The 72,089-nt window shown below is 39.3% G+C and overlaps 1 protein-coding gene across 1 annotated transcript; it reads left to right on the plus strand.

Annotated features, from left to right (window-relative positions):
* Nucleotides 1–16,858: 16,858 nt before the first annotated feature.
* SYT10 (synaptotagmin 10) lies at nt 16,859–53,191 on the plus strand. Its single transcript, XM_054813342.1, has 7 exons — nt 16,859–17,106; nt 29,554–29,911; nt 35,856–36,420; nt 48,416–48,536; nt 48,895–49,066; nt 50,550–50,679; nt 51,726–53,191. The coding sequence occupies exons 1-7, from the start codon at nt 16,956–16,958 to the stop codon at nt 51,795–51,797; spliced, it is 1,569 nt and encodes a 522-aa protein (XP_054669317.1). The 5' UTR covers nt 16,859–16,955; the 3' UTR covers nt 51,798–53,191.
* Nucleotides 53,192–72,089: the final 18,898 nt, after the last annotated feature.

Below are 72,089 nucleotides of genomic sequence, written 5' to 3' on the forward strand. Positions count from 1 at the left end.
AAACTTTTTTATGGGAGCAGACAGTTACAGTTTCTTCTGCATTCCCTCTTTTATTCATTTATCTAAACAGGTTTGGTATCTTAATAGACAAATCCACATAAGTCAGTTTATAGCTGTGTTTGGATGAGGGCAGTGACATATAAATTTAAATAGGAACAAACATTTTGAAAAATAATATTTCCAACAATGTAAAATGTGTTGTGTTAGAAAAAAATAGATAAAATTCTTCTCTTTTGGTATTTTATTGTGCAGCTACAGTTCATGCCATTATAGAAAAGGACAATGATTCCTCCAGCCATCATTAATGTTTTATTTTTCAAGTAAAAATAATCACTATTCCTGTGGTTATTATATTTTAACGTTATAAATGTTTATTCAAACAGTCAAAAACTATGTTTTCTGTTGCTGAAAAAGCATGCAGACCAAATTAGTCCTGGGCAAAGAGTGTAAAACCATTTCTAAGAAGATTAATTTGCTCTCACACTGCTTATAATCATGAACCTTTTTGTGTTTGACTATTACAGAGAACTTGCTTTTTGGCAGAAATATGTAAAACATTGGACTTTAAGTGACCACAGGAGAATATTTGTGGAAACAAACTGTGAATTCATAAACATAAATATTCCATTCCCATCCTCAGTTAATCAGGATATGAAGCTTACCATCTGATCTGAATACACAATTTAAATCAACCAACACAGCACAAATTTCAGCTTTCAAATGCTTGTGATAAACTGCCTCTGCATAGTTTATGGACCAAGAAATAATGAGAATTTTTAAGACTTCTGAAGTATATAGATTTTGGGTTGGTTTTGCACTGCCTGTATTAGCAAATAGTACAGCACAGTAGGAGAGACCCACAGGGTGAAACCATCGGTGCCAAGAGCCCAATACCCACATCACATTTTTCAGAAGGTTTAAGCTGGCCCCCTGATGAATGAATGACTAATGAGTACTCATTAGTGGCTGGAGCTTGTTGAACACACTCCTGGATCTCTTCTTCCAGGTTTGTTTCTTTGGAAAGGAACCCAATTCATAGCTCTGAGACCACCCCAAGATGCAAACCAAAGCACAGAGAAAGGGGACAACTGGAACTGCACTCCTGATCTGAATGAAAACAGGGCTGTAGGTGCATCTCATGTGGGCATTGCTTGTTGTCAGAATCTATAATGTCAGGTACTTCTATGCAAAATAGAACCCAAAATACTCAATGTTTCTATTTAGTAGTGAATTTCTGAAGCAGTCCTAAGTCTCTTTGTGAGAGTCTAAAATACTAGCACATGTACATAAAATACTATCTATATATTTCAAAGAGCATAACCATGTATATATATGTCTTTTCAGGTCACAGTCTTCTTCAAACATAACACATACATTTATAAAACACATTTAAATGGCTTTGTGATAAAGATTTTTCTCCCCCATTAAAGCTAGAGAACAGACTAGTTTCTTTTTCTGAGAAACGGTGTGATACTTTAATTTCACAGTATGTACTTTTCTGACATGGAGGAGAGATAATATAATAAACTTTCTTCTAGGAAGATCTTTAAAGTCAATATCTAAATCACCAGGGTTATACATTTCCAAAAAAATAAAAGCCTTGAATTATGCCGCACAGTGATACAGCACTGGCTAAACCTTTAGAGTTAGCAGTATGGTAGATTAGCTTTCTAGCTTTTCACCTCTACAGAAGCAGCTTCAGATTCTGGTGCCAGTTTAGCTCAGAAATAAAATGAGTTTGCAATTTTCCTGTTAATACCTAGTGGTTAGTCTCAAAGAACTGGTGCCTGGTTCCAGATGATTACCGGTGCTAGTTTAATAGAAACTTATCACTGACATAGCAGGGGTAATGCAGTATTAGTGAGGTGCATTACACGGCAAAATAAATTCATAGCATCTATAGCTAAAGTCAGTACTTCCAGTCGCTGAGTCTCGAAAATAGTGTGCTAATGATTCACCTTAGTATGGCCATTTTTCAAGATGTCACACCCAGTATAGAATTAGCATGCAGATGGAATTTACTTCTCCTCCAGCAGATCAAATTTGAATCACGCGCTGGGAAAAGTATAAGAAAATGTATTGTCTTGATGTACCTCTTCTGCAGATAAACAGTAGCCGTTTTAGCATTCCACAAAGATAGAAAATGTATAAAAGGGTATAAAATTATCATTTGAAGAAATAATTACAAGTCTGTGAGTGAAACTTCTTTCTATGTAGGTACAGACAGACACACGCCCTCTATTTTCTAGATTTAATCCAGACATAATAGATGACAGACGTTAATCTCCACGTAAGCATGGAAACCCTTCCTGAACAAAAACTAACTAAACCATATGCTCATGGAACACTTTTGTGTGTACAAAGGTTGTGGGCTCAATTTAGTAAATATTAATTCACAAAGCATTCATTTTATCAATTACAGATACATGTTCTAAGTTCAGATATTTGTATGATAAAAAAAAAAACAACAACAAAGCAACAAGGCCTCTCTCTTCTATTTATAGAACAAAATAGAGCTCTTATATAACAACTGTATGAAAGGCATCAAAAGTTTTCATTCCTTAAATCTGTTAGATTTCACATCCCTTTGGAAATGTCTTCTAAGTGACAAAGGTTGATTCTTTTCTTGAATGTTATTTAAAATATTAGCATTTTTATAAAAGCTCATTTGAATCTGCAGTATTTCTTTATGAAATGTAATATAATCAAATTGCTTATCCAAATCCACACTGCATTACTCTTTTTATAATGGTGCAATAGCTGCATTCATTAGAGTTATACTGGTATAAAAGCTAGACGAAAACAGTGAGGAATCAGGACTCTATTCTCTTTATTAACAGATCAGTTTTTGCTGGAAACAAAGCCTGAATGTTTTCTACTTTGCATATTTTAAATTATCTGTACCAAAAAAGGGAATAATGTCTATTGCCAAGACCTACACACACTATTCATTATGTCTAGAAAGAGAGGACAGGCTTAGTTCATTAAAAAGTTGTTAAATTTTTTATTAGACCCTGGCTAGTTAATCCATAAAAATGAACAAACCACTTTTTCTCAAAGTTTAATAGCTTGCTTATATCACTCTGTGAAATACGTAGGAATGTGCACAAGAGACAGTTCAAGTTTTCAAAAGTTTTATCTTTTCACACAGATGCTTATCATATGAAACAGATGTAAATATATAGTAGTCTTGTTTAAGACACCGGAGTGTTTTTAATGAATATCTTGCATTATGTTTAGTGTCTCTTATACATTATTTTGATCTATGATTTGTTCTGAGTGCCCTCTACTGAAAAGTAAGATGAAGTGATTAATTATTTAGTACTCAAAGATATAATGCCTACAACACACATTAGACAGTCGTATATTATTAAAAGATATATGTATTGATATACAAAAGGCCTAAGAGCAAATTTACTATTTCAAATTTAAGTGCATTATGTGTATTTGCACATATATATATCAAAAATTTGTGTGTTCCTTCTGCTTCCAATTATCTGAAAATATTTTTTTTAATAATCTAGGATTATATAACAGCAGAAATCCAGTGCATTTGTTGAGTAACAGACATCTCTTGAGAGCTTGCTCCAAAACCCCTGGAAGTCAATAAGAATCTTTTCATTAGTTCAAGTGGCTTTGGATTGGTCCTAAGTAGGTATTGCATCATATTAATCAGTTACACAGACAACTTCAAGACTGTTCTGCTACTACAGGACAATAATAAATTAGAGAAAGCAAAAGCAGTGGGTGGTTGAAATTTGGACACTGAGAAACCAGTTATAGATGCATCTATGTATATGTATATATAAAAAGCATCTCTCTCTACAACAGTTTAAATGAGATACCCATCTTGAATGCTAAGTGAATTCTTACTGTTCAACAAGCTTTCCATCAACCATGAACCATCATGGTTCTACTCAACTGAGATTAAACAATATTCATACTTTAAAGTGCTGTATTATTGTATTTTTTTAAATGTTGAATGCATTATTGTGTATAGTATTTTAATCAGTATTTTAAAAAAACCTGTAGTCATACACCCTGTTTTATTGGGATAGTATAGATGCGCATTCCCAGTCTGTGTTTCAAAGGAACCAGGTCATCTCTGATATGGTCTAACATTGCTCCCAGACAAAGGATGTACAGATCTTTTGGTTGAGATGATTGATAAAAACAGCAAATTATGATGCTTCCTCAGGATACTGTTTATTAACTGTGGGTAAGAGTGAAAGCTGTCTGGTACTGCCAACCAAAATGAATGAGCTAGAGATTCCCTGCCAATAGAATGTAACCCCAAACTCTCTCCATCATACTGTAACAAATACGATGTATCACCAGTTCTTGAATCAAAACTAAGGGCCTCTGAACTTTAGTGGCCAACTTCACTAATTCTCTCTCCACTCAATACACTGCTCACTAATATACTGGCGTCAATCTCAGCCTCCTGTTCTAGCCTGCCTTTCTACTTTATTTCCTGTCTTATAATTACCTTCTAAGCAAATTTTGCTGCTTATTTTGATGTTTGGGGTTTTTTACTAGTCAGAATAGGCGTAACTTCACACATTGATTTATCTTTTATTTCCCCAGTTTACCAACCTTTTCTCTGATTCTATCTTTTCAAATGTTTTTCCTTAGTTCCCCTAAAGAACCTCTTCCGGTTGGTAACTCTCACCACTCAAGTAGCTGAATGACTACAACTCAGATTCATGCCACTTTCTTCTATTTTACACTTTATTTTTATCAGATTTGTTCACCAAATAGCACGTAAACATTGCGCAAGTTTTTCTAAATGTTTTATGATAGATTCTTTAGATGTCAGTCTCCATTACGTCTGCATGCTGATTTTCCCATAAAAACCACTTTCAGTTTATAAATTTCACCATCACTTCCACAAAACCTACCAATATAAAATTATTAATTCACTAGCTCCCAGTCTAACTGTCCTCTCTGATGAGCTCAGATTACCTTACTATTTAGAAATTATATAATGTTATCTTATTCATGATGTGGAAAAATTGCTACAAAGATAATTACTATTTAGGTTTGTTCCTCATACGCAATGTGCATAACATATATACAAGTGCATTTACAGGTGTGCAGACACACACATTTATTTTATTATTTTATTAAGGCTGTTCCAGTCCAGCCTATTCCTGTTCATTCTTTGAAGAGATTTACCACTTCTTAGAGGGCATGTCTATACTCATTATAACTAATTCTGCATAACTGCACAGCAATACCAGCTGGATCCATCGATATGCTTTGTTGGTCAGTTCTCATCTTCAGTCCAAATTCTGCTGTCATTCAGTCAGGCAGCTTATCAGACTAAGGAATTGCTGGTTCTTCCTAATTGCTCTAACACACTGCCATGCAACACCTAGAATATGTGGGTTCAGGGAAAAGAACAGACTCCCAAAGAAGGTAGTTCCCCTTAGTCAGCAAGGGCTGTAATTGCAAAGTCATTATATAAACAGCGGTCTCTCTACACATCTCGGCACTGCCAACTGTAACGTGTGCTGTCCACGTGGGCCTACACACGTGCAGGGAATCTATTACTTTTTGACTGTTAGGCTCATGAGACCTGCATGAACCAACTGTTCATTGCACAGACAGCTAGTCATTGCCACAGCTTTAGAAAGTATGTGGTCTCAATCATGTCTTGTAAGAGACCAAACCCTGCTCCTGCATGATAGACCTAACAGAGCACGCTTTCTCTTACATTAAAGCAACTTAGAAAGGAGAGAGTCTGTTTCCTGGTGAGGATAGGGAGTATGCAAATATCATATTGGTACTTAATAATCTAGTTGCTAAAACAATCTTATGACCTACAATGGAGCCTCTGCATATTCTTTCGAGTCCCAGTCACACCCTTCAGAACTGAAGCACGATTGACTCCAGAAGAAGGGAAGTTAGGGAGGGAAAACATAAATTGTGTTAGTCCTCCCTCCCAAATCAGTCCCATCCGCACACCTTTTCCAGCCCTATCACCAAGCAGCTATTCTTCTGCTTTCCTATGGCAATCTGGCAAAGCAGACACTGTCTGCAGGAGGTCAGCGGAAGGGTTCTGCCTTCCCTGAGGATGAGTAGCTGAGGGAAGAGGTTTTGCAAGGGGACTTCAGGACTATCTCGGCCTGTGTCTTCCATTATGGATGATGTTCACCAGGGAACAAATCCAAGCACCCTCATGAGATCAGACTGTGTGAGGAACTGGGAAGCCAGTGCAAGGAAATTGCTTTCCCCAGAACCTCTTGGTTCTACAGTTTCATGGTATACTGCAATATCTTGATGCTTTCTACAGGTGCCATTATCTTAGAAGACTGAAATTCTAAATCACAGCATTGGACTTATTGTCCTGCACTGGGATTCATGTGCCTATCTGAGCTGGTCATCCCTTCACAGTCAAGGGAGAAGAATAGGTATGATAAGGGAGAAATTTATCTCATCTCATGGTAAACAAGTACAAGGGTGCAGATAAATCACAATACAGTACCCACTTCTGTCCATAAGCTATAAATGGATGACAGTTGAGATATATGCATCTACACTGTAGATATCTAAATGTAGGTAAGATTAATGCTACTCATAAATTCTTCCACAATCTTCTTTTATACACCTAGGTCTTAAGCACTCATGAGCTATAATTTCTAGATGATCTTTAGCTGATGGACTGGCAGAATGGAGTCACAATCTGTTAACGTATTTTAAAAAAGCTTTTAGGCTGCACTGAAATAAAGAAAAGCCTCATCGAAACCTGAGTATAAGACCGGTCTCACAACCAGACAAACAAGTGGACTCTTTGCAGGCTTCTTTCCATTAAAGCAAATGATGACTAGATATGGAGGAGAGTTTGGCCATATTTTTATCTTCACTAGGAGGAGAAATTGATGTCTACAGTGCCAGACTCAGAATTCATGTAAAAGCTTTTAAGTTTATGAAAAAGCCTGCTTTTAATTTTTTCTTCTTTTGCCTTAAAACCTGCATTTTTAAAGTTCATCTTCTCAGAGTTTTCTCCCCAAGGGCATCATTCACTGTTAAGAAAGCAACACTGAACACTCAATGGGCACATTTATTTGGCAGTTATTCTACCCTAAAATTGTGACTGGATTTCTGAATTTTACACTGAATGGGAGGATGCCGTAATTAGAGCACTCCAGAGGTTTGTTCTCAGTGAGTTAATATATGACTGATTCAAATCATCATTATATTATTTTATCATGATATTTACTGCCTTTGAGCGTATGTGTTGCAAACCATTTGGGAAAAGCTCACATTTTTAAGAGAAAAAGTGACAACCGATTCTGAAAAAATGTAGGAGTGCCATTTTGCAGGTATAGATTTTCTTAAGGCACTTTTTAATGGTAAAGCATCCTCTACATCTCTGTCACATTCCTTCTCAGATAGGTATTTTGTGAATGAAATAGATATTATGACACCTTCCAGTAAGGACACAGAGACCAGATATCACAAGAAGCTGCTTGTGAAAGTCAGTGAACCACGTGTTTTAGAGACTCAGACATACTAGCAAGAATGCTTGGCTCTGCTCCCACCCCTTTAACTTTGTGCCTCACCAGAATTTATTTATTTTAAATACTCTTCATATATATACACAATGATTGAGTGACAAGTTAGAAATCCTGATATGAAATCTTGATAAGAATATTCATGATTCAGCCACATTTCAAACATGTTTGTTTACATTCTTGAGCTGTTACTATGGGTATACTGTACTATATCCTGATCCACTCTGACATCTGTGTATATATCACAGCACTTCTGTCAGTGTGGTGGGCCAATGAGACAGCATATTCAAACAAGCTGATAAAATCAATTTTTTTCCACAAACAGGAAAAAATATATAATACATTTAAAATAAAATAGCCATGATCTAGCTTTCACAATTACTAATAGCTGTGACCTCTAGGCAGGTTCTGCTGCTGTCCCTTCCCTCAACGCTCACACACTAGATCGGGAAATTTGTAAATATTTTACTTTGTGATATGATAATTAATTGAAGATGGGTAAACCAAGTTTGGGGTGGGGTGGAGGGAATCAGCATTCCTGGCATTTAGGTATGCCCTTTGCAAAACCACGACTACTGTATAAGGAGGAGTCCACCAGGAAATCTGACTCCCCTCAGGCCAAGTGAAAGAGGTGCAGCACACTTCTTCCTGTGCACCAGACCTGCCCATTTTGTCAGACAGTGCTGGAGGAAAAACTGATGCCATGGCCCCTTGTGCTCCTTTCCTATCTCTTTTGGAAAGCCACGCACGCTGCCAGCCACCTCTACTAAATTCTTCAGTCAATAGCAACTGCACTCTGCTTGCTAATGAAAGACTCATAAACAGGTCTCTGCATGGTGCTAACACATTGTCTTTCAGCATTGTTTCTGGCTTATTCCCCTGACTGTAAACTGAAGGGAGAGCAGTGATTAATGGCTAGGAAGAAATCCCTGAAATGACTGATTATGCAAAATTGAAGTTGTGTCAATTAGAATTACCAGAGATTATTTCCTTTCTCTCACTGAAAAAAAAAAAAAATTACAAATCATTAGAGAATAGAAAACATCCTTCTAAGCCTAGTAGAATTTATTTACCATGACGTAGGTGGGAAACAGGCTTTCTCAGAATCAGCACATGATATATCACTTTATGATTGGGCCCATTACTGTGGTCCCATGGTCTAGCCAAAGTATTACGCAGCAGTCGTTAAAGTACAAAAGACTTGAGCACAGCAGGGAGAATCTGATTAATTTTCAATTATCTAAGGGGACTGCTTTGGTTGAGGATGGCCAAGGAGTACTGCACTCCTGCTGCCACCATCAGACCTTCAAAGAACATATCTCACTGTGCAAATAGTAAACCTGGCTTGTAGGACATGTCAGAGAGCCTGTGAGGGCAGCCTCCTTTTTCCCTAGCAGAATGAGGGCAGGTGGCAAGGAGAGGAGGAAGACAGCAGAGTCAGACTGATCCACAGATGATATTGGATGGCATCTTCTCATTGTAAAAATTAGTTTTCAGAGTTCATTTTCCAGCATCTGCTGTGAACAAGGAAAGTGAATCATGAGGCACTGGTTAAGAGCTGAGAATTAAGCTCAGTCCTGACACAAATAGACATAATTTCTGTTGTGAGTTAACGGCATTGTACCCACTTAAGTCAAAGCTGAATTTGGCCAGTAACATATACCAACCTCCAAACTAGTGATGACAGAGATAATTAAGAAATAATGACAGTGGAATAGAACAATGTCACAGGATAAAGGTCTCCTGCCACTCAACGAATGCTGAAATGAGGCTCATTTATCATGAATGAATGTCGAGGCAGAGCTGGTGTCTTTTAAAAGCATGAAGCTTTACTCTTTTGACAATGCTGAGTAATAATTATTTGTTTCTATTATGTGGAACTAAATGATTGATATAGATGTAATAATTTTGTTCAGTGGCGATTGACAGTGTAGATGAACAGATGTTCATTTCATAAATAGTTAACCTATTTTATTCTAATTAGCGTAGACAGGAGATGTCTTAATGTATTGTAGAAAAAGAGTGTAGTCCTTCAAATCAAATGTTTTTGCTGTATTTGCACTACCACAAATTATTTCACTGAGTTTCGCACTGCTCCATTAGGACCTAATCATACATTCATCACATAGTGTTGCTGTGAGAGGGGGATACATAATGGGCCACAAAATCTTTAATTTATTAGGCTTTTTAATGAAGTATTTTGGAAGCAAAATTTGGAGCTGCTATAGGAGGCACTCTACCATGAAATGATCAAATACAGAGAAACAAAACCAGAACAAAAAATAAAATCACCAAACAAACTGCTTGCAGCTGGACTCAGGTTGATAATAGCTTTTGGAAATCAATAAGGAGCATGCTCATAGCCACCTCACTAGAAGACACACAGAGACATAAATTCATTAGATGCAGATGAATAGCTCAAATTCATCAGTAAAATGTGGCTGCATTGAACTATTCTAGTAGCAAAATATACCTTATTTCACCAAAGCTTATGGTTGGCTTGTATTAACAGAGACAGAGTATGCTAGCTTTGAGGAAAAACTTTTAAAGGTCTGTTGAGAAAGAAAAAATATCATTATGCTATTATTCCAAATTTTTCAAACACACCTACTTTGCAAATCATGAGTTTATTTCAGCATGACTTCTTATCCACAGCTGAAGAAACCTCTCTAATGCCAATCACAACCTCATTTCTCAATATGTGAAACTAAGAAGGGAAGGTAATAGGAAGAAAAAAGGCAACAGAGATTGTTAACATGCTACCATTCAATAGAGTATGTCCTTTTAAGGCACCACGTCACACACACATGCTCAAACATGCTGGTTCTCTGTGACCTTGCCTTTCTTCTGTTTCAAAAAGTAGGTGAAAAATTACAAAAAATGAGAGGCTGTGTGATACAGGTGATACAGCCAGCTGTCACAGAGCAGAGACAAGGAAGCCCTTCAACTGAGAAATGGCAGATCTAAAAGTCTTATTAGCATCAAAAACACTTTCTCTGGTAAAAAACCCCAAAACAACAAACCACTACCAGAGGAGGAAACTGTCTCCAGACTACTCTTCTTACCTCTTCCAACATGTAATTATCCATCACACAACAGGAGTCACTGCTACCTTGCTACAGTGTCTGTCGCCAGCTCCTCACAGAGCACCATGTCTTTAACTACTGTCTCACCACACACGTAGGACTGAAGATCAGCCAGATGAGGTTTTCTAAGCACCCTTTACTTGCATCTAATAATAATTATGACCTTTTATGTATCAACTATCAGGGCCTTGCCAGGCCAGACCATCCCTGCCCATGCTCTGAAGCTCCCCTCGCCCTGCCCATGGCCCAGGACTCCATTTCACCCCCCGGGGCCATCAGCCCCTGCCCCAGGGACACTGCAGCAGGGCCGGTCTTCAGCTTCCCACAGCCCTGCCTTGCCCAGCCATGGGGCTGCGTCCTGGTCCAGCCTCAGCCCATCCCTGTCCCCAGGGAGGTACCATATGCCCTGGGGCTGGGGCTGCCCCCAGTGTCCCCCAGCTGCCCTGCTCCTGGCTGGGGCATGAGACGGGCCCTGGCTGCCAGGCCCTGCACTGCTGCCACCCACGCAGGGAGCCACCATTGCTTCCAGCTCCATGGCCCCCAGCAAGATGCCGGCCCTTCCAGCACCCTCGCAGCAACATACTTGTTCATTTTGTAGTCATTGACCAGTGAACGTTCACAGCTCCTTTGCACAAAACCAGTAAGGTAGGCCTTAAAATATTCATAGGGGGTAAATGGCGTGCCAGACCACACAGCCATTCCCCCAGACAACCAGCATGAGCTCTCGGGATCTGCTGGCTTTCCCAATCGATTGCTTCGCTATTCCTTCTGCTCAAGTAGCCACAGAACAAACCACACTATATGCTTATGACTTTGATGTGGAAAAAAAAATAAAAATAATTATTTAATTACCAGCTAGTAGCTGAAAAGCAAACGACAATTCACAGTGGATTCAGGACTCTCAGACACCAAAACCTTCCCCATCCCGTGTATCCCTTACAAAGCATGATTTGAAATAAAATAGAATAGTAATCACTTTGCCCTCTGTCCCTAACCAATTATTCTCAAAGAATTACAACATATTAAGTCTCCATAAATTATTCCACGCCATACATCTTTTAAAAAACATTTCCACAAAACTGCAAACGTTATTCGCTGCTGGCTCTCAGAAGTTGCTTCAGCTGTTTGTGCGGGTCCTGTAGGACTCCCTTTGCTCAGGCTTGTAGTCTTAATATCAACTACACCAAATTAAGTGGAAAAAACCAAAGTAATGGTTGCTCACCATTTCTGAAACTTGAGGAAGCATCTGTTTGGACCAAATGTAGGGGCCTTTATGATTATGTCTTTTATTCATAGTGAATTAGAAGTTGGAAAAAGGACCCCAGATGAGGGCTCCATTGTACCAGGTACTATGAAAGTATGGAAGTGAGAAAACTGAGAAGAATGGTAGAAAAAAAGAAATTTAAACTTTTTCGTATTACTTCTAAAACTAAGATAGGGTTCCTGGTCCTAAGTGGTCAAACCTTATGTAAAAAATAAAGGACAGAAAGAGTTACTGTCCTCATGTTATAGTTTGTAACTCAGAGAAATTAAGGGTCTCTCTCAAAGTCACAGGGACAGCCTGAAGAGTGTTGGAAAACAGGAACACACGCCGTGGCCCTTCACTGCTGCAGCCATGAGGCCTCTCCTCTTCCAAGGAGGCAGTTCTGAACATTCAAAAACCTGGAAGCTCTCTCCCAACCTATTCAATATTTTCTCTGATGACAAAACAATGCCAAGCAGTTACCTTTTCATGTCACAAGAGGGAAAGGCATGATTTCATGCATTGGATTCCTGTGTTAGCCTTTCACCTCATGAGCAGAGACTCAATTCCGAACAAAATGATCTCATCTTCATTCAATTAAGATGCAAAGAACACCAGCATTCCCATATCCAGCTGACATAATGTTTCAGTCTGTTATTACGGGCACCTTTACATGGCTCATGGCACCCTTCCTCTCTAATTTGCAGGTTAGGAACGTTCCACTTTGACTGTCTCCTGGATTGCTGTATAACTGTAATAATGTCTGTCAGACAGCTCTTTCCTTTTTTTTTTTTTTTTTGGCAGTAGGAGTGAAAGGCACTTCTTACTCAATATTAGAGGGTTAAAAATACGCAGCTAGAGTAAAGCAATTGTTAATGTTTCAGGGTTTGTTTTGCTGTTTAAAAGGGATTTAAAAGTTAAGGAGATGCTATCAGAAAAAAAATGTATTTTTAACTTTGTTATGAACAAAAACTGTATTTGTAACCTGTGTTTTCACTTTTGTCTTCTACTCATAGCTTCTTAGAAGCAGGATGCTGAAATATTTCTTTTTCTCCAACTCTGTTGCTTTTTTGGTATCCTTATTTAATTCTAAATCAAGAGATCAAGGCCAAACTTTCAGCTGAGGTAAAAAAATACAGAAATACTTGACGGTTCCAGCTAATCCCCGGGTGCCATGTTGTTATAAATACGGAGTGGGTCCTTACACAAAAAAGTGAACGGGGGGAGCTGTTGCAGACTGCACAAGAGCAAATCATGGTCCTCTCTGGGTGTATCTACAAAGCCTCAATTTGGCCATGTCCAGCAGTACCCTCAGAGCCAGCCTCTGCTTGCAAGCATGGCTACAGAAGCAGTTGGAGACTACTTTCTGTTGCAGAGGTCTGTGGCATTGCACAATGCCTCTCTAGCTGAATTTCAGACAGAAATTCACTTCAGAAATGGTCCAAAGCTATAAACTGTGAAGTATACCATAGCTATGGCTATTCTTACACCTGCCTATCATCTGCAGCACAGAGAGTACTTTTGACTTGACACTCACTAGACCAACCCATTCTTCCTTTGCAAATTACTAGGCCTTTACTCGTTTATACCAGACAATTTGTGGCTTTGCACTTAGTAGTGCAGCTTAACTCTGAAAGACATCTCAACCTTATCTGCCTTTAGGCTACCCATATGGACTAAACTTCAAAAATCCTAACACAGTGTTTGTTAAAGGATACATCTTACAAAACTGGGTATTTATCCCATGTTTTTCTAGTCCAAAGTGTAGTACCACTGGTTGGATATTGCATAGACAATATGAGGATGTGAATACATGCAATTAATGTGGAAAAAAAAAAAAGGAAAATTTCTCCTTTAGTCAACGTCAATCAGCAGAAAGCAGTCAAGCCAGTATGAACTTGGTAATGACCAGCAGCCAGCATAGGAAGAATGGATAAGGTCTGGTGTGATCCCAGCAGCTGGAACCCATGAGGCATGAGTCCGCTGTATCTGGACAAATCACATGTGGTGAGACAGCCTGAGACCACTTCCAAAGGGGAAATAAAGTAAGTGTCTTTGTGGATACAAAGGCACACCATGCAACTGCATATTCATTTAAAAACTTCCAGGCTATTGAAAATCCAAGCAGTGGGAGCTGAAGCTAGAAAACAAGCTTTTATATCCTTTCATATGCAGAAAAAGTAGTTTTCCACTGAAAGAACACATTGGAGAAAAATGCCATGATTCCTCATGTGAATTCACATTCGGACTAAAGTCCTCAATACAAAAGTGAAGAATTTCCTTCATCAGTAACTTGACCCCAACAACAAAAGAAATGTCTGGATCTGGTTTAGGACAAGATTGTGAACATATCTCACCAGCAGAATCATTCACCTCCTAGTGAAACTCATATCATACCACTTAGGCTGAGAAAAACTATCCTGTTGATGACTTAAAGTTTATATCCATGCTACTTACTGAAGAACAGGGTTTAGATGTTGATGCATTTAATAAAGATACAGCAATACTACTTACTGTGGCTGGTACTTTCTGTATACCTAAAAGCATTTATTAAAGTACTTAGGACAGCTAAGAGAGGTACCAGTTGGGTACCTGTCTCCAGACATCTACCTGAAAATCTCAGTCTTCAATTGTTTTGTTTTTTTTTTTTAATTACTAATATAGAATATATCTGTTTGTGCTTTTCTGTATCTACGTACTTATCAATACTACCAATAGTAATAAGCTGGCATGATCTTCACTGAAATAAAGTTCTTGTTTGCAGAGGCAAACAATGTAAGAATGTACCAATGTAAGAATGTTTCACTACATAAGTAAACAAGCAGGGTGACAGATTGATCTATGTGTGAAACTTTGACTCTATTATAATCAATGGCAAAAATGCCAGTAACTTCAGAGACAAAAAATTTCATTCATGGACTGTGTGATACATCCATGGGCACAAAGTCAGTCTGTAGAAAGGTTCAGAAATAGAAGAGCTTAGGTCTCAGCCTGGAAATGCAGTCCTTACTCTCATTAAAACCAATTTCTGTTTAAGATCCTTCCTTCATCAGTCTGTATATGCACTTCCTGTTAGCTTCTGCTAGACTTCTGAATATGTCTCAAAGATAAACACACTGCTTAATTATTAGTTGGTGGTGCATGACAGAATTTTGGGAAGAGGACTGTAAATGTCACATGAACAGTAAATATGTTCATATTTTGAAGTTTGGAAGTAGGCATCAGTTGCCTTCACTGTAATGAAAACATGTACATACGTGTACATGGCAAGCCTATTTTCATGAGATAATTATACCAGTTTAGGTCCCTATGAAGGTTAAATGAGTCTTCAAATAGTACTGCACAGTTATGTGCCCTAACTAGTTGCAGTCTAAACATTCTAGGATTTGTCAGAATATTTTACAGATATAACCCAGAGTTTTGGCAATGCTAGCCTCAGGAAATGCATTGAACACAGCATGATTCTTTAGTAGCATCTGATACTTCTGAAATACCTGTTATATCTGTGAAAAAGCTTTATGGAACAGAATTTCTATTGATGTTACGGTTTGTATACAACAGAGTCTATTACTTTCCTAAGATTTTGAAAAATACATGTGTATGAATTCATATGCATAAATGCATGAGCCTTCAAAATGCTAAGAGGGTGATTTTTAGAAGTATCATCTTGTGTTTTTTACAAGTATCTATACTATAAAAAGTATGGAATTTCAGAGTTAAAACTGGAATAAACATTTCTGTATTATTTCATAATTTACAGTAATTGATGGTTACAAAGTTTTCAAATGTTAAACTTTGCAGTTTGTTAGAGAGAGTTATTAATTTTCAGGTAACAGATAAAAAATTTGAAAGCTGGAGGAAAAAAAGCACACCAGTACACAAGTTAACTTCTCATGCTTATGAAACCAAGACACCCTAGCAGCAGACCACAGGCAGCGCTGTTAAGCAAACTGCTATCAGACTTCCTTTCAACTGTGCCTCATTATTATTAAATATTGAAAGGCATACATTTGCCATCGAAATAGAAGCATCTACAAGTATAAAAATGTATCAGAATTTCAGTAAGTATATGAACAAATTAACAGCTTAAGTTTTGTTTGGCTAGGCAGCCAATAACTGAAACAACTAGCAATATATTCTGTACTGATTTTTAGAAGTATTCTGAAGCACATGCAGTACCTGGAACTTTTATATCTATATTTAAAAAAAAAAAATAACCAACCAACCAAACAAACAACAAACTTTACAGAACTTCTTGAGGAAATAGACCGGACAATCGTGAGATGACTATGACTCCCTTACAAGTTAGAGAAATAGCTGAAGTGAACTATTCCATCCATAACTCTGCTGCTGAGAAGTGCAGCGGAGATGGCCATTTGGTTAATGAAGTTGTCTGACGTTGCCCGGTACGCCGCATAGAAGATTAACAGCCCAGGTCACGGAAGAAATAACGTTTCGGGGAAAACGACCGGAGCGGTGGGGAATAAACTCTGCCTCGTCCTGCCGGCGCGACGAGCGACACGGGAGCTCCGCACGAAGCGCGCCGCTGCCATCGGGGCTCGGGGGTGCTGCCGTGGGGCGGGGGGCAGCACTCCGCCCGCCGGCACCAGCGCTACCTCCGCACAGCTCCGCTCGTTTCCGCGCCCCGCCAGCGGCGCAGCTCCCGACCGAGACCGCCGCGTTCCGACCGGGGCCCTCACCCCGGGAGCCGTCCCGGCCGCCGCCGCCCCTCCGCGGCCGTGGGGCGGAAAAGTTTCCCCGGGGGCCGCGAGCAGCCCCCCCGCCACCTGCGCCCCCCCGCGCTGGGCTGCTATTGGCCGAGCCGCCTACCGAAGCCCGCTAGGCACAAAAGGCGTTGCTAACTGGATGCTTATTTTTTTCCCCCCTCTTTTTATTTTTTTCCTCCCCCCCCCTTTTTTTTTTGTCTCTCCCTCCCCCCCCCTTCACTACTTCTTCGGATGACAGCGCGGGTTCACTCGCGTCGCGCCCGCCGCTCCGCTCCCGCCGCCGCCGCTCCGCCCCGCTCCGCTCCCCGCGGGAGGCTGCGCGGGTCGGGCGCGGAGCCGTCCCGCACCGGCCATGGCCTAGGGGCGGCCGGGGCAGAAGATGAGTTTCCCCGCGGAGGACGGCGTGGGCAGCCTCTGCCACAAGGCGCTGCAGATCATCTCGGAGCTGTGCCTGGGCGGGCAGGTGGAGCGGGAGAAGTGCGCCGGCATCTTCCCCCTGGAGACCGCCCGCCAGGGCATCGGCGGCACAGGTACCGATACCGGCACCGCCGCCCCCGGTCCCGGCTGCCGCCCCGCCGCCCGCCGCCGCCGGGCCCGTCCTGCAGCCGCCGCGGGGCGGGCAGCGCCGGCGTGGGCGGCCGGAGAGCGCAACTTTTTCCTTTGCCTTCCCTGCGTGCGGAGGGGGCGGAGGGGGGGGCAGTCACACAGCCCGCTTTAAAATCGTCTCCCTCTCGCAGCCCGCGGAGGCTCCCGCGCCCGGGAAGCAGCGAGGCAAGCGACGGGACCGCCGAGCCGCCGCAGGGTCACCCCCTCGCCCGGGGTGGGGGCCAGCGCTCCGGGGGCGACGGGGGAAACGTGAGGCAGCGGGCGGGGGTGCAGGCGTGGGGACGGGGAGCGAGGAGAGGCGCCGAGGGGAGAGAAATCGCCGCCGACGTGCGAGCCCCGCCGTCGGCTGGAGCCGCGCCGCCGGAGACGGCCCCTGTACCCCCGGAGCTCGCTCGTTTGCTCCCCGCAGCTCCGCTTCGGCAAGGTTTTCCCCGCGGTGGGGGTTTGTTTTTATGCGAAGCACGGACCCGGGTTGTTGCATGTGTTCGTGGGGCCGTGCGTGCGGGGAGCGGCGGAGAGGGCTGTGTTTGATGCTCTTTTCACGGGTGGGCAGCATTTCCGTGCGACGGGCGCTCCACGCGTGGTTTGCGCCCGGTCGCCCTCTGTCTTCTCCCCAGCCGTCCTTCTGCGTTCGGCGTGCCGCGCTGTCAGCCCCGAGCACACGGCTGGCGGCGCCGCGGCAGCAGGTTGCGCGGCGGGGGGGCGGGGGGGTGGCGACGCGGCCGGGCGGCACCGCGGGGGGTGGCGGGGCCGGCGGAGGGGAGTAGGAGCAGCCGCCGGCGGTCGGGGCTTAGCTCGCCAAGCCGCGGCTCAGAGTATCCGTGAGATGAAACTTGGCAGAGCCCCCGGCGCTTTCTGAGCGAGGTTTGAGATATTTTGCACCCCCTCCGTTAGTCGCTGAGGACGGCAGGAGAGCTTTCCGACAGCCAGTGGGAACCTGTAGAGTCAGGGCAGCCCTCCGCTCCGGTTCAGGACTCGTCCAGGAAAATTGGATGGACGAGGGGGTGGGAGGAGGGAATTCGGGTTAATTTAAATATTCAGAAGCCAGAAAAATTGTCGGGGTCGAAACCAGGATTTTGATTCCTAACGGTGGGATCTTTGGTCACTGATTTCTGGGTTGTGAGGATCTTTCGGGATCTGCTCTGCAGCGTTATTCTGTGCAGTACTCTCCAGACCCCTTGTTTTCCATGGTACTTATTTTTAGGACGGGGCTTGAAAATCAGTCCCAAGTTCTGCGCTTAATTTCTGCCAGAAGGGATTGGTAACCTATTCTGTCTGTCCATAAATGCAAATAGACAGCTTGCATTATGGCCAACAAATAACAACCGTACAGCGCAAATTAAATAAATTAACACCAAGTCATGAAAAGCAGCAGGTCCTCAGCATGTGCCCCAGCTGCGCTGTTGCTACTGCCGCAGCTGTTACTTTTTTTTTTCTTCTTTCTTTTCTTCTGATGCCTACAGATTTTACTGCAAATTCCAGGTTACTCGTAGTATCTCAGAACAAAAAACTGTTGTGTGAAAGAGGAGCGATTCTTCTTTCAGACCCCCCGGTACCTGCACGGTTCTCCCAGGGTTTTCCGCTTGAGCCAAGCCCGGAGTTTCCAGGCGGTGAAGGCGGGCGCGTCCCGGCGCGGCAGCGCTGGGGGGGAGGCGACCCTGTCCGGCCCGGTGGGGCTCGGTCTGCCCCGGGCGCCCCTTCCCCGCCGGAGCAGCAGGACGCGGGGGTCGTAGCGTGCTTTTCCACCATCACGGATCGCGGATTTGTTGTGCTTTGTAAATGCCAACTACCGAGTACGTGTCGATTGCGCGCTGTGTTAGTTGTTGTGGTCCGAATCGTAAAAAGTGGCATGAAAATAAAATTTCCCCACGGAGGCTGGAAAATTGAGCTCTGAAAAGACTAGTTTCTCTGTGTGATTCTTAGAGAGTACTGCACAGGGAGTCAGTCCTACTTGTCATGTAAAAACAAAGTGGATATATAAACAGGTGGGATGTGAAGGATACAAAAACGTCCCACAAGGCAAACCAAGGTTTGCTGTTTAGAAAACTTAAATCTTCAACACTTGCCTTGATATTGCATTGTGTACAGTTACAGGAGCTTCTTTTTAGACATTTCTTCAAAGTCAACTGTCTTCTTGTTGGTTTTTTTTTTCATTTGTAAACCCTAACTAATTTGCAACTGTTGGATTAGAAAAAAACCTGGTATTTAACAGACCCAGGGCTTCAACCACTGGGTCTCACATCTCGCCTGAGTTCCTAAATCTCACCTTTTCCTCCTTAAAAGGAAACTATTATTAGGTGATGGGTGTCAACTTTATTGGCACACATATTAAATTAATCATTAATAACACTGCTAGTGAGCATATTAATGCTTTCTGGCTCCAGAGGAGGAACAGACACACTGTTGTTGTTGATAATTGACAATATTTTAATATGTAAACACTTGGATAAACAAGACATAAATATCACTCACGTGAATTTTATGAACTGAAAGGTTGTAAATACAGTGTCTAGGCTGAAAGAAATGTGATCATTGAAAGGTGAATCATGCCATCTCTTCTGTTCTTCAAATGCACGTAGAGTTCCTTAGCATCTCTATGGGTAAAGCTAATTTGTCCACAGTGTTGAACATCCATAGTTCCTTTTCATTAAAGGTAGAAACGTTAAGTGTTCATCATCGTTCTGAGAATAAAGCCATAAATGTTTGTGTTTTCCTGACATATCTGTGTCTCATACATACGGTGATAGCATTTGGCGTCAGAGTCCATATCATGTAGCCATTATCCTTCTCTGACTGAGTACATTCTGCACAGTTCTGGTGTCTTGCAGCTGTAGCTGTATGGTAGAGGGGAGGAATGGCTAACTTAGCCCTATCAGTTTTGCTGTATGTCCTAAATGATGATATGGAAGCACTTTCCCAGTATATGTCCATGCTAGGTGATACGCATTGTGGAACCAGTTCACTTATTTGCCCTCTGGGGCTCCAGCTAGAGCAGTGTGTTGGGAATTAGGTCCTGCAACAAGCACGGGAATGTATGGAGAAGAAACTGCTGTAGTAAGAATAAGAAGATACTTGAGTTGTAAGGAGGACTTCTGGAAGATGTGGAGAAGATAAAAGACTGTGAGTTATTAATAGTGGTTTATTATTGTATGTTGTTATGTTATAGAATCGCAGCTAAACTTTCAATGAAAATCCAAAAAGCAAATAGTCCTGGAGATGGTATAAAGAGGAGAGAAAAGAAAATAATAGTTGGTTATATAGGGACAGCATATTCTCTCTTTAAATAGTGGGTTCACTCAGTTTTCCTAATCTCAAAAAGAAGACACCTAAAAGTGTCACAAAGATAGCATAAGTAAAAATCACTAATGAGATTTCATTGAAGGAAAGAAGTCTACAAGATGAGGAGATGGATATTTGGAAGGGAAAGAATAGAGCAAGAGACATGTCAGAAAGTAGAAGAGTAGATGGTAAAAAGGAAAGCAGACCATTTCTATTTAATACAAGAATAAAACATGCTCTGGAAGTTGAAAACGTTAAAAAAGGCAACTAGAACTGCTGTGATATGGTTATGTTGGTGGGTGTGATGATTGCTTTCTGTTCAGCTAGACCGTGAAAAGCAGCCAAGCTTCTCAGAGGAATCAGCAACTTGAGACAAAAGATGCACCACCCAATCACAGGTTCAAAGCAAAATATGAGACAATATTGACCTCACGACCCAAGAAGTCTCACTGGCAAGCAGAGAGGCTGGGTACTGATTTTTTTGGTAGTGTAGGTGTCTAGGTATGAGAAAGAAGCATAACAAGGATAACAGAATCAAACACAAAGAAAAGGGAGCCAGAGACACAGTAAGAACAAAAAAAAAAAAAAAAAGTGTGTGTCTTTGGGAAGGCAGAGTACAACAAAATGAAACAACAAAGCAGAAAGGAGAGCTCTTCAATTTGCTGCTAACAAAAAACCCAAAAACCTCCATGTGTTTGATTCCTCTTGTTCTCAGAGAATTAAGAGTTTGAACGTTCTATGTGGACAAACAGGATTACATCACTAGTTTTTTCCTCTCAGTGACACCACCACCACCTTAGGACCCTCAATTGCTGCTCACTGCTTGGGTCAAGAAGGGGTAATTGCATTTAGTGTAATGGATAATTAATCTATGGAACTCATAGCAAAGAATCTTAGTGAGATAAATCATTTTGTAAATTTCTAAGAGCTTTAGACAATTAGTGAAGAAACGACATCTGCTGTTATATTTTCTGCCCTGGTAATTACAAGGACTATTAGTTCTCTCATCTCAGGGGAACGCTTAAGCAAAAAGATTAGGAAGCTGTTTACATTTATGGTACCTTTATATATTTAGATGACTATGTGAGCTTTCTTCTGAAGGGTACAACATTTTTGGCAAAATGCTGACTTCTAAGTGCAACAGTTTTGTGGGGTTTTTTTACACCTTTATTTCCAGTAGATTTGGGCAAAATGATTAAGATGTTTGTCAACTAATAGGAAGAGTTCAGGTGGAAAATAAATGGGACCTGGATTGTACCTAACAAGATTTATCTCTAATCCAACCAAATTATTTTCTAGAAGTGTCAAAAATTCATGTATACAGCTTGGTTATACCTGTATTTTGACTCAGGTTACCTGATTAATAAAGGACTTCAGTTCATTTTTGCCAGTTAAGCATCCCTCATCATTTTCAAAGGAACCAAGCACATCAGAGTCCTAGTTCGGAGCATTTCTGAAGGTGAAGTCAATTGCATAGAGTCTAATAAGAGGAGCTTTGGCATCTTGCTCTAGGAACACATATTTAAAATTCTTGCACGTCCTCTGCAAATGGACATGGTGTCCATTTGCTGTCTTTGCTTTCTTTTTTTTTTTTTTTTTTAGGCCTGCTGGTCCTGCAGAACTTCACTATCTCATTATCAGTTCTCATGGGGAACCAGTGTTTATAACTGAGCTGGGAACCCCGTTGCTTCCCTGCCAGGAGTGCATATTTTAGCCATCTAGAGTGGCTACGGAGTTCTAGAGAGTGATGTTCACTCTTGCTCTTTTGCTTGTCAGACAATTAATTTTTTTAAGTTGACCATGCAAAGAGCATCGGCTTCTACAGGATCATTTGTTATTCACCTGAATAGTCTGCCCACAATTATTTTATTACCATAATTGTTTAACCTACCAAGTTTCTTACCCTACCCCTGACTGACAGTTTACTATAGAAGTACAGAGGGAGTAAGAAATCACTGGAGCATCCTGTGCCTGGCCATCCTGTAATACAGTCTCGCCCTTCCCTGAAGAGCAATGTGGTGGGTCCTCCTGCTGTAGTTGGTGTGAGTCTCCCATTGACTGTCAGCTGCTTCCCTGACAGCTCTCAACCTGCTGACAGCAGCTGATGGTTTACATTTAGTGCTTGTTCCTTTAAACCTGCATGCACGCATTGCACACACACACAGACTGTAAGCCATAGGTATACTTACACTGCCTGGATGATAGATTTAGGAGGGAGAAAGAACAGATTTACCCAGTAGTGTGCTTGCAAGTTCTTCTCAACTGTGCCAAAGCAAGCATGAAAGGGATCAGAAATGACTTGGATGAATGTGATGACTACCGTCATCGGTGTAGGACTGTCACACAAGAAAGGAACATGAGAAGGTAACTGTTGTGTGAAACACTTGAGCATTCTGTTACAGATAAATGTGATAAATAATAAACATCTGAACAGTTAACTGATTGATCACATTATTTATGATACAGCTCATTGCCTGGTTGGAACAAAGTTGTTAGCAGAAAGAAATATGGTTTTGGGGAAAAAATATGCTTTACAAAATCAGTGTTAACAAGCTGTGAAAAGCAGAAATGCATCTAGTTCAGCAGCGTAAAGGTAGAACAGAGAGGTAAAGATATCAGAGAGACCAGATTTATTTACGGTAAATGTGAAGGCAGTCACAACAATGCAGAAGTGCTCAACATGCAGACAGCAGTGATACACAGTAAAAGCAAGTCTTAGAAAAGAATCTTCCTCTGTAGACGTTTTGCAAAGGAATACAGATGAAAAATACAGAAGTGGTTATAACAGCTGGAGGACAAATCTGTAATGATGAAGATAGAGACACAGGGCTTTGCTGGGTCTCATCATATGTGTGAGATGTTCATTATATAATGCTGGGTAAGAATAAACATAACCATGACAATTCAAAAATGACACTTGAGCAGTGTGAACCTTGTTACAGCTGTAGCATGCTTATGATTAATGGCAGTCCAGTGGGCTTATGATGTGTTTTCATTTCGTTTTCTTGTCTGAAAGAGGATAATGAGTTTTTCTTGCAGATGCTTTCAGAGACATCCTCACAAGTGTGAGAGCAGCATGGGACCAAGCCCAAAGCTGGGGTTTTGTTTAATGGAAGGCAAGGGGGACAGACGTGGCTTGAGCAGAGATGGGAGTTACGCCCTCTTGAGATGTAGTGAGAGTAGGAAAGTAGGTAGGCCAGAAAAAGCCTTGGAAGTGGAGACAAATAATTTACATTTGGTGTGTTAGAGAGGAGAGGCGAATGTTCAGTGCAACATCTTTTGCTTCCTACACTGCAGGCAAAACACGATGACCCAATCAGGCAAAAGCGAGACCCATCTTTCTAGTTACTTACAACACAGGAGTCATGTACTGAGGCTCATAAGTACACAGCTGTTGTGGCAAATTCCTTCTGATTTCTGGAAAACAGAAGATAAAGTGGGCTGGGAGAAGGCTAATAAACTTTTGGGAAATACCTTTTTTTATCTGCTGTATGTCACGTAATCTAAAGTCTCGTATGTGGAGTTTGAAATGGGAAAAGAGGGCATTCCATTTGTGGTTGGACAGATACAGATTATCAGATGCATTAATAAATAATATAGCTTAGATAAAATGATTTTGACAAGAGACTAATAATTCTATGTGTTGTAATCATGTAGTAAATCATAGTGATACCTGACTTCATTTGATTCCCTTATCATCAGCAACACTCTACCCTAGAGCTCTGTTAACATTAAGCAGTGACATACCAGCCAGTAGATGGTGACGGCTGTTTTGAAGAAATTCAGATATCAGACTGAATGAACACCATAGGAGGGAACACATTCACAATAGGGCTACAGTCAAAAGGTTTGAGGAAGATCTTCAAAGTGTGTTTCTCCATGAGAACAGGAGAGAAGATCACACATAGACTTTCAAGAGAAAGACTATTTTTGCCATTTGAAATTTAAGTCGGGTGTTTTGACAGGTTCAGGTTATGAGAGAAAATACAAGACTCTGCACCTGCCACTTTCTGAGGCATGCTAAAGCATTATATCCCCATCTGCAGGGATCTGGATGAGACAAAGGTATTTGTGGGAGATCTGCTAATGCCGCGTAAAAATGAACACCAGCAACTTTTTATGTTCTTCAAATTTCCCCAAGGAAAACTGAACGGCAGAAATGATGGATTGGGCCAACTAGTTCATATACATGGGGATAAGGGAGATTTATTTGACCCAGACCTTTTATAATTGATAAAACTCCTAATTCCCTCCAATTCATAGAAAATCAGAGACATACTAATTTATCTGATTGAGCTGACTCCTAATATTCCAGATACAAGAGTCCCCTTTAGAGTGGTTGCTATGGAAAGGGTGAAGTTCCTTATGGCTGATGATCAAGGGAACAAATTAAATGTTAAAGAAGAATATGTTTGAAAAAAGTTACAGAGACATTGTACGTTAAATATGTAAAGAGAACCAAAAGAGAATGTAACCCTCTTTTTTTCCAGGTGTTCCTTTCCTCCTGTTCCTTGGCTGGCAAGAGTCTGTTCTCTTTAGCATGGTTCACATCAGACACGTGCCTGCCCCTTATACACATGGGCAGCTACGTCATGGCACTATCTGGTCTCTCTCTCCATTCAAGATCTTGTTTTTATGGAGTATGTTTTTCCAAAGTTAAGCATCAAGGGGCATGTGCTCTCAGAGCACTGACTAAAATGTAAATGAACGTGATTTGGTTTGGAAATGGAAGTCTGCCAATGTGCATGTTTGTGAATGGATTCATGTGCAGAACTTTTCTGAGGCAAGTTTCAAACAACAAATTGTTGGAAGCCATTGTACAGAAATCATTGCTTAAAACATTCCCTAGCATCCAGAAAAAAAAAGATGGGGATGTTTCTGAAGTACTTGCCTAATAGGAAGGACTGGCTGTCAAAGAGCCTTTTATAGTGGAAATGTTTCTGAGGATATTTATAAAACATGCAGAGAGAAGATTTTGAGGTAAATAGAATTCACGAGCTTCCCAACGCAAGCTTCCCAACTAGACATGCCTTTCTCAAATGAGAAATATAAAATTGGCCAAAATTCCCTATCTGGAAAGAGTAGTTTGAAATAGAAAACCATGAGGAAATAAGATACTTTCAGTTATGAAATTTTATCAAGACCATGACGGTGACATTAAGGACAGAGGTCAGTAAAGAAATATCGCCAGCAATGAAATGGTAACTCCATTGAAGTCACTGGAAGATTTCCCATTTATCAGAAGGGATTGTGTGAGAAAGAGGATTTCCTTCACATTCCTGAGTTTACTCAACATGTGAACAGGAATGGCAAAAGCATAATGCTGCATGCCCAGATGAATATTCAGAAAGATGTCCTGTTCTGTGCAAACGTGTAGTACTGAAGACAAGCTAGAATTACCAGTTCAGAAAAAGAGTTGTCAAACAATTGTTTTTAGTTTGGGATGGTTCTCTTCATTCATACCAGAGACCAGTAAGAACATTGTTTACAATGCTGGCAATTAACGTTGACCCAGCAGAGTGAGTGCGTCTCCTTACGCCGCTACAAGTTTAGGCAGTCCTTGAATTTGCACCAGTTCTACATCTTTAAATGACACTTAATGATAAATAAAGTGCAACCCTGGACGATGACACATTCATTCTTCAGTACCCATTTTCCTTCCCACCCATGTTTCCTTGACAGGGAAGTGAAGAAAATCCTAGTCTGCAGAACTGTCTGTTAATGTTTTGTATTCTTGAGCCCAGCTTCCTATAAAAAGGTGATACAAGAGACACATCCAGCAAAGGGTCTGGGAAGTTCAATTTGACTGCTCTTGTACAGATGATTGCAGTCTTCACATAACAGCAAATCTCTTGTAATTGCTCAATTGACTGTTAGGAGTGAGGAAATGAAACAATATTCTTTTTACGCCAAATTATATGGCATACTGATTGCTTTTTGGCAATTATGGCAGTAAATTTAATTATTTTTTAAAAATTAACTATTTTTTGTCAAATTTCTGGAAATTACAATATTTCATGTTTCTGTTTAAGTATGTATTGTATCACGAAGTGCAGTATGTGAGTTTGTTTATTAGTAAAATAGCAAAAATGGAGACTTTAATTTGTACAACTGTTTGTAGAATTAGCTTCTACATCTTTGCTCTTGAGACCTCACATGCTGAATGTGATTTATGGCTATAAAACATGTATTTTCTGTAAAGATTTTGAGACTAACTTAGAATTTGAAATACTTTAATGGAAATATAGAAAAAAAGCTTAGAGAAAGTTGAAGTATGGGAGTAGGTGTTGAAAAGAGACACCAAGTTATTTGAAGGCTTGAAAAATGTCTTGCAGTGAAAAAACTTAAAATAGAATTGGCTAGAAATGCTTTGATGGAATGTTTTTCAGCTGATAGTATCTATTCATCAAATTGAAACTCTGCTGGAAGGGATCAATTTTCATATTTCTGGTTTTGAAATGTTTCCAGCAGTTTCAAAGTTGTTAAAACATCCTGTTTCAACATTTTCTAAATGAAAAAAAAATACAATTTTCAGTTCTAAAAGCCTTCTTCTCAAAATGTAACCTAATTATGCCAACCATCTCTAAGCTGGGCTGGAAATATTGCAAATGACCCAAAACATAATTGCTTTTATTTTTCTCTTTTTTATTTCTGATAGATCATCAACATTTTCAAGAGTTCTACTTTTGAGAATGGAAAAATATTTTGTCCAGCTTGATTGAAAATTCAGCTGGTTCAGTTTATCAAAGAAGGTCCTTCAGTGGCCCATATCTCTGTATTAATACATTAAATTCAGTTATGACCATTGTCTGGCACTAAGGGCAACTCATATGTAAGAGCCATTCTCCATGCTAATAAAGTCTGTCATCTGCTGAAACAGAAGGGCCACATCCGAACCACCTATTCAGCACAATCGTTGGCCTACTCTGATTCCTGATCCATGCCTAGGAATTGGCTGGGAGGGTATGAACTGGCCCAGTTTAAAACGTTTCCAGGCACTGGTATAGATTGAAGTTTCAAGTCTGGGGTTTGTTTCCTGGCACAGTTTATTTTATTATTTATATTTTGTATAGGCGTGTCTCGTGAAGCGTATCATATCTTTTAATCTCTCATACAAAGGCATGCAAGAAGCAATGACTGTAAATTATAACTACAAAAATACAAATCAGAAATACAAATTTGCAACAAAGTGATTAAGCACTGAAACAACCTGTAAACTCAACATCATTTAATGTCTTCTCTTGTTGTCAGGATAGGACAGTCTGCTGCAGAACATGTACAAGCCAAGTTAAAATTACTGGGCGCAGGAAGAATATCAGGGTAAACAGTAGATTAAACCAATAGCCTAATAATCCCTACTGGGGATAAATTATCTAGAAAGATCATATGCAAAAGTATCGTTTGCTTCTTGTGTTACATTATTATTAGATATAATTATGCATCCATTCATTTTATGGGAGCATCTTAAATCGGAATTTCTCATTAAGCTGACACGCGTATTCCGGGGGCTACGTTTTGTCATTTAACCGCAGGCAGAGGAGGACGCCTTTCCCAGGTCTGGCAGGAAACGGCCAAGGAGGCATACTTCTGCTCAAGGCAGGGCAGCAGTTTGTGCCAAACTCTGTAAACGAAGAAGCACATCCTCTGCCATTTCCCCTATGACACTGGCCAGGATGTATGTGAAGTAAGGTTGAGCAGAACCGTATCTTTCAAATCTCCAGACTACAAATATTTTCTATTTGCTTTTGCTAATTCTCATGCATCTTCACGTTGAATAGGCCTTAAGCTCAGTGTTTGTTACCCAGAGATGTATCTGGGTATTATATATTAATAAGAAAACATTCCCAAATTTTCTACTGGAATCTTCATCTCTCAAAGGGACCTGTGAGCTACATACTGCTCCGTGGAGCTAATACATACCTAGAGGACTATTTTTGTTCCTGTGATCCTCTGGAAAAAATACGCTCAAACTCTCCTTGCACTTTTCTGCTGGTTCAGTTTAGTAGCCTGGAGCCTGGAGCTATGGATACAAAATATTAGCTGTTAAACTGTCAAAACTGGTTGTAACAAGCAGCAGCAGCCATTGCTTGAGGGACATTTAAGCAGGGTTTACCGAATACTTTTAAAGCATACAAAGGTTTCTTTTGGGGGATTTTTTTAGTTATATTTTATAATATTACATGATACTGGAAAAATCAAACTGAACATGTCACATAGAATGAAACTCCTAATTAGGGCTCAACTGGCATTTCTGGTGATCCACCATCTCCTAAAGTACAAGTCTGTTCATAGAATTTCGTTGGTATGAAATCTGTTCTCCTGTCTTTATCTGTGCTAACTAATTGTGGCAGAAGAAGTCAAATACAGGGCAGCAGGGGTAGCTAAGTGTACAGTGTGGTCTCTGTACAGCTCAGGGCATCGTATAGTGTACTCTGAAGCTAGCTTCACTTTCAGAGCAGAATTTTAGATACTGATGTGTATGTGCTGTCCTGGTCTAACACAGTCTTGGTCCAGAGCTTAAGAATTAACCCTAGAATTTCTTACTTATGACAGACTATATCCTATGCCTATTTATGCCGCTTAAATGTTAGGTTTTAACGTGTTTCTGAAGCAGTTAGCACACAGAGTCAGAAGTTTGGCAAGTCCTGAAGAAATTTGTAAACCTGGCGGTTTAGAACTCGTGTATCTTCTTGTGCACTTACAGAAAATGTGGACTGTGGTTTATTTTTTTCAGCAAGATGTGTTCCTGAGCAGACACCCTTTGACAACAGTGGCTAGGTGTATTTGGGACCTTTTGGCTAGTCCCTTACTTCCTGAGGAGTCTGTTTGTGGCAAGTGATACAGATAATGGCCCCTGGTCTGAACAACAGTTAATGGAGTATTTGTGACGTAGATATTAGAGAATGATGACATTTTAAAGGTACAGGCTTAGATATCAGAAAGAAAAAAAAAAAAACATTAAATAGGACTTTAAAGCTCCATGCAAGATAACGTTCAAAATGCTTCTATCTCCTTACCCATATTGGTTTTAATCTTTTTTTTTCTCTCCATGTTTGTCTGTCATGATGATCTTTGTTTCTAATTCCTTGCAGACATCTCAGTCAGTCTGTTAGCAGTAGTCGTCAGCTTCTGTGGGCTCGCCTTGCTGGTAGTCTCACTTTTTGTCTTTTGGAAATTGTGTTGGCCTTGCTGGAGAAGCAAACCTCTCACTTCCAATGCCAGTAATGTCCCTCAGAGCAACTCCAGTGCTCCTACGGAGGTTTTTGAGACCAGTGAGAAAAAGGAAGTTAAAGAAAATGGGAAGCCTACAACAAAGGTACTTGAAGCCGCGTTGAAAATCAGCCACACTTCACCTGATATACCAGCAGAGGTCCAGAACGCGCTGAAAGAGCATCTGATCAGACATGCACGCATGCAGAGGCAGATCACTGAGCCCACATCGTCATCAAGGTAAGTCAGGGACACTCACGTTTGTGGCACGTTTCCTGGGAACAGGTAGAGCCAGAACGCTCTGCTGAAAATTTCCAGGATCCTGGATTATTCACTGACTTCTTAGCAGTCCTGGGTGAAACAGCAGTCATGTGAAGGCAAAGCCTCAGTGTCCTTTGAACAGAATGTTCTGAAACATACGGTGTACCTTCAGTTGCACCATTATTTTAACACATGACGACAAAATCTATGGCTTCTACTACTTTGTAAATACATATGTTACTACTTTCAGCATTTCCATTTTAGGTTTTGTGGATAGGAAAATCTCTATCAGTGTTATTTTTTAAAGTACTGCAAGTCTAGCTTTTCACAGATATATTTTTATAGATACAGCAGTTACTTTTGCAGATGAAAGTTTCCCTCTCCACTAAATAAATGGCAGATTTGTTGCTGATGGCACATTTCTTTATGACATGGTTTGCCACTTTTAAAGGCATTAAAATCCCAGTCTAAGAATGTAGATCATTATGGACTGATCTTGAAGCAGTAAAGATTTTATAAAAATCCTTAAATAAATGACAAGCATATAGTATTGCTGAAGTGATTTCTTTTGTATTAAAGTGGAGGACACAAACTTTTATTTTGTCTCAGTTGCTGCTTTATATTGAAAAGTAGTGAAGACATGTGCAGTGACCTATAGTTTCAAATGAGGTTTTCTTCAAATACTGTCAGCAAATTTGATGCATGGATAACAAACAGTGAACTGCAAAGATCACTTTCTACATCAGAAAAAAAAGGAGGAGGGAATGTTTTATAAAAAAAGAATGGGAAAGTGAAGGCTAAAGGAGGCACCTGAAGTGTTGCATAATGCCATAAGTAAGAATACAAATACTGTATGGGAAGTAGCTTTCCCTTAATAAAACATTTGCTAAATGAGCACATGGTACCAAAGCACAAAAAAAATAAAAAACCAAAAAAACCCCTCACATTCACAACAACCATTGGAGGCACGTGCTCTCCATTTAGTGGGCACAGCCTTTGCTGGCCACCTGTGAGTCCCTAAGACGGCGTTTTGCCAGCTCGGTGCGCTCACTGCGGTGGTGAGTGCTGGAGCGCTTGTTCCCAGCTATCCCAACCGCGTCGAACAGCCAGCAGGCAGCCACGGGAGGGTCCCAAAAATGAGAGCCCTCCAGCCAGGGGAGGTCTAACTGACTTTAGCAGCTGAACCATCTCCTGAATTGTGAGGCTGTGCAGCTGGCTTTAAGCCACGTTGCCCTGTCTCTGCCTGGCTCCAGCTACTGTATCCATCTGCTGAGAGGGAGCAGGGTATCCAAGCCATTCTGAGGAACATTTCCAAAATACTGGGAAGACAGTTTTGAAATTGTAACCGTTCTACTAAACACAGAGGGACCAAAACTGGTACAGCTTAGCATGACAAGGATATTATACAACTCGCTATTGCCTAATAGGATGTTAATTGGAAGAGTTCGATCCATCGCGTACCAACAGGTAAATCTGTAGGTAATCAGACTGTCTGACTTCCTGAACAGACAGAAGAAATAGCTGGCTGGCAGAGGGACTTGAATACTCCCTGTGGTACTATAGGGGAAGGAAGAAGTTCCAGGGACATGATCTAGAGCTACTTCAGGCTGTGAAAGTATTCCCACAGACCTCTAGAGTGATTTGAATGGGGTTCTCAATGCATCTAAAATATCCGTGAAGCCAAAGGCAATTTTACAAAATTAAAACATGCCATCAATTCTGCTCTTTCTGCACATTTGTAACTTCATATGGGAGCTTTTTCTTTTTATCCTCTCTAGATTATCAGTGTTAAATCTCTCCTGAGCGGGACAGTTCCTTTGCTTTGAGCCAATCTAGTTGTCCCACCTTAACCAATTTGGGTGTCTGGAGTCTGCTGAAAAACTCTGCACCCTTGCTACAAAATGTGTTTAGAATGAGATGTGTCTTAAAAATTACTCAGAAATGGTCCTTTCTGTGTTTGTAAATACATTTTTTCTGTACCTCTGCCCTGCCTTGAGTCTTAACCTTCCCACAGCCTATATTAATTATTACTGCCAAGAATATCATATATCAGATGAAGGCTGGGCATCTAGACCAGCTTTCTGTATTACTCCTTCTTTGTGTCACAGAATATTGAATCACAAAATGACTAAAAGCTGTCTCTGGTGTCTGTCATTGGGGACCACAAAATAAAGGGGAGCCATTAGCGGACACAGAGGTAGCATAGCTTTCTCTTGCACTGTCTTCAACCAGCACTGCTTTGTTGTACTCAGGAGTCCCGAGTGACCCAAATGCACCATCTCCTGACTGTGTTCCATTGACAAAGGATCTTGGAGAAATATTTGCTGTCTGGATTGTCTCCTCTACACTGATCTCACCTGAGCTGGGGCAAAGAAAAGTGTAACCAGTTCTGTGATGGGTTCTTGCAGCCATCAGCTCTTAATAAAAGAAATAGAATCATATTAAGCCATTGTAATTGAAGCGTAAGGATTTTAAGAAGCCATTCAGAGGAATAATAAAATGTGCCTGATCACTTTTTATAGACTGTATATTTAGCATGAAGACATGTTAGTCTAGGGAAATGATGAATTTCTGCTTAATTAGAACTATGTCATTTTCATAGTTCCCAATAATATGAAAGGCCCGCTTGTTAAAAAAAAAAAAAAAAAGCCACCAGAAAGCCAACTCTTTAGTCCTTGATCCCAATTAACCAGTAAACTACAATAGAAGGAGAAGTCCTGCATCAGTGGTGTTCATTTACAAACATTTTTGGTTTGTGTTACTGAGTACCACTCTTCCCAGTACTTTGTGAAAGTATTCTGTAATACAGTTTATTGCTTCTATGGTGTTCCTTCCTTCAAATGTTCACCTGTATTTTCAAAGGACATGGTTTTCGCTCTTTAGCATTAGGTGGGAGAGGAGCTTGTCATTCAGCTCTGCAAAGAGTAAGGCAGTTCCCAAGAGGCACAAAGGCAAAACTGAGGTGCTTGGGAATGTTACAAAGAAAAACAAGCAGGTCTGTTGACTTTAGTGATTGCGAGGAGGAGACATCAGCATCTGTTCTGTCTAAATACCACAAGTGCTGGCGTCCGCTCCTGGATTTGGTCCAAAAGATTGGTCTAATGTCATCTAGGAAAGCTAGACCAGAGCCAATCCTCATAAATCTCAAGTGATATCATCAATCTGCATCCTGTCCTTCTCTTTTGTCTTACATATGGCAGTCTTACTGAGTTAGAAATCAGCTTCATGCTATCATTATCCCTATGCAAGAACAATTTTATATTAGAGATTTACATACAGATTCACAGTCACTCAAAATGTATTTGTTCTAAGTTATGGAAGGCATGTCTATTATAGGAGTGCTCCATGTAAGAGCCAGTAGGGGTTGAAGTACCTGGATTTGCACACGTTAGTAGCTTTGCAGCATTTTCACAACCTGGTTGCCTAACATCCTTGTACTTCATTATCACGGTCATTAATTCCTTTGTTATTGCAGAACAAAGGAAGATAAATATGTTGCTATGACAACAATGAAGCATCTTAATAATTAACAGACCAATTAGCTGTCTTGGTGAAATGCTGTGACTCAGAACAGATTCTAGGCGCTATGTAATTAGGACTTTGGCTTACTAGAGCAAAAGCACTGCTGGTTCCCATGGGGAACAGCCATACAGCTGCGCTGTTTTACATGGTGATATCTCGCAACAATGACTATGTTCACTAGAAGATCTTACATGCATAAAGTTTGAAAATTTGAAAGCACGTTGGCACCTTAGAAATCATAGATTTGGGATTTTATATGTTACTTTTACAAGTATTAACTCAGATCTTCATAAATGCAAGAGAAGTCAGGGAAAAGAGAATTTGTTGTGTACCCATTTTCACTCAAACTGGCAATGCCGTACAGTCAGCTTCACGGCTTCCCCTGCACAGGCAGTTTTCTCCACTGCTTGTCTATGGCAGGGTTTGATCATGATTATCTGGGCATCTCAGTGCTACAACTGCAGGTGTGAGGAGCGCTCGGGAAGGCCCACCTGCACAGGTTTCCTGAGCACAGACAGAAGTAGCCGTCACACAGGTCTTCCTGGACTTGGTTATGAGTCGGAGATACTAGAGAGCTGGTGCCTGAATTGCTGCGTGCCCAAACTTTTATTGGCACTACATTTTGGGTGGACTCCAGTTCATTCCCTGTGTTTAGCACACCTACGAGGCTGGACTTCTCAGAGGACAAAGGCACAAGGATAGCCCTGAAACTCGCTGAGAACAATACTGTACTTTTCTAACTAGTTAGGGCCTTTCGACTCCTCACCCCATTCCAATGTAGACATCATATACTATGAATTTGGTGAGTTTTAACATTTAAGAGAAAAGAAAATGTTTCAGCCTGTCTGTAAAATATAAAGGTAGAATGTGTTATGAGAGGGGTGTATTGTTCGTCTAAATTTGAGATCAAAACACCTGGATTTTTTTGAGCTACTGCAAATGTAGAGTATGAAGTTCTCCCTCTGCTATTCTTTTGTTACAATAGGACTGCTCTGTGCACCTACCAGTACTGAAACAGCCAAAAGGGGAAATGTTCTTGTCTATTATTTAATGGCTGCAGATTACCCTCTTTTATCTCTGCTCAGCTGAACTGCCGTAGTTTTGTGCTTCATGCCTTCTGCAACCACTTCACTTACAGCAAAAATACAAATAATATCTATGAAATGAGTCCTGGTTGCTTTCAAATGGACAATATGCATTTCTGGTTTAAAGAAAGAAACACACAGCTGTGACACCTCTTGTTTTCAGAACACAACACCACAGGGAAACCAAGCAATAAGGCACGGCTGCATTTGGCATTAATAAGCAATTGATTGCAAAAAGCAGAGGAAATTCTGACAATTAAATTGTTTTTTAATGGCTGCTAAGTATGCTCACAGGAGGAGGTAGTGAGCTTTTCCAGTACAGATTGTTGGGGTAGTGAAGTACCAAATAAATGTGAAAATGTCCAAAAAATAAACTGGACAATGTGGTCATAATGGCATCTGCTGATGATTAATTCTATGAAGCTTTTTGACCAGTGCTTTTATACTACTGTAAGGCTGTATGGCATACCAGGGGTTTGATTTCACTCTTAGTAGGAAAGGCACAAATTTCCATTGATGTTCATGAGTCAAGATAAGCCCATAAATACATATGCTTATGCAACACTCTATTCAGAATTACAAGGATTGAAGCTTACTGTTTCTTGGTACGAGTACAGGAATCAGCTTGCTGATATACTACACTGAAGAGTATGAGAAAAGAAGGGAAAAAAAACCTATCACAGAAAAATGTTGACCAAAACTTTGAAATGTATTGCAGCCAGAAGAAAACATTCCCAGAAGGCAGCCTGTATCTCAACGTAGCAAATACCAAGCAGGCGTATATAAAATGTTGTAGGATGGCAAAGCACTATGCTGAAAACCTCCAGACATAGCTCTGCATGGCTTTTTCAGGCACCTTTCACAGGGATCAGTGTGAATCTTGGTAAATATTTAATTGGAAAATTACCAAGGAATGCCTCCAAAACCCAGGAAGTACTGATGACAATTCTGCAAGTCATTTTTTTTCTGCCTGGCTATACTTTTCTCAGGTCCTAGCACAGTGGGATCGAGCAATGTTGGAACTGTCAACTTGTTCTGTGAAAGAACCTGAATTCAGTTTCAGCTGCATAGCCTGAAAACAAGGTTATAAATATATGTATTGCCAGGACACTGGGTGTCTCTTGGGCCAAGAACTTCATTCTGAATGATCATTTCATTTCAAGGATGTTTTAACACTTGCAAAATATTTTGGGGGTGGGCTTTTGAAGAGAGGAACTCTTTTACTAATTTGGTCTTGTATTTTCTATTTAGTAATAGCCAGGCCTTTTCCTGGAGATAACCATGGCTTGTTTTGTGTGTGTGTGTGTTGTGTACAGGCACAATTCTTTCAGGCGACACTTGCCAAGGCAGATGCAAGTGTCCAGTGTTGATTTTAACATGGGGACAGATCCGATTTTGCAAAGGGGAGAGACAACGACCAGCATTGGGAGAATAAAACCAGAACTCTACAAACAGAAGTCCGTGGATTCTGATGGGCAACAAGAAGATGTGAAAACATGTGGAAAACTTAACTTCACTCTCCGGTATGATTATGAGAATGAGCTTCTGGCTGTCACAATTGTCAAAGCCTTAGATCTGCCTGCTAAAGACTTCACAGGAACATCCGACCCCTACGTCAAGATTTATCTGCTTCCAGATAGGAAAAAGAAGTTTCAGACGCGAGTTCACAGAAAGACATTAAATCCTGTCTTTGATGAAACCTTTCAGTTTCCTGTAGCCTATGATCAACTCAGCAACAGGAAATTGCATTTCAGTGTTTATGATTTTGACAGATTTTCTAGACATGACATGATTGGGGAAGTTATTCTTGATAACCTTTTCGAAGTCTCAGATCTCTCCAGGGAAGCCAATGTATGGAAAGACATCCACTGTGCTACCACAGTAAGTAATGTGTTCCAAAAGCGTTAACGTGGTATTTTCATTTCTCTTTTGTAGTTTGTGGCAGAGCATCCTGTTTATCAGCAGAGTCTGGAAGGAAAAAAAAAAAAAGTTGTCAATATTTTCCTTTGAGCATAGAGAATGCTTAGAGAGCTATAAAATTTAATTACTAAAAAATCTTCTGGGAACATACCGTCACCCTTATGGCTCACTGTGCAAATATAAATTAGGCTTATTAATTAAATAGTACATCACAAAAGTCACTGCTTACCAAGAACAATTAACATTTTCCTGTTAGCAAAATACCCTGTCCTTCAAAATGACCATCTATTAAGGAACAGGGCCCATCCTGCTCTTGTTAGCAGATTTTCATGTGCTTAGGGTCTCCAGTAGATATATATGTGTTGCTGCTGGTTACCAGCAAAACTCAAGAGGCACAAGCAAGTAGAGTCAGGAAGTAGAAATTATTTGTTTAATGTTGCAAGCAAGAAAAGGAGGCCTGTGCATGGATGACAGGCTACTAGCAGGAAGACCACTAGTCTCCAAACATTATCTTTATTAACCTTGAAATCCAAACTCATCTTCCCTGGCTGGAATTTGAGGGGGGGGAAAATTAAATGTTGAGGTGTGGGATTTTTTTTGTTGTTTTGCCTTTTTTTTTTTTTTTAACTACTATGCTATTTATATAGAAGTTTTCCCACCCCTTGTTCAGTGGTGATATCCAAAACAGTCTGAGTCATCCCTGGTTTTGAGCATGGGCTGGACTTCCACAGCAGGGAAGAATAGAGGACAGAGCAGTACAGGACACTGCTTCAGTGACAGAAGCTTCATACCATCCCTTCGCTAGAGCCGGAGACTTCCCATGCGTCTTTCCCCAAAGGTTTTCATGCTGTTCATGCCTGCTAGACAGGGAAGGCTAGGTCTGCATGACTAGGAGGACAAAGAGGACTGGTGTTTCCTCACCAGTGTGAACATGAGCACTGTGTTTCCTAAGAAAGGAGAAATATTAGGGAGCGGAGTATAGTGGAGACAGTTTTCAAATGTGACTTCACAAAACCAGCCATTTATTTTAACTGCTGGGACTACCAAACTGGTCTGAACAGCCTCTGGCACACCTCCAGAAAACCACATCTGTGTATCCTTAGTTTGATCAGGCTCAGATTTCAGGTAAATTTAAGAACCATATTCTCAAGCTTAAAATTGAATCTGTGTTTAAGGTCTTGGAATAATAGCCCAGTAACATTTTTATTTTAAATTTCTTCTAGCTTTGATATTATCTTTAATACTTTGGTAATGATTTAAATGCTCACTGGTCCTTTGCAACAGGCATTTGTGTGAGATTTTTAGCTGATAACTAGAATGGTTTCAGCAAATTAGAATCCCTGGACTGTTCATCACTGGTTTTGAGCAGATTGAAATGCCATACCAAATTATGCAGTTGGGAGAGATACTAATAGACATCTGGATGAAAATGGTTGCTAATCTTGGCGCTGAATTCTAGTTCAAGTTTCTTCCTCGCTAAGGGCTAGTACATGCAGTTATAGAGCTTAGTTCTGCTGGTATTTTACTATGTGTGAAGTTTAAAAGAAAGCATGAAGCTTTCGGATTTCAGCCTTTCAGCCAGTATAGTTTACAGTATTTCATGTGTGTGAATAAGTTGTCTCCACTTAAACCATCAACAATAAACACATTCAAATGAAATATCTTTGGTGTTGGGTCACCACATCAGCTTTCACAAGCCTTACACTATTCTCAGAAAATTTTGTAAGAAGTGGATTGAATTTATTTTTCCTGGCAAAATGAAACCCTCCTATAAGATGTCCTGTTACTATATGTGCAGTGTGCTGCCTTGTGTTTTACTTCAGCTGTTTCATGTAGATTGAAATTGGTCAGTGATAAAGGTTTCTAGTTCTGCCATTTTAGAAACTGTAAGATGAGGGAGCCAATCCTGCACAGGAATAAACAGTGTATAAGATGTTAGTCAAGGGGAAATTACAGTCTTAAGCATCGGATCTAAAGTTTACAAAAGTCACTAACAAATACCTAACTAATGCTTGCCAGACTCAATTGAACTTGGATTAAGCCTTAAAAAAAAAAGATTCAGCTGGTTCTACAATTAGTGAAAAACAACTGGACTCCAGGCAAGCATGCTTTGGTGTTCATAAAGAATCTTTAAAAAAACAAGCTGGCTGTCTCAGTGGGAAGGTCCTCACTTACACAGTAGAACATAGGAACCAAAGTACCATTATGTAAATATATTTCTCTCATGTTTTTTTCCGTCTTCATCTTTGCTCTGTTTTGTTGTATGTTCTGTGAATTTTTTCAGCCTTTTGTTCAGACATGCTTCCTACACCCAGTGGTTTGCTCATTCTGTTGCTAAATGATAAATTGTAGAGAAGCGTCAAAGCGATAGATGAAAGGATTGGTCCAAAACTTAAAAAAAAACCCCATAGCAGAAGTGGCCTCCCTTCAGCTTGGAGACTTTTACATCTCTTCCATAGTCAAAAAATTTCTATTCAGAATGTAGAGTGAGGGTAAAAATCATTCCTGTTACCTACTTGGAGAGAACCTCTTTTTATGACACAAGGCTCTGCAGTCTTGGGAGTTCAACATGTACTAGATAGATTTACAAAAGAAATGAACTACAACATTTTATCAGTGAAGGAAGTTACCACAGGAGACTGGGAGATTATCTGCTTTGCAAAGACTCTCTGTCAGTAGTTAACATCATTTTGAAAATATTTGCTTGCACATCCATAAAGAGACGTGGAGTTTTTTGGTACAGGAAATAACACAGTCTGGGGAAAATCAGACTGGATGGTTGCACTGAGTCCTTTTGGCTGTAAAACCAGTAAGTCTGTGGGAATCCACAGTTGTAATACTTTTTTTTTTTTTTGCTCATAATAGTAATTTGAAACTATTTTATACAAGTGCAGGATTGGCCTCCCCACTTGCTCATTTTTATTCTTATGATTTTCAACTGTTGGCATTTATTCATCTTTTGTAGTTTGTATTTTGTTCCTTTAATTTTTCATTCGCATCATTGTTTCTCTGTTATATGTTATGTTGAAAGCCTGTATAATATGTAGCATGTACCTCTTGTAAGTGCTGAAGTGTTTTCATTTCTTAATGTTAAATTATCAAGGTAAATTCGGTGTAAAATTGGTTGTGGAAAAGAAGTATCCTAGATATCTGATAATACTAATATCCCCAAATTTTGCTTATTCATGGGTGATTGAATTTTCAATAAATAATCCTTCATTTACTTCTGTTTGTTTGATTAATTAAAAAAAGGAAAACCTGAAGAGGCAGCTTTGGACCACCTGTGAAGGTTGTTCAATATATTGGAATACTGTAATTCTTAATACACTGTAGGAAATGAATTCATAACATCAGAGGCAAACAAATAATATCATTTAGATTGTTTAGTCAACATATCTGGCTTCTGGTTTTGTGAAGTGCTTCTGAGTTTTGCATGCATTTCTGAGATTTTTGTTACTATCAAAATATACCGCATACTTTAAAAAAGAAAACTCATTTATTGGAATTGCTAACAAGTACGTAAGTGCAAATATTCAGTGTTGTAAAATTGCTTAGGGAAAAAGACCACCTCTCATGATCTAACACCTTCTGAATGTGAAAGTTTATTAACTTCCTATTATACTTCTTAAAATGATTGATTGCTTTGGAAATCTCTAACGTCCTCTTTAACATGCCTCTAATGTCATTGCTTTAAAAAAATTGGCAAGTGAGTGTCAGAAATATTTTCTTCATTTTCTTTCCAAAGGTATTCTGTGAACTCTGCTAATGTAACCAATTATAGGAAACTATGCAATTGAAAAAAAAAAAAAAATAGGGCTCAGAATTTAGATGAAAGCCATTTCCAGCACAGTGGTAGTCTCTTGGGAGTGTTAGTCATGGAGCTGTCATATATTTGTAGCCTCTTGAATTATCTCATGTAGATGGATGGAGCTTGATTACTATTTAGTTTTCCAACACCAGGCATTTCAGTGCTGCAGTTTTCTCATTTGTGAAGCGGGATATAAAAGAAGGTTTTGTAAGGGCGCAGACTTCATGTGATGCACTTGATGTGTGATTGCTGTTTCTAAAGCACTTGGAATGGCATTGCTGGAAAAGCATTACTGGAAAAGACAGAAGTGCTTAGATAATTTTTTTTTAATAAGTGGGACAGTAACATTTGTCTCAGTAGATCTTTCTCAAACACTTGCCAGAGTAGGATGTCACCCAGGTAATCCTGCTAGCTGTCGGCCTCTGTTACGGAAAGAGATTCTTCTGAATGCCGATCAAACAAGAATGAAGCCCACCTCTGCAGTTCACCCAGAGCAATTGCAGGCATTGTTTTTGCTTAGTTTTCTTCATAGTTCTCTGTTTCCTAAGTGGACAAAAATTGGCACATTAGACCTTACTGGGAGTAAGGCAGCAGTGGCATAGAGCTGGCAAAGGTTTGTCTTGTGATAGTCGGACTTTGAGGCCCCATTATAAGGATTGTCGTATTTCTTAGCGTTCAAAGCAGCACTATCAGGAAATGTTTTATCACCAGCAATGTAGGGGACTATGCTCTATAATAAGCCATCCTTGTCTGAACAGACTTAGAATATTAGAGTTTCTGGAAATGTACATAAAAGCTTTAACACAATGTTAAATACACGTGAGAGAGTAACAGCTTGTCAATATAGAAATATTTATCGTCTCTGTAGTCGGAACAGCCCCTTTAAAACCAAGAATAGCTGGCACTTGCCATTTCTAATCAGGTTTCACGTGATCACCTGCTGCTGAGTACATGAGCAAATACCCTGGGTCAGTCTTTACAGGAAATGAGGTTTTTCATTTAGGTATGGGATTGCTTTAGTTCTGGGCAATAACTAGAAAAGATGATGGAGAAAGGGTAGGTTTCTGTCCAGTTACTGAAAGCAGGAAGGGTTTCTATTATTACTGAATGTTTCTTTTCATTTGAAACAATAAATTATTTGAATATTCTGCTTTTCTAGAGGCAAACTGCTACTTTCAGTCTACCTTAAAAGTAAGAAATATTAGATGAATATGGTTTCAAGGGAAGTTAGTATCTCTGCGTCCAGGTGGTACCATGGTAGCTATGCTAAAGTGCGCGGCTTGACGGATCTGCTGTGCCCTAAGCGCTCTCTGAGCTTCTCACTGCGAATGATCTCTTTACAGTCAATGCATTGCTGCTTCAGAAGAGCATCTTTGTGTCAGAAGCTGCCTACATTTTGTTTCATTCACGTGCCCATAGATGCCAGGGTTAGTTCACAGAAGTACCTCTGTTCTCAGGTGTTCTGCAGCAGGAATGGTCTTCCTTGCTGCCTGGCATGATGAAACTCCCCCCCACCACCACCAGTGCACAAGACAGATGGTTATGTACAGCGACAAAAAGAAGCACCCAGGAGGCTCTCTGGGGTGCTACTGAGAGCATTCAGCCTGCTGGACCCAGCGTGCTCTCTCAGGGAGCCCTCACTTTGCAATCAGGCCTGCAATCAGCAGCTGCGCTTGCCCACAGCAGTGAGGATGTCGGGCTGAAACAGGCGTTGGGCCTCCACCAGAAGACCGCGCAGTCGTTACACGGCAGCGGGCCCCACGTACTTCCATAAACGAGGCAAGAACAAACACAGACCTCATTGATTCATTTCCCAGGACAACAGCTCCGTCACTAAGTGGTGCTGGGAGGAAGAAAAAGAGCTGCATTTGATACACAAAGAATAACAGGAGAGGAAGATAAATATTAGCTGTGGGGACAAAGTTTCTGAAGTAAAATCTCCTTGAGAGGTGGCAGAATTAGCTCTCCAGTTCAACCTTCTTGTCACTTTTGACAATTTCTGTGGTAGCATAAATGCCCTTACATTCTAAGTGCATAGATGAGAAAACAGACTGCTAGATTTCTGTACTGCTCTTTCCTATCACTCTTTTAATCTATACCTCAAAACCATAAATCTCTTCATATATTCTTAACTAACTGTCTGAGGGAAGAGATTTTTATCCTCTTTTCCTTCCACCCAACATTTATCATTGTATTTTATTTTATACCTGATTCTTGATGCTTGAGGTCAGTAGTTTTTATTGGAAAGCAGAAATATACACATATATATATATAAAAAAGATATGTTTCTAAACAGAACAAGAAAAAGAGAGATAAATCTGTCCTTTGGGGGAATTATCTTCCTGTGTGATTCCTTCAAGTAATCCAAGGGTCTAATTCTGCCAATGTTGTTTTTTTTAATTTGCATAATATACAGAGAGGGAATTTTCAGTGTGACTAAAGGAAGCAGCTAAAAATCTAGGAATGTAAATACCTGAATAGCTTCTTTGATGTCTAGAAAAATATTATTACTTATTACAGATGCTTACTCAAAACACAGCAGGAAAATGAGGAGAAAAAAATTTGCAAATCACTTGTTTAGGAATCAAGCACGAAATAAATTCATTGTATTATCATTATGCTGTTCTCACATGCAATCTTTAAAACATCATTTGAATTACAATTAATAGAAAAGTAGTTCTGGTTATTAAAATTGAGATGAAGAATTAAAATGATTAATTGTTGTGAATTATGATATACTGAATGGTAACAAAAGTAACACCAAAGATGTTTTTTAGGGAATTCCATTTCTGGTGCAGTATTAATTGTGCAAATGTTTGTTATTTTAACCATGGAAATTAATGACACTCCAGTAACAATAAAAGTGTGCAGTTTTTTTAGTTCCTGTAACATTTACGTAACTTATTGTAAGAATCCATAGTGAGTTGTTCGTTTAAGACTTTGTTTGAATTGCAAAGCTTCAAAAACCAAGGGAAAAGAAGAAGAAACAACCATCAGTAAAAAGATGGCCTGGAGTACATTCATGATTAAAAAAAATAGGCAAAAATGACATCTTAGTTCACATATCAATTCCCTATAAGCTTTTCAGTTCTGCTGGCATATGAAACCAGTGAAGATCTTGGAATATAGGAGGGAGATTACACAAGTAAATATTTTTTTGTCATTCAGTTTAGGATTATGAGTGGTGATATGTGAGAAGACACTACTCTGAACACAGAAAGATCTCTGCCTAACTTCCTCACTGAATTTGCAGAGGTTCCGAGCTAAAAGTTGTCTCTTCAATAGAATTTAATGGAAGCAACTGGGGAAATTAAAAGTCAGAAGAAACCGCAAAACTTTCTCCTGCAACAGGGGTTCTAAAAACTTGATCAGACTAATCGATGCTCCCCTATAAGGGCTTCAAACTTCTCCTCACATCCCTCCACTGTTTATCCATATTGTGAGTAGGGAGCCCAGACTCTGTAGAAACGCTGCTACTTCTACAGGCGTGTGAAAATGAGAGTACTGGTGTCCACTGGGTCAGATAACAAAAATAATAGAATAAGGACCATTTTTACATTTGACTTTGCCAACCTCTGGACTGATTTCCCAACAGCCCATAAAGCAAGGAATGTGGACAGATCCTTGGTAACCTAATGGAAAAAATGATTAGCACATCCGTTCAGGTGTGGTTCCATATGTGGAATGAGAATTACACTATTTGAAGAACCTGTATTCTGTACTGTAGCTAAAAAAAACCCAAGTTCATCTGAATAGCTGACATACGCATTTGAGGTCGTTTTTTTCTTCGTTTTATTTTGTTCTAGCATTGCTGTACCAAAAAATGGATTGGATAGTGAGGTAAATTGGGACCCATAAAAATAACTGAAGCTGGTATAGCGCTTACCACCATTCCAGTTCTTTAGTTCTGTATGATGGCTTGTGTACACAGAAGGGAAATAAATGAAGAAGAGATATGTAGTACCAACAAATGCTTCCTTTTGCATTAGTGCAGCTGTGCTCGATGCTGGTTTTTCTGTACCCGTTATTGGAAGTCGGTAGGGGGGAATCATTACAAGCATTTGTAAAGCTAGCTGTTAATTGAAATCTAAGTTTAATTTAAGAAGAAAAAGAAAAATTCTAAATAGACCTAGGAAAGAGATAAAATTTCATGAGAGTTACCTAAATAATGTGCAATTCCAGTTGAATATATGATATATGCAATATAACCTGAAATATAGTTAAAAATTTGCATGAATGGCAACCACTGGGTGCAGGCTTGTGTCTTCTGAGTCATGTTTTTTGTGAAGTAGACTGTAATGCCGATGTGATTGAGGACGGTCTGCGCCTTGTTTTCCTCAGATTTGTTTATACTAAAGTGTTGCTGTCAGATGAATTGTGTGAACTTAATTATAAAGTGAGACAAATAAAAATTTTCTAGAGCACTGGGATTCTGAAGTAATTTAAATCCTATTTTTAAATCTCAGTTAAAATCAATAATACTTAAGGATCCAGGGCATTTAAAAATATTACTTATGATTATCAGTGTGGTAGCAAATAATGTCATGAGAAGTTTAACTGCCAAGCCATTCATTATCTAGGTCTGAACCTGTGTTTTCAGCTCCAAATTCATGAACCTGTAGTGCTCGAGTTATGTGTAGGGGAATGGTGATATTCCAGACATTTTACCCAATACCCAGTCTCTGATGCTATCATCTATATATGCATAATTTTAGTCTTAATCCTTCAAAAGAACATTTAAAAGTTTGTAAATCTTGGGCTTGACCCTGTGTGATTGAGTTCCAAAGAATATTTATTTTAATGGTGCATTTTAATATCTTAATCCCCAGTTGCTCTATGACTTCTAGAGCTCCTAACAAACTGTACTTAGTTCACCCAAGTATGAAGAAAGACCAATAATCTTGACACATACTCAGAGTAGAAACTGACTAAAAGTACTAGGATTTTCTATTCCTTACTAGCCAAAAAGACACTGTCTACCAAACATCAGATGCCACAACTAGTACCAAATTAAATTAAAGAGATAAGATCATGAGAGTTGTTTCGAAGGATTCTGAAATTACTTGTATTTGAACTTGATCTGAGGATTGTGGGAATTCCTAGTCTGTGGTGGCAATCCGGGACAGACAGATCTCTCCACCAAGAGGAGAGTTAAATAGTGACTACAGACTAGTACAGGGTAACTACTAATTTTATTTCCAGACCTTTGATCTTACAATGCATGACTTATAAATGTCTTTGATATAGACAAGGGTGTTTATTTGAAATAATATCTATTCTAGTCTACTTCAGAATTTATCTGCTGAAACAGTGCATAGAGCAACATGAGTGTTGTTTCACAAAATGAAAATCAGACATTTCAGGGCAGCACAAGCCACATTTTTTTTCCAGTTATAGGTCATAGGTGTCAGAAAATGCTTGCATAAACAGTGGAGTGGTAGAGAGCCTTTTCCCAGTCCTAAAAGCATCCCTTACCACTTCAAACTGAGTAGTCAGTACACAGGTGACAGAGCTCTGGTAACTTCAGTACATCTGCCCTTTGGACAGTCTGCTGTGCTGAGCAAAAAGGTTCCCCTCATTTGCTGTCCAAGTATTTCTTTTTGCATTAATGTGTCCTGCTTATTCATTGCATGGTCAAATCATTGAGTTTGATTACAGGGTTTTTTCCCAAGCTCTTTTTCAATATAACTTCAGTGCGTGGTGTTCAGAAAGAAAAGAAAAAGGATGGAGCATAAGTCTCAAACCATTGCCATTTTGTTAAGCACTGATGTTTTTCTCTGCTCTTCAGAAAAGTAGGGTAGAGTAACCATCATATGGAGTTTTTTTGCAAGTATTTTGAGCGATGTTTCTTTTAAAGTATTTAAGTCATGGTAAATAGTCCTGTCTGTCTGTATTCTTGTTTATAATTTGAGCTCGCCTAAACCTTTGAGTGTCTATCCAATTTCTCTTCAAAAAGAAATAATAGAATACTCAAGTTCATACTCCCATCTTGCAAAAATTACTTTTTCTCTATTCACCCACACAAGTAATCTCTGTGAAGAAGGAAGAATTAGTCCCTTTTATGAGCTGCCCACTGTGGTTTTTGATCCAATTCATCTTCATTACCTCCCTCAACATAGACCTTAAACGTTGTAGCACTGGATGTGGGGGAACTATATTTCCTTTTCAAACAAAAGCTTGAGATCTCTTTCACCTATGGATATGAGGAACAGCAGTCAGACTCTGAATTCAGAAAGCAATGCCAGCCACAGAAGCTGTGCTTAGAACAGATTTCAGATATGACAAAAACTGTAAAATGTAACAGAGAGCACTTGCCACTTTAACAGATGAGTGAAAGGAATTACACTTAATTTGTTCAAGTTTTGTTTATATTTTCTGAAATAGGAAAGTGAGTTTGTTAACGTACTCTGCGGAACAAATTCTGCGCTCTCCGTTGCGAAGTAAGGGGTTGGGCTAAGGATATGTCAAATATTTGTATTTATCCTGTATGTGGACCAAATGAGCTAAATAATTTTGAAATCCTGAGAAATCTGAAATCCTGACAAGCGTGAAATTTGCCCACAGTGCATGTTCACATGCTTATCAATCTGTTAACTCTCAGAACAGAATCCCAGCAAAATGACTGAACATGTGAATTGACCAACCTACACAAAAGTCAATATTTTATTAACAGTGCAACAGAAAATTTAAAGCTATTCTAAAACTGCATCCTTTGATCTAGAGTCTGCAATGCATGAAAAATAATAAAAAAAACCAAAACCAAAAACCCTGAAGCATGTGATTAAGTCCATCTTTACTCAAGAAAGATCTGAAGTACCTATTTCAATTTAGACACAGCATTAACCCGAAGGAAGTCAATAAAACTGTTCATGTAAGCCACTGAAAAATGTGAACAAGAAGCTCCAGTCTGTCTTATAACTATAAGCAATGTATTTGTCATCTACGCAGCAATCATTATTTTCGTATGTATCATTTAAAAATATATCATGCTTGCCTTCTGGTGCTAGAACAGCTGTACCATAAATCCAGCAGTTCTCAAACAAATTTGTACTCTTGGGGTAGCTGGAGGTTTGCAGATAAAATATTGAAGCTGGGATATTAAAAATAAGCTTTTTAGTAGTAGTCAAAGTCCTTTAAGCAGGTGTGAGAATGGCTGCCTTACAGAAGTGACTTCCTTACATGCTCCTTACAAGCTTGTATTTAAAAATCCTGAGTTATTCTTAATATGCAATTTTCTTTGGCCTTTTTGGGGGGCATTTTTAAAATCTTAGAACAGGAATTAAGAATTTAGAACACAACTAACATCTCAACAACTAAACTGTAGTGGTATTAGGATAATTATATAACTGTGAAGAAAGGAAAAATTGATGGAACCTCTCTTCCTTAGATTACATTTCTCAAGTGGTGTAGCATATGAACTGCATAGCAACATCATATTGCACGAATTCAAGGCACATTGTCTCAAAGTAGAAACTGTCTCATTGTGAGGTTTATTAAGATTGACCTTATCCATCTTTCAGAGTATATTATCCTCCAAAAAGTTGCCCTTGAGCCAGGAAGGTTGTAGGTGCTACTCTTTTACTCTGCTTTTCTCTAGAACAGAACAACCCTCAAAGAAAGGAAGAGCAATAAAGCTAGCAACTTTTGCAAGCACATTCATCTTTTCAAACCACTTAGACGGAAAAGCTTGTCATACACATATAAGTGTGCGGAAATAAATCTCCTACATTAATTCCAGTGGTTAAAAGGCATGTAAATGTGTGTGATCTAAATGTTCTATCGTATTTCTTTTTACTGGGGAGGATGACTTCTGAGTCTTTTCAACATCAGAACTTGACATTCTACATTCAGCACGTTTTCATTTGTGTGAATTCAACACATGCATACCAGGAATCCTGAAAGTTTTGGCTCTGCTTTTGTTTTAATTTCTCAGTTTAGTAATTCTAGATACTGTCACTAAAATATTATCCTGTTGGTACTCTTTCCATATTTTATAGAAATAATTTCTGAAAATTGTTTGCAACTTCTTCAAAAGCATCTGAGGCTGCAAAAGAAGTCTCTCTAAAAAAAAAAAATAAATATTTGCATGATCTGAACTGAATTGTTGGCAATATGGTCAGATTTCTAATCCTTGCTTTTCTTTTTCAGGAAAGCATAGATTTGGGTGAGATCATGTTTTCCCTCTGTTATTTGCCTACTGCTGGGAGAATGACATTAACAGTCATCAAATGTAGGAATCTCAAAGCAATGGATATAACTGGCGCATCAGGTGAATCTACTTCTTTTTTAAATAATAAGGCAGAGTCTATTCAGGAAGGGGACAAATAGGAACTCCTTGGGTTTTGTGTGTTTAGCATGGTTCTGAAATGGAAGTATCAGGATAATGGGTATAGGCTCTCTTCAGATCTCCTGGATATCTTTGGTCTGGCAGTCAGTATGTCTGTTCAGAATGCCTATACCTTTCCTTTGCTGACAGCATATTGAAAGCAGTGTTTGCCAGGGTCACTTAAATCTTTGTAATTTTTTGTCTTATCAATATGACATTCCTACAAAAAAATGTTGCCCTTATGCTACACATTTGAATGACGTTCAGTCCAAATGCCCACAACTGATTATCTGTTACTCAGATCCATATGTCAAAGTGTCACTGATGTGTGAGGGTCGAAGACTGAAAAAGCGGAAAACGACCACGAAGAAGAACACGCTCAATCCCGTTTATAACGAGGCCATCATCTTTGATATCCCTCCAGAGAATGTAGACCAGGTCAGCCTCTCCATTGCAGTGATGGATTACGATCGGTAAGCCCAGTTTTCCTCCTGAACATTAATCTTCAGTGAGAGGTTACCTGATCATTGCAAGCAACTGCTTTCTACCTCCCTGAACTTTCAAGTGGGTTCAGTGTCACAAAAGATAAAGCCTTTGGGTCTTTTCCTGAAGAGGTTTAAAGCTTCCATGCCTTTTAGAGCTCAGGCCATTTTATCTGCATCATAAATAACTGCGATAAGGAAGAAAAATGGCTCAATCTTCTTATGGGCCGCCAGCATTGGCATACATTTCTGTCCCCATCTGGCGGCTGGACTATGTATAAGCTTTATAAATCAGGTATGTCTCAGTTTAAAAAAGACCGTCACACCTTTAATGTCTATTTAAATGCCAGGTATTTGAAATCAAAGAAAATTTGGATGACTAAAAAATATTTAGATGCTAATTACCTCATTGAATTAAGTCATAATTAATCTTTCGGTTGACTCAATAAAGAAGCTTTGTAACCTTTGGGTTCAGTGCTCCCTGATAACACATCTGAGCCTCAATTATCTATGTCCTCACCGAGAACTGACAGGAAGAGACTCCTATTTAAGGTAGCTCAAGGACTGCGGGTTAAACTAGACAGTGACTGACAGAATCACGTCTGAGCCAAGTCTGCTTCGTTCAAGTGCTATTAGTAACAAGCTCTTGAGACTGCAGGGCAAATAAATGGTCAAAGTCCAGTTTAGTAACAGGAAACTTCAGATTATTTTTCCTCACCATCAGATTTCTGATCGTCCTCCAACTTCTGTCAGGAAGACTTTCCCAGTGGGATGTGAAAGGGGCACTGCGGTGCCATTAGCGGAAGAAGAGCACAGCAACTTGCACACTTTCAGTCCTCGTCAGCTGCTCCTTTTAAAGCTTTTGCTAAGAGGAAGTTAGGAAATATTACTCTAAGGTACATATAGGCAAGGTACAGGAAATTACTTTCTGGAGTCCCTCAACAACTCTATGGCACTGCTAGGAGCATGAAGTATTAAGGTATAGCCTGTTACAGCTATACCTCTTGCTTTCACATTTTTTGACTGAAGATCCAATGACCACAAGAGTCAGAGGTGGGAAATATAGTGTGAAATAACATCTGAAGCATTTGCAACTGGAAACGTACTCCCCACCATCTTCCTTCACCTTCCTCTCCCACAAAATTTAAGCATGTTTTCCTTCTACATCAATTGGTGTATTATGGTCCTTTTCTGTCCTTGTGCTGTTTGGGTTGTAACCTTTTAATGGCAAGGGTTATGTCTTCATTGCTATTTTTACAGCTGCTAGAAGCACTCTGGTAGTGGCTGGAGGTTTTCGATGCTACCATTACAGAACTTAGTATTACTATACTACCACTAAAACTAATATCTGTAATAAATAATGTGAAACGTTTGGGCATGTATTCTGTGCTGCACTAAAGCAGTAAACTGAATTATACATCACATGTTATTAAAACTATTTTTATTAAAAAAATTCTGTCTCTGCAATTCTCAGAGTAGGGCACAATGAGGTCATTGGGGTATGTCGGACGGGAATTGATGCTGAAGGGCTTGGAAGAGATCATTGGAATGAAATGTTGGCTTACCCACGTAAACCAATAACTCACTGGCATCCACTGGTAGAGGTAAGAAGTAGCAAAAATCTCTCCTTCTACGTATATTGAATGTTTTTGTCTCTCTCACATTTATGTGCTTCTGAGAATCATAAAAATCAGTGCAGCATCTATGGAGCAGCTATAAGATCCTTAGAACAACCTAAATCTAATTGCATGCATTTATTGATTACTTAAATGCACCACTTCAAAAGTTTCCATGATATGCTGACTGCATTGTATCATTAAACAATTAAGACACTTGAAATTTCCAGAGATTATAAGGAGCTTACATCCACTTAGAAAAGCTCATTTGCAAGTATTTCAACAGCAATCATTTCCTATTCAGAAATCTTTAGCATGAACAGTTATGTTGCTAAAACATTAATCTGAAACAGGCCTGCTAATTAGGCTACGTTGAGGCAATGTACCAGCAGCTACCTCCAGAGTTACTCAGTGGCTTATTGGAAGCTTATTGAAATGCATGGCTGATTATATCTACAAGTCCCTGGGCTTGGACTCCCTCTTCACCCTGCTGTGGCCACATCTTACTGGTTTTCTGTACACAAAATGCTCACAGCTTTGAGTTCGGAAAGATTTATATTGAAGCGTCAAGAAGCAGCAGGCCCCGCTTTGGCACACAGAGGACACACTCTTTAGCCCTCCCCAAACCCAATCTCTGTAGAAAAATGAGTTGCTGCCTGAGGCATCACGGGCCATTTGTTTTCCCCACTGTGTGGCACATGGCTGCACAGCATCTCCAGTGACAGGTGGTAAAAGCCCAACAGCAAGGCTTCAGTAAAACACCTAAAGTGTGAGGCCAGGGAAACTGAGTCAGTGCAGCAGAGAAGCCTCTTTTCAGAGGTTCATGGCTTTCTCTGGATTATGTACCAACCCTGATTGGTGAAATAAACCCACTCCTATGGAATGAGCCAGAGGCATTTTTAGGAGCTCACTTTAGGAATTTGGGGACTAGATGTGATTTGGGTTCTTCGTTGAGGGAGTCTCTCATCCCCTGAAATGCATGCGATACATGGCTAGATATGAAGGCATTTGTAAAACTAACATTTTTCTTGCAGTTACCTGGCCGAGCAACCAGTTTTGATAGCCAGGGATCTTGTTCATCACCAAAACCACCGCTTACGCCCTAGGGAACAAGAGTGGATTCATCGTGTTCAGTGTCCAAAGCTCCCTTGTAGCTCACGTCTACATAAATAGAAGGTTTGGCTTCTGCAGATGAACTGTATCCATATTTTTTTATTAAAATACATTTTTCCTATTCTAAGTCTTATATTACAGTTTATAATAGTTTCTTAAATGTATGAATGAAGTTGAATTGAGCCAAATGTAACCCTTCCTCATATAAATTCATTCACCTGTTTTCTCGCTCGCATATATCCAGTGTCATATCCAAGCAGTGTTTTGATATGACCTATAACTTTGCATAGACAAAGAAATCAGAAAAAAAAAAATAATCCCGTAAGCAATTCAAAACCACTGCAGCTTGTAATGCCTAATTCTCTTGAGGGAGAGCAAATAGTCATATATAGCTCTTGTAGTAAATTTCTTCGAAATTGCACTAAATCCTGTATGACTTCTCAAGATAACACTTTGAACTGAATGTTGCATGAAAAAAACAACTGTTGTCGTGTTTTGAGTGTTTGGAAAGTCAGTTAATTCCTTGGGCAGGGAGGAAGGGCTGATCAAAAGCCCACTGAAGCTGATGAGAAGGACCCTACTGGCTTCACTGGGTTTTAGCTCAGCCTTTATGGAACAGGATTCACAACTGGATCTATGCAGTTATAATCTTCCAGCAATCAAGATGCCTGCTGGACCTACAGGAACTCGTTAGCTTGTCCAGCAAAACAACCAGGCACGTGTGCCCAGGCAGGTGGCTGTACTCAGCGGCTGTTTTGCTTCAGCTACCCACCGGCTGATGAAGAGCTAGCTGGGATATCTCTGCATGGCGCTGAGCAGCACACGCACGGGTATCGTGGTGGAAAGCAAATACGTCTGCAATGAATTGTGTGGAAATTTACGTAGTTCCACAGAGATATAGGCGTCTCCTGATGAGGTGCATCCAGGCCCTTCAAAATAGCCCATTTGCTGCTGCCATTGTGCAGTCCATATTCGGTCTTCATGCAGGTCAAACTGTAGGTGAGAGAATGCTCTGAAGGAATTTATTTAATGTATTTTAGCTGTTCAAAAAATTGACCAAAAACTGCAATTACAAAGAACATTTTTCTGATTCTTGATTTAGTGTGACAGTATTAGATTTCTTTGAAGTTATTTTGACTGATAGCTCACGCGGAGTAGTTTCTGGTCCCTGGCTGGATGCTCTAGAATTATATGTCAAATATGAATTTGAGATACATTTTATGCCAATATATGAAGAGAGAAATTGAAATGTAACAATTTTATAAACTAGTAAAATCATTTATTAGAATACACAGTGACAGCAAATTCAAAAAAGTGTTGGCTAAAGTGAGCTGTTTTAAAAACTGGAAGAGAACTACACATTGTTTTGTGGATTTAGCTCTTTTTAGCACTGCAGTTTACCTCAATCACAGTTAGTTTCCTTTTTTCTTTTTCTTTTTTTTTTTTGTTTCTGCAAAGTGTGTGGCAAAGACTGCATGATTGGGCCTGAGATTTTGAAAGCTGAACTGCAACTAGAAAAAAGTTGGGGTGGTAGCTCTTTTTATGTCTTTGTAAAGTATAAAGAAAACTGAGAAGACAGTATTTTCCAAAACATTGTTTTTATGGAAGAAAAGTGTCATACACGAGAAAAATGCCAATGGAAGATTCTTTTATGATAGTGAAAGAATTTGTGAGAATTCATCTAGTTATGAAGGGAAAAGGCAGTTTGGACAGACTTCTGAAGAGCTGTTTTGGCTTGGTTAGTTTGGCCTGGTTGACAGAACACATTTATGAAGATCCAGTCCCTCCATCCCGCTATCTAATCTCTAAGACAGTCAAATATGCCTTGAAGTGTCTTAACTCCAGGAAAGTTAGGAAGGTTGGTCTTAACATTATAGGTGTTTCTAAGGCAAAAAAGGAGGCAGGTTTTATACCTTGCCTTCTGTGCCTACAAACACAGCAAACAAACAAACAAACAAACCTTTCAGACATTCTTGAGAAATTAAAAAAAAAAAAAAAGGGAAAAAATGGCTCCAGCCCAAGTTTTTGAATGTCTGTTCCAGGTCTCTAGAAAGGAATAGTTTTTCCCAGAGAGGGTTGGTAATGCTGAACACCAGTCCTCCCTGCTCAAGATTGTATTTTCATCGCCATAAATACAGAGCAACCTTGCAGAATTTCATTCCTCTGTTTGGTCTGGCTGAGTAGATTTTTAATAGGAGAAAAAGCTCTCCTCTGTGGTTTTTTTTCCTCCCACCATTATTATCATCATGAGATTTTGTGGCCTAGATCATTTTCATCATGATTTTGCAAGGTTGGTATAGAAACATATATATATATATATGTGTGTGTGTGTGGAGATTGAAAAACTATTTTGTGTATACGTTTATCTTAATATAAATTATATCAGCAGTGGCCTTTGTGGCCTAGAAAATACTTTTTGTAATGTGGTACTGTAACAGTTAACTAAATATTCTTTGCACTTTTTTGCACCTAATATCCAAAAAGCTAATGAATTCATGATCAAATGTAGCATAAGTGTTCAGCAATGAGCAACATCTTTTTAACTATTTCATTGTTCTCTATGAGTATCCTGTGTGTTTCCTCATAAGTAGTAAGGTATTTCAATATTCATTTTCTTAAATTTAAATTGTTGTCAAACACCAAAGGAATAATAGGTCAGTCTGTGCCCTCTTGTTGTGTTATTTTTGATATTGCTATTAACAACAGTGAATGAGTTCTGCGTCTAAACTTGATTTATGGGTGCTCTGCATCTAGGAAAAATCAGGCTGCAAAATTATGAGGACATTTAACTTCAAAAATGATCCCCTAATTAATTATTTTTAGTCCTTTATCAGTGATTAATAGAATTAATGCAAAAGATTCCCCCCACACACACTGATTTCTTAGCTATCTCACAAGACAGGGTATATATTTAGTATAACCGACCCATTGCCTTTAGAGCCTGGTTCACAAGCTACTCTCTGAGTGTACTCACAGAAGCCTCGAGTAAAAACTTAGCAGAGTTTTAGTCAATGAATATGTTGCTTTATGGATCTGTTTATTAAGAAATTTAAAATATTTTAATTTGGAGAAGTTGTAAATTCCCTGCTCCCATCCTGAATTTTTTTTTTTTGTTGTTGTTGTTGATTATCCACATTTCTGTCATATCACAAACATTAGCCTAATTTGAGCAAAATCAAATCTGGCAAATGTAGTAATTTTACAACAGTCTGAAAAACTCACATTCCTAAAAGCCTAAGTTATTTTTACTGAAATTATTTACTGGAAACAGTAACAGTACTTAATAAGAATTGTATTTTGCACTGCAGAGCTTTTTTATACTTTCACAACAGTAAACCACAGAACTGTACAGAGAAAGTACATGATGGATTAAGTGGTTCCAGGGGAGCTGTTACACTTTTATATTTATTTTCAATAATGCACTGTAAAGTGAAAAAGCCCACATACAAATGTATCTAATGAGCCATTCTAGTCGTTTGGGTAAATATTGTTTTCAAGCAATTGTTTCCCTTCCCCACATTAAATAAGTTTTCAGGGACCATTAGATTTGCTCTAAGCAACCATAAAAATCTTATTAGGTCTATGCAAAATGTTAAGTAGGACCCTAAACCACAGGTAGATTTAGGATTCTAGTGGCACTGCAGACAGTAGCATAGGTGAGCAGATGCCCAGTGAGATGTAAATCACGTATTTCAGTCCGTGATCTCAACATTAGATAACTGTGTTGTATACTTCCGCTGATGTGGCCCTTCCCCTCACTCTCCCAGCAAGTAACCATCTTTTCCCCACCCTTTTTTGTCTACATTGGGCTTCTGTTCAAGCAGCAGAGACCTGACCCTTGCTTTTGTCTGCAGTGCTGAAAGCTGACTCCTGGCCTTAAAAAAAAAAAAAAAGTAATATGAAACCTGTGGGGTCTTGACCAAAAGGTGTAGGATAACTACATCTCTCATTTTCATTCTATGAAGAGCTGTCAAGGAAGTAACTTCCCTTCTCCACAGTCCCTCATGATCATCAGACACTCAGAAATCAGCCATACTGTCCGGGTTTTTTTGCTTCTAGCAAGCACTAAAAGAGCAATATACATATCTCAGGGATATGTATATTGGTCAGGAACAGAGAAAGTGGCCAGAACCAATAAGATAAAACAAAACTTAGTATGTCAGGACAAAAGTTCCCCTGCAAAATTTCTTCAATATGTGGAACATTTTTGACTTCTTATGTTTAAGTAACAAAACTACATTTTTCTTAAAGAATCACAACCACATTCAATATTTTTTAAGAAAATTTTGAGCAAATGTGAAATGTTTTCATTAGGTTGATTTTTTTTCCAAGGAAAAAAGCAATTACTTCCTAATTTTTTTCTGTGGATGCATTTTTACAGCAATATTAAGAAAACTTTAAGTTTCAAAAGAAGACTTATGTGATCCATTCATTTCTCCTATTTCTCAGTTTTATTAATTGGCTTCAATGTAATGCTTTTTAAAGTTTTTAACATGATGATGCACAACAAATACATGATAGTCTCGTTCCAAGATTATTTTGCTATATCTTTTTAATCAATTAACTGCTTATATCTTATAAACTTTTATATGTACTTACTTTTTATTACACTCCATTAATTTAACAAGCTTTATACATCTGAAGTCATTTGACTATATTTTTAAAGTGTGTAAACATTTTAAAAGAGGTTAACTATTTTAGAACTCAGTAATAGAGTTCTTCTCCTGCTGAAAATGTCAGATTTTTCAGAGTTCCATAAATGTGCCTGCAAAAGTTGAAAACCACCTTATTAAACCACGCAAAAACCTAGATTTGCACTTGCAAAATGTATAATTATTATTATTTAATGCTTCTACTACAACAGAACACCCACGCCTAATCAGAAATATATTTCAGTTCATGATAAGTACTGGACAAATCTGTACCGAGTGACAGTTCCTTGACCTGAAAAGTTCATGTGACTTTATTTCTACAAATGAATATGCTCGAAAATTCTGTAGGTGTTAAAATATGACCTATATGTTAATTAGACAGTGAGGCAACTTTTGGATAAAGCTCATATAATATCTGTCAGACCATCCAAAATATGGATAAAATATTTATTATATATGACAGGAATATTAATGCATGTTTTAATGGAAAATTTTCTCTCGTTCACACTACAGCTGAGACTCAGTTTAACCCTTTACTCAAGATTCACTTTCACTTGGCTTCTGAGGCTTGCCAGTCTAAACCGAGCTCCCTGGTGTCAGGAAAGAGCTAAATCATGGCACAGAGCAGACGGCAGAGCTAAGAAAGACAAAGGAAAATGTGGCAGTAGACATGCACGCAAACGCTCTGAAATGAAAAGCCTCCTTTCAGAACTGATGATCATTACAATATTCATATCCCTTGTCCTTTCTTTCTGTGCTGTAAAGCAGGAAGAAAGGGAGGCGTTCCTGAAGAAGAGGCAGCATTAGGCATAGGAGCTAATTGAGGTGCCCATCACAGCCATTTGTCATTTCCAAGGCAAATAATACCTTAACTTCAAAAGTGTCTTTTGTTTACTTGTCCAAATGAATAAATGTCTCATACACAATTCCCCTTTTCCTTAGCCCCCCACTGGAAACGGGCAGGTTTTTAACAGCACGCAGGAAACCAAGAGCTGGAACTCGAAGAGAAAGTGAAGCTGTGGGTGGGATTTAAATATCACAGGGGAATCTGGCCAGGAAAATGGAACTAACACCTTCAGTCTTGTTCTGAGTGCTAGGGGATGCTTGATGATAGCAAGTGCTCAGGGCTGTGATTTTATGTTTTATCTGATAGCACCTCTACAATGTTGCTGTTGCTGGGAAACCTCTTTACTGACTCGGAGAGGAGAATGCTGCTGATCCTGCTATGTAAAATTTTTCCACTCCAGTATAGACTGTGACTCTTATGTTACATGGGACTCAGTCCCCTGGAAGGGCACAAAGCATGTTAAATTTGCAGAACAGAAAAAATCAATTAAAGCTTTGCACTGTACCATCATGAGGACTATTCACTTTGTTGATACTAGGACATGCATTGGTACCTTACTGATCCAAGGGAGAGCATTTCCTAGAGTACTCTCACAAGCCTGCGTTGGTGAACTGTGTTAGCACGATTGAAGACCCTCAGTAACAGCATTGTCAAAATATGACTAATAAATACAAATACAGGTTATATACATTGTCAGAGAACTAAAACTCTCTCCAGTGGGAAAGATGTACCGACTCCCTGATAGAAGACAGTGTGCTCTGAAAGTTACATCTGCAGGAAGTCACATAGCTGCTGTGATGAAAGTGGAGCTTCTCTGTAATAATTTATGAATACAGTATGTTGACTTGGCTATTGGTCTCAAATTAGGTGAGTTCAATAAGTAAGCTTTAGGGGAGAGAAAGAATAGGCAGAAAATGTCTGACAAGGTAGTTCCTCTTAGAAGAAACTGAGATTTACAAAACATTAATGTCCATCCTGGTCACCCGGGAGATTCTACCAATGCTACAAGTGGTCTGAAAAATGCATCTCATCTAAAATGGTGAAAAAACAAGCAGGTATAGGGAAAAAAAGCATAGGAAAGATCAAGAGATCTGTTTCAGAACCGACAAGGTTTATGTCTGAGCGGGCTGGGACGCAAGCTGTTGCTATAGTTTTACAGAGAAATTAGGCTGGATTAGTCTCCCATTAATGGATGGGAAAGCTTGAGGCAGAACAGATATGCATCTAGGCTGTTATTTTGAAATCCATGTATTTTAAATACCTAAGCTTACATATTTAAGCTTAAATATTTAAATAGCATTCTGTTTTTAATGAACTGGGGTATTCCCAGACTCCCTGAAAGAGAAGTTGCAAATCTATTCAGACTGACTGGGTTAGCATGGTTCCTACAGAGAGAGTGTCCCAGACCCCAGCATAATTATAGGAGAACTGACAAATCCTGCCTCTCCCCTGGAGAGGTGAAGTCAGGAAGCCTGACATGAAGGGAGAGCTGAAGGCAGACGGGGGAAGGAATGAGGGTACAACTATTCCATGACAACTTCAGAGCTCACAGAGAGTTTTACCACTCAGTTATTACCCAGGGCATAGCAAAAGAGTGCCACCAACATGCTTACAGGACAGCAACCTGCCCTGTATACACAGTTTTACTTTCCCTTAAAATACAACCACAGAAATGTTTTGGAGAGATTGCTTTTTTAAATAGTTTGGGATCTTTTCATACCTTAGAAATTCAAACCGCTGCAGTAAAGCAAATCTATTCATGCATCTACACTTGAGGGGAAAAAAAAGGGAGGGGAAAACAAAACCTTCAGTAAAAATCAATAAAGCTCTAAAACATGCCTAAAGTTGCTTTCCTATATAGAACAATGGTATATATTTAAGACCTTATATGAGACCTCTTAGAGTTAAAAGGAAAGGCTGTGTCTCGTATTATAAAAAAATATTTCTCTGCAGATACAGAATTCCTGCTTGCCCAGTCCCTGTGTGATTCCTAGTATCAGAGAAGTTCTAACAAATGCTTGTCAACATAACAGACAGGCATTTTAGGCACTTAAGATTAACATCATCAGAAAAGAACTTGGGGTTTGGGACAGTTTGTAGGTTAATTTCAGGGGAGGAGAGGTTGTAGGCTGTTAGCTGCTTTTGTGAAGCAGATACATTTCTATAAATACAGTCTGTAAAAGGAGAGAGATAGAGAGATAAAGGGTGGAGGGGTATTTTTTCAATATGCTATGAGTTGAGACTGATAATTGCACTAGAAGCAAAGATGACTGAACGAGAAGGTATTTTAAATCTTTTGTGGCATCTGAGTTAGGAATGTGAGAGAAGAGAGGAGGGGGAAACTCACTGAGCATGTAAATAGCTCTCTAGAAAAAAGCTGTTAAAATGAAAAGTGGAAAATATACAAAGGGGGTGAATTGAGAGCATTTTCAATAGTCAAAAATACATGTGTAGCAAACACTTTCAAAAGAAAGATTTTTTATGTAATTCCCCTACCTCATATCTTGTACAGACATTGGCAAGCTTACGAGGGTAGCGGGAGCCATGTTGCAGAACTGGAGTCTGTTCTTAAAATAAAAAGAGCCCTCCAGCCCACAGGTCATGATCCCAGAGGATTCACAGTGCAAAGAGCACTGGCAGTTGCTCATGGCACATCCTCCCCCTCCGGTCTTTCTTTTGCAGCATAATTGAGGCAAAAAAAAGCACATTGCCGGTATGTGCTCAGACGCATTCCTCTCTGGTTGCTGTAATGGCCTCCTATTCATTTGCACCTGGCGTAGATGGGAAAATCTCCAATAGGTGAAAAATAATTTTTACATAATGTCACCTCTTCACATTTTCAAAGCTTCTGACAATCAGGACTTGAATTACCAATAGGAAAACCCTTTGAAAATGCTGCTGTGATACACAAGGTACTGGTTTTGTTTTCAAGTCAAGCCTAAACTAATGTCACACAATGGTGGACGAGTCATTGGGCTCTTGCAGGTGCTAATTCTCCAATGACTCAGAAAACTGAAGTCATAATTATGGTGTATTATTTCTCACTTAATATACCCCAGGCCTCTGTGTATGAATAGGGTCCTGGAACTGATGTTCCAGACAAATCCCATCTCCTCCTGTTCTTCCTATTCATGCAGGTTGAGCCGAATAATGAATTCTTATTCCTTTGTCCTAAATTGTCACATAGTGCTGGGTGTACCGTGATTGTTTCACCCTGGGAGTGGTTGCCTCTTACTGAAAATCAGAGCGATCAATAGAGGACCATTACTTCCCTCACCACGGTTTTCTGAGGCTTAATTGCATAATAATAGTTATGAGGGAAATGACTGCATAGCTGAGCAAGACGTAGAATAATTACTGCCAGTTGTAATTATTTTTGGCAAATGGGTACGTGTGGATGGGTGTGTCTTTCTTCTTTATGTAAGTGGAGATTTGGCTACCACAGAAAATGAAAAAGGAGATCTGGTAGACTCTCCAAAGAGCACTTTACACTGTTACATTTATTCCTTTCAAGCTTTATGTAGTGTAACTGTTTAATGATCTTAATTATCCTTATAGCACAAGAACTTGACTCATTTGTTTAAACCCACAACCTTTTCAGTTCTTAGTCCACCAAGGTAACTTTGGGCCAGAGAATCAAAATCGCTAACAAAAAAGTATAGCTTTATCTTAGCCAGCAACTGAATCTGCACAGCTAGACCTTTTCTGTATTATTCTGAAAGGGAGCCTGGCACTATTGCACTTTAGCTACTCGCCAGTAGCAGACAAAAAATTGTAGGTCTTAGCCAGGTTTCAGAGAAGCTCTGAGGATTAAACTCTAAAATCTTGGATCTGATTCTACATGCCCTCCAGAAACAGGGCAACCTATGAAGTCAAAGAGGGCTTGATAATGCGCAGTCTGTGCTGAGAAAAGAGATTTCATTCAAAATATTCCAAGGCCTCTTTTAGAATTTTTTGCCTTTTTTTCTGTACTGTTGTTAAAAATGAACTTTTTCTTAAGACAGAACTTTATAATTGAATCTCTAGCAGGGCAAAAAGTGGTACTAAAGTGCCAATCTACTCATGCACTGAAAATAATATTGACGCAAAAAAAAATTAAAAAGCCTTTTAGCAAAAATACCTGTGGCAGCAAAATATAAAGATGCTGACAAAAAGACATTTTGGTTTTTTCTGTATTTCTTTTTCTTTTTTTTTTTTTTTAAATAGAATTAGAATACTTCACCTCCCTTTTTTGGGCTATTTCAAGAAAAACACAAAGTGGTAAATGTATCTATTGTAGCTTTAATATTTATTGAAATAATATAGCACAAAAAAGTGATTAAATTCAGCCTTTTAAGGTGTAGTTTTAACAATACACATTTGTATATTTCACATTACTACAAAAGCTTACCGAAATCTATTCATTACCTTATTTCCAATATAAAAGAATTATAACATGTTTTCAAAATAAGCTTTCTTTTAGGTCTGTCACTTGCTGCTTTATATGGCAATTGTTCTGGTGTTAATTAAAATGACAATATTTTTTAATATCATGGCAATAGACCATTGAATATATCCAACAAATTTGTTCTGTAGGTCTTTTTTAAGATGTCATTTCATTTCAAAGCACAGTATTACATACTTGCCCAGCCCACCATTGAAATCGAGCAGAAGCACTGCTCTTGATTTCTATTGGCTTTGCATCAGGTTGCATGTGATGATGTATCATAACATCTTATGAAATGAACCTAGTAAGAAGTCTCAAGGCAGGAAGAATGCATTCTCTTATATCCACCATGGATGTTTGTGGCTTGCTGACAATTGAGACTATATTAAAAGTCTTCAGTGCATGTCTAGGGTATGAACTATTATTGCAAATGCTTATTTTACTAATACCGGTAAGGAATATGAGCCTCAGCTGCCTGATTTGGTAAATAAAAATATCTGGTCTCTGTAGTCAGGCATGGAAGTAAGATGTATTTTTACTGGATTTTTCCTTTTTAATAGTGGCCTACAGTTTTCCACATGATGCCATCTTGCTATTGAAGCTCAGAGAGTGTCTGTATAGATTAAATCTTTAATATGTAATATTTAGATAGTCCTGTTGCACATCAGATATAAAGCACTTCTTTTCTCTATATATTTCTATGGAATAATATTGAACAGAATTTACTTTTGTTAAATAGAAAGCTATTTCTCAAGAAAAGGAAAAAAGTATAGATATATATTTCATATTGTTTCTTGTTTCTTTTTCTTCCAAGTGTGAGTCTGAATTCTTCTCTATTCTTCTCTATTTACGTGAGTAGTCTCAGTAGGATACATTGGAATTAAATGCACATGTCTAAGGACAGGATATGGCTAGTTCTCTACCATGCAAGTAGGCACTGTTGGCGTCCTGATTTGGAGACGCTCTTCTGACCTTGCTTTCTCCCCTTTCTGGTGGAGATCATGAGAGCCTTTGTTCAGCAAACCATGTGAAGTGTTTTTTAAATATGACCTGCTAATTGAGTCCCCATGAAGTCACGATGGCTTGGGTATGCACCCTGAGCAGAGCACCTGCTCAGGTGCTTTGGTGGCTGGGAATGGAGTGACGTGGGGAGTCTCGCAGCTGGTCTATGCTAAAAGCACATCTCAGCACCCTCCATGCCAGCGTAGCCGTACTAGCTGGGACGAGAGTGGGCAAAGCCAAATTGCATTTCTTCATTGTCTTGCTCTGCTCAGTCCTCACCACCTTAGGCAGCAGGACTGCAGCGCTGGCTCCTCTGCCCGCCAGCCAGGCGCCCCTCTAGCCGCTGCAAGAGGAGTCTCGAAAAGCCTCTCCTTTCTTCTCATGAGCCTGTAGTCTGCACTGCGTTCAAGCTGACTGGCTTCGGTGCACTCCTCATGAGAACTGAAGAGGGGGGAGTAGAATACAGAAATTAGCCACATCTTTTCTTCAGCACAGAACATTACATTTTTCTAGTATATGCTTGTTTGTGGGGAAGGCATTCTCCAGAGTGTATGCTTCAAAAGGTAGGAAGTTAAATTGGAGTTCCTGGCCATAGGAATCATTAACAGCTAAAAAGAAAAACCAAAACCAAAACCAAAACAAAAAAACCACTCAATATATAAACACATAGTATTTTGAAATATTGAAAGAAAGCACCCAATAGAATGCCTGTCAGAACAAGCATCTTTGCTACAACGATGTGGGGTTCTGTATTAGGCCCTAACTGGCCCAAACTCTAACGGAACTCCCTACCTTTAAAATAATCTTTATGATTAGATCAGAGATGTTGCCAAGTCTATGTAGCTTACAAAGAACTGCAGAGTTCTTCTAAGGTTTTGTCTCTTCTTGCTATGTGGTGTTGGCTGACCAAGATCTAATATTAAATACCTGACTGTTTTAGTACCCTTTATTCAGTGTTCATGATGTGACTTTTTAAATGAAGTCTGTGATTTGATACCTAGCCATTGTTCAAGTCAATATCCTTGGCTTCTGCGTTATAGAGACAAGAAAACAAAACTTTTTGAACTTGTGTTACTGGCTTTTTGTATGCGCTAAATGGCCATTTGTGAAACTTGACAGCATAAAATTGTACTACTGATAGTAAATGTTATTTTTTTGCACTAGCCTTTGAGAGCTGTAACACATTTCAGTATTTTTACAATGTATTATCTAGAAAGTGTGAATTTATTTGTCAGTTCTGAAAAAATATGTAACAATGAAACCTCAAAAGATGTTATGAAGTGTACAGTTTGTGATAATTTTATATTAAAAAAGACAAGAACAAGAAAAGAACTCATTTGAAATAATTTTCTTCTAATTGTTTCATATGTATTTTGAACAAGAAATAAAGTGATTAAAATTATTCATTTTTTGTCTTTCTTACAAAAGCAAACTGTTCAAAAGTAAATAGAGATCAGTTATAATTGCAGAGATAATCTTTTCCTATTTATTCTCTCCCTTTTCCATGCTAGAATTTCTTGTGCACCTACAGCATATTCCTATTGAGCTGATGCCTTAAGATCAACTCTAAAACAGAAAAATCAGTTTATTTTCATTTCCATGGGTGGGGAGAGCAGCCACCTTAAATGTTTGGCCCCAGGTTGAGCACCCCTGTCTATATCTGAGTAACATTACAAAATGTTTTCTTCTCATGATTCTGTTATTTTAAAATTCCACACCACAAAGAGGTGTTGGACATTTTTGCCACCAGCTTTGCAGGGCTGAAGACAGAATATCTTTGAATTAAAACAATTACATCAAGCAGCTCCATTATTAACTAGTACTTTGTGTAATGCTTTTCACATTATCTTCCATTTCCTGCTATGATATTGTTTACTGTAATCTTGAAAGTCATTGGGCCATTTTTTAAATAATGACTTAATGATTCAATTTAAGATTATTAAAGTATTTAAGATTATTGAAATATTTTGCTTAAGAGACATAAGCTTAATTTCCAACTTACTTGTTCCTAGTGGCCTAATCATTTAGATCAAACAAACAAGAACTTTACCTCCATGCAAAGGAAAAAAAAAAAGCCAGATTTGGACAGGGCTTAATTTAAGTTTAAGTTGAATTGGTGCTAGTGACAGCACGTTATGAAGCAACGACAACCCAGGGTAGACAGGCTTGAGCATGTCAGATATTCTCTTGGTATTTAACAGTACAGTACAGTTTAAAGAGGAAACCTAAGCTGCAAGTGTTCAGTTTCAACAGGATGTGATCTTTTTTCATTCTTTCAGCTGCTTAGTTCTATCTGATAAAAACTGGGGAAAAACACCACTGTAGTATATTTGCAGCACTGCAGAATATTGTCTGGAGAAAAATAGTATCCAAGTTCAACATACAAGCAATTGCCCCTTGGCAGGCTTTTGTAATTCTCCTGAAGTGAAATTAGATATATAGTATTGAGGTTCCAATTCTGTCTCTGATCTCTGCTGGCAGAACATTAATCTATCCTAAGTGAAATTTCTGCTAAGATATTAAATGCAATTCTGTTCTCCGCTTCAATTCAGGTTTACATCTGTGATTGAAAGATTCAGTTTTCTTTGAAAAACTGCTCGTCTTTATCTAGCAAGGGTAACGTCATTCCAGTTTGCCATTACCTTTAATCTTAATATTTCCTCTTTAATATATAAAATAGTCATTTTCATTAGAGGGATGGGTTCTGATGGTTATGAGTAGCATAGTTTATTTTGGAAAATTAGTTGTAATTCTCACAGAAGCAATACATCCTTTTCGTTGCAGTCTGCAATATAACTTCCTCTTAAAGTCCTAATTCTTCTACTTCAGTCATTCTTGAATGTATCTGCATTCCTTACAATAATCAAATTTACTACCCCACAGAGGAGCTGAAGAACGTGCAGCTTAAAATGGTGCATGACCCAGAAGGGAAGCCAGAGGCAGATCTGCCAGGAAAAGAGAAGAAAGGACAAACAAAGCTCTGAGAGATCTAGTCTTTCGATTAGTTCTGCTCCAATCAAGAAGCAATGGGTGTTTCTCCAGGCATGGGTGTTCTCCAGGGCAGCGTGGTGGCTTCTCCTCAGCTCCCCCACACAGGTTGCGTGGGGAGGGGTGTCAGCTGGTGGTACAGGCGTCTCCCCCTTCAGCAGTGCCGCGGCCCCAGCCCGGCCCCAGCGCGGGGCTCGGGTCGTGCTGCACGGTGGGAGGCTTCGCCCCTACCCGTCTCCTGCACCTGCTCCTGCAAGTGAATGGGCTCATGGTGCACCGTGATATGTTTTTTCCAGACTTCCATGTTCTACCCTTTAGCCCAGTGAAAAATAGACATGATATAATTTCACAAATTGTGAAATATTCTTACACGCAGAGAAGAGCACTCTGTCTCAGCCAATGCACACTATTACCACAACGTTAAAAGTGATGCAGAGAAGATTGGGGATCAGAACTGAATCCAGATCTCCTGCCTTTTAGGCCACAAAACTACCATTCCTCTGGTTGGATTTGTATTTTATGTGGATTATATGAGAGTCTCCGAAAGGAAAAGTTGTTAGGCATATTGAAGTAGAAAATGAATTTTTATATATATAGTGCCCTCTTATCCTGCTAAAACAAATTGGTTCAAAGAAGGAAACAGAAATATTATTTTCTCACAGTATTGCCTACTATGTCATTCTGAAAGTTGAATAAGAGCCCTCCTGCTGCTACTGTTGTAGATAACAGAATCTGTTGTTTAACTCAAATGACAGACGCATGTATTTTTAGAACAAAAGGTCCTGCATGAACTCCATTCTCTGTGCTGCTTGTATGCAGCTCAGTTGATCACATTGCTGGATATAGTCATACAAAACAGATTATTTTAAAAGCTTTAAGTCTATGGCAGTATAAAGACAGAAATCTTTATCACTTGTCACATTCTGAAGGCAGTATTTTGGGAGCAGTGCAAGTGCTCTGATTTGCACATGCACTGATTTTGCTTAATATGCCCACTACGCTTAAATTGCTCAATTACTCTCCCCTTTGGAATTTTAAAATGCAGCAATCACAGCCTAAGCTCTTCTGCTGAAGTGGTGAGCATACTCACTCCCACTCAGCTGCTTTTTTGCCTTCTCCAGTATATATCCTTTATGTCCTCAGGCTTCACACTACACCTCTTCAAAAAACAGCAGTTCTCTTTGTGTCAGTGTCATACATCCCATGAAGTAGTTCATTTCCTGTTAAGATGACCAGCCACATTTTCCCATTTTAATTTCTTTCATAGCTTTTAAAAATAAATTCGTTTTGCTCTGATGGTGCTTCTCAAGGAAAATGGCGAAGAAAATTGCTTTTCTCCAAAGAGTGAGATGAACAAGAGTTTGCTGCCTGCCTTAACTCTAACAGAATTTCAAACATAGAGGCTTTGAGGATCAAAATCTTCTTTGGAGTGACTGAAAAAGACTTTCTGTAAGGTTGGCTGTTATGAAGCACTCACTGAGATTCACAAATCAAGTCAAGATCTGAGACTTTACATATTAAATACCATACATGATTTTATATAAAAACAAATTATTTGTAAAGTCTTTGCAATAATGGTATTAGGTAGACATGTTTTATGCAAAGCTGATTGTGTTTTATCCATTGAATATTAATTTTGTCAACAGTACAAAAAACCTCCTAGCAATATTGAAATATGATAATGGTTTTGTACTTAAATATAGATGAAACTAGCAAAACAGAAGTATGGCTCACTTATACTCAGATTTTATTTAACTTAGAATTTACACTTGGGAATTCTTGACATTTGAGCTCATTTCTGAGTTCTGTGTCCATTAAGTCTGTAAAGAAACTTGCCTAATAAACTTCTCTGCCCTTTAGCCTTGTTCTTTAGGATATGTTTGTTAAAGCCAGCTTGTTAAAACCAAGTCATAGCTATCAGTTTCGAACATCCCTGAAATAAAAATCATTAAATAGTTTTTGTTAAGAAAACATCCTGCTAAAATCCCTCGGATGCCAGGTCAGTCTGAAATGAGCTAGCTAACCATCTTAGGCAGTCATCTACCACCTTTCTCATCATTAATGAATTACAGCCAAAAGGAAAGTACCCATGCCCAGGTCCTTAAGCCCAGAGCCATGACCAGCACCTCAGCGAACCTCCCAAACCTGGAAGATATCCAGAGAGACAGCATCAAGCAATTCTTTGCTGATTTTCCTTTGCGGATTGTGCTTCTGACTTAAATGTGATTTGATTTATAGAAATAATGACAGGTCTTCTAACTGGTGAGGTGGGCGTGGGAAACAACTGAGTGGAGAGCAGCATCTCTATGCAACTCACTAGTACAGGGAATTGGCAGCTTAGTTTTTTCTGTGCGTACAATCAGCAGAGGAAGCATTTAAAAGGAGGAAGTTGTAACAAAACTGTTTTGCAGTTGTGGCTGGTGGCAAAAAAGTGGATGTAGGCGTTCTAGGAAATGTATGTCTGTTATTTATTCCTAAAACTTTATTCCTAAACCGTTGATCAGTTCTTTATTCCTAAAACCTGGTAAAATCAATCCACTAAGGTTAAAGGTTGGGAATTGAACCCATCACACAAGCATACAGCAGTGGCAAGCATCAGAAAAAATATTCCCTCCTCTTCTTCCCAAGCTCCATGACATCACTTATGTATTCAGAATGACCATCTACTGCAATAACACAGGGGATCGTTCTCATTGTCTCACATTTTCATTGGCAGCAGAAACTGGTTCACACACTCTAGCCGTGGCACAAATGCTCTTTAATGTGATCAGAATAATCATAAATTCAACCACCATTCAGCATCTTTCAGAGAAGCAGCCTTTGGGTGTTAGACAGAAGGAAGAAATCCAGGATAGATAAGAAAAAGAAAACAAAATGTACTGTCAAATTACACAACATTTGGTTGCTCTCAGCTGACTTCCGTTAGTTCCCTTGGCCTGATTTTAAGGTGCCTCTACATAAATATCTCTAGCAGAAAAACAAACATCAGGCAGGCAGATAGAACCAGAGAGTTATCTGAATAGCAGGAGAGCCTAGTTTCTAATTCTTTCAAATGAGAGAAGGAAAGCTGTCTAACACTACCCATCCATGGTGCCACATGGGGTCTTAGCTGGCTGATTGTGATACCCTGCCTACAGTGTGGTAATACAAGCTAATTTTGGTATCCATTTTATTACATAAAGAACTCACAAGCTCTTATAAACTCCAATTGTCTTCCAAGTGCAGTGAATTATGTGTAATTTTGACTGACATTGTTGTCTGGTAATATTTATCTGTGTGCTTGCCTGCTAGTAATAATTGGATTTAAATATTTACATTGAGTTCTAATTGAATTTGGATCTTTAAGTTATATTATGCAGACAAATACAGGCTGCATACTCAAGTAAAAATGATATCAAGCATAGCTTTCAGAAATCTAATAGAAAATCTGTAAATAATGTTTTAAAAGTGCATGCTGTATGAATGACTGTGTAAGCATATTATGAAATTAAATCCTTTTAAGTGTTTAATTTTTTCTCCTACTTCAGGAATGGTACATTTGGCTAGGAAGCTCACATCTAGATTCTTTCCTGTTTACCCATGAACATAAACTTCTATTTTGTTTCAGCTAGAGACCCTACCACAGCAAGCTGTGGGATTGAACTGAAAGGAACTATTGTATTGTTCCCTTTCAGGCATGTCACCCAAAAGCCTTCTGCAGTGCTCAATTGGTTCCTTTCCTTCACCCTTCATGGTTGATATTTAGGTAACTGGATTGAGCCTCACTTCTCTCCCCAGAGGCAGAACTTAAAAAACAACAGGATCATCCAGGAGAAGTAAGTGTAATCTGTGACATCTCACGGTCTTCATGGCTCCTTTTTTCGCTTCCGGAAGGAAAGCACATATGATGACTCTTCTCACAACAAGTTATCCTCTCCTCAATCCAAGTCATTTCCTTTTGAAATGATATTTTACAAAAAAAGCCAAAGTTTAGCCCTTTTCCTATCTTCTCTACCTCCCTACCTGCATGAAGAGGAAGAACTTGACATGAAACCTCCACTTTCCTCCAAATGACTGCAGCCCTGACATAAAGCAGTTGTAGAAGATGGTGTGGGATGCTCGTTTATCTTCCTCCACTGTGTAAGCAAGACCATGTCTTGTCCTGAAAGCAACTGGCTACACCCAACTCCTCTGTTCCATGCAAAAGTGGAGTCCCACCAGCACAGCCCAGAAACACGTTTCCCACCAACATAATTTTCAGTTGCAAGGGTGGCTATCTGCCTTGCCCATTAGTATCTGCTCGTGTTAAACACTTCCAACCTAACTAGAATGATAAGTTAGGAAAAAAAGGGAAGGAGCAGGGAAGGAAATGGAACATAGTAAATTCTAGTGAAAGTCACGCAGGTTTGATTCTGTAAATGTACCACAGCTGGTATTGCTTGGTTTTGTTCATACAATTTCGTGTGCTCAACACTGCAGACTGGCAGATATTTCTAAATAATGTTTTATCCAAAGAAGTTGAATTAAAAAATTGAGCTATCTTTAAAACTGATTGTGCAAGGTGAGATGCTAAAGAGTAAAAATATATTGTTTCATATCTTCAAAAGCTTTCAGAGTTACAGCTGATTGTCTGGTGAATGATGACTCTTGCCAAGTGCTGGCTTCAGTCCTAGGCTCAGGAGAAATCCACTAAAAATATTTTTCGATGTTGAATTCAGGCTACCTGCTGCTGTCAGTATTGGATTAGTCACCAGAATATGTTATTTTTCTTTTGGTCCACTGGCACAGGGCTTGATGATGTCAATATTAATCAAAATGCCCTAGGGCAAGAATAGAGAAACACAGACACATTTCCTTCAGCTGTTTACCTAGGAAACAGAAAAACTCAATGAGTTTTATCATCCATCTTCAACAGCAATGCTTGGTGACAGCAGTCAGCAAATGACTTTGAGTGTTTAATGTCACTTTGTATTATTTAGAATTACTAAACCAATGAATTGTCTTATTTTGGAACATACATTCAAATTGCAAGAATTTTGATTCAAATATAACTATGCCTTCAAATATAACTATATAACAAATGAGATATACAAAAAGATATACATCTTTCTACATACAAAGGTGTATTTTCCCCTGCAAGAGGAGTGCTCTTGTTCCCTGCATCCAAAGGAGAGTTTCTGAATATGCAGGTGAATTCATTACAGTTTACAATCCTGACTGTTTCTGAAACAATCCCATTGCCCTCTGTGATGAGTAAGGCCAAGTTAACATTGTTCAGTTCTTGTTTCTGAGGAGCACTGGCTGCCGTATGCAATCTGTAAAGGGTTTTCAACGTGGTAGATTTAATTACTGTCTGTCAAGATTACTACAGTCTTTGCCTTAACCTTGGTATAGGGCTTTTGTCTGTACAAGGTACAAATGAAAATACAGACCCGGTCCTTTTGAACTGGGCACTGCCAGGCATCTTAGGTTTCTTAGGAATCTTACAGTATTTGTTCGGGGGGGTGGAGAGGTTGTTTGGTTTCCCAAAACCTCAGCCTTTGGCCCCACAACAAGGTGCTAGTTTTTAATCTTTTATTAAAGCAATAATTAATAATAATAATAATAATAATAATAATAATAATAATAATAATAATAATAATGTTATTTATGGATGATGATTATTATTATTATTATTACATAAATTTGAAAACACAATTGAAGCATAACTGGAAGACTACAAATTCAGATACATGTAAATGTTGGCATTCACTACCCACAAGTACATACTGCACACGTTTTTAAATAGTCTTGTGAATTTGTGACTATTTGGATTGAGAATATTGCATTTACACCCCTGGAAAGTCCATAGTTTCCTTCACTTTTAAAGCAAGACAGCAACTAAAGCCAAGGATTTATTGGTTGGATTACTAGAGAGATCATGTCCAAGAGTTTCCAGGATACCTTCTTTATGAAAGGCAGAATTAAGCTTCCTGAGCTGTAGAGAGTGTGAGCAGAGCCAAGGTTGTCTTATTCGTTCCCTGTCCTACCCATCTGCATGGACAAATAGTTCCTGTTCCGCTCATCCCTGAGGGTCTGAAACTCTCACAGCGGTAGCCTCCGAAGCCCCTCAGTCCCCCTCTGCCTCCTTCGGCTGCATCAACTTCATATTCCTCAACCTGCTGAGCACTTATTTAACAAATGTAAAAGTAGCATCTTCCCCTTTTGTCACAGAAAAAGGAAAATTTTCCCTTTCCCTTTGCTCCATCTTCCCTTGTATCCAAATCTCAGAACACTGAAAGGAGAAGGCTGGACGTCCCATACATTTCCTCATGTGCTGCATCACCTGAGCAGGCATGTGTAGATGAAGGTAACTTGTGTCATACTGTAATTAAGATGAAGAAATCATTGC

Source organism: Grus americana, chromosome 1, assembly GCF_028858705.1.
Source record: "Grus americana isolate bGruAme1 chromosome 1, bGruAme1.mat, whole genome shotgun sequence".
In the NCBI taxonomy this organism is placed as follows: domain Eukaryota; kingdom Metazoa; phylum Chordata; class Aves; order Gruiformes; family Gruidae; genus Grus; species Grus americana.

Bases quoted from the DNA above. Each gene is read 5' to 3' on its own strand.
- SYT10 (XM_054813342.1), top strand. From the start codon at position 16,956: ATGAGTTTCCCCGCGGAGGACGGCGTGGGCAGCCTCTGCCACAAGGCG. The intron at 17,107-29,553 runs GTACCGATACCG...AATTCCTTGCAG, and splicing joins CCAGGGCATCGGCGGCACAG to ACATCTCAGTCAGTCTGTTA. The intron at 36,421-48,415 runs GTAAGTAATGTG...TTTCTTTTTCAG, and splicing joins ACATCCACTGTGCTACCACA to GAAAGCATAGATTTGGGTGA.